The 72089-nt window shown below is 41.1% G+C and overlaps 1 protein-coding gene, 1 long non-coding RNA gene and 1 other non-coding gene across 3 annotated transcripts in view; 2 read left to right on the top strand and 1 right to left on the bottom strand.

Annotated features, from left to right (window-relative positions):
* Window positions 1–22, bottom strand: part of LOC133798839 (small nucleolar RNA R71) — a 107-nt gene extending 85 nt beyond the window's left edge. Inside the window, exon 1 of the small nucleolar RNA XR_009876056.1 lies at window positions 1–22. This exon is cut by the window's left edge and continues 85 nt beyond it. This is a non-coding gene — a small nucleolar RNA (small nucleolar RNA R71).
* A 35638-nt stretch (window positions 23–35660) lies between these two features.
* Window positions 35661–36238, top strand: LOC133798080 (ubiquitin-like protein 5). The gene has a single exon (XM_062236264.1). The coding sequence runs from the start codon at window positions 35779–35781 to the stop codon at window positions 35998–36000; it is 222 nt and encodes a 73-aa protein (XP_062092248.1). The 5' UTR covers window positions 35661–35778; the 3' UTR covers window positions 36001–36238.
* A 5535-nt stretch (window positions 36239–41773) lies between these two features.
* LOC133798079 (uncharacterized) lies at window positions 41774–48377 on the top strand. Its single transcript, XR_009875770.1, has 2 exons — window positions 41774–42485; window positions 48176–48377. It is a non-coding gene; the product is annotated as an uncharacterized LOC133798079 (long non-coding RNA).
* The last annotated feature ends 23712 nt before the right edge of the window (window positions 48378–72089 follow it).

The following is a 72089-nucleotide window of genomic DNA, read 5'->3' as shown; positions in this document are numbered from 1 at the left end:
TAAAATGTCCTCATCATGGTTTTGAAAAATGGAGACTTGTAAAATATTTTTATGATGGTTTGACTCCCTCTAATCGTCAAATGATTCAATCTATGCATACTGGAAAATTTTTAAAATTTCAAGGACAAGAGGCGTGGGACGCCCTTGAAGATTTATCTGTCAATTCACAACAATGGAATTATTTTGATCCTAGGTCTAGGTCAACTAATTCACCAAAAAGAGGAGGAAGGTATGAAGTAAAAGAAGAATTAGACTTAAGAACATCCTTAGATAAATTAGCGAGAAAAGTAGAAGCTTTAGCCATAAGCCAAACTATAAACTCTCCAATTCAACCTAGAAAAGATGTTTGTTCTATATGTTCTAGTCCTTGCCATAATGCCCAATCATGCCCTTCCTACCAAGAAGCCTTTTCTGAGGAGGCCAATGCACTTCATACTTATGGGAAACCAAATGATAGCCCATTTTCGTCCACCTACAATCCAAATTGGAGAAACCATCCGAACTTTTCATGGAGACAAAACCAACCCCAAATGAATCAAGGGCACCAATACAACACACAAAACCAAGCTCATGCCCCACAAAATCAACCATATCCGCAACAAAGAAAACCTTCCTTAGAAGACACTTTACAACAATTTATGCAATCCACCCAACAAATCCTACAAAATCAATCTCAATCTATTACCAAACTCGAGACACAAGTAGGACAACTCGCCACTGCTTTAGCTGATAGAGAAAAAGGAACATTCCCTAGTCAACCTATCCCTAATCCAAAAGGTCAATATGAGATAGGAAAGTCTAGTCATAATGGAGAAGTCAAATCAATTTCAACTCTTAGGTCTGGAAAGAAAATTGTCAAACCCGATTACATACCCGAGGTTGAAAATGAAAAAGAAAAAGAAAAGAGTCAGCCTCCTAGTTCTAATCTCAATGACTCATCAAACAAAGAAACTCCAATCCATCCTTTCATTCCAAAAGCCCCATTCCCACAAAGATTACTTCCAATTAAAAAAGGCAGCCAATATAATGACATCTTAGAAGTTTTTAAACAAGTTAGTATCAATATCCCTTTCTTAGATGCCATTAAACAAATTCCTGCCTACTCTAAATTTTTAAAGGATCTTTGTACTGTTAAAAGAAACACTAATGTTCCTAAAAAGGCGTTTTTAACTGAACAAGCTAGTTCCATTATTCAATATAAGAGTCTTGTTAAATATAAAGATCCTGGGTGTCCCACAATTTCATGCATTATTGGTGATCATTTTATTAACAAAGCTTTACTTGATTTGGGTGCTAGTGTAAATTTATTGCCTTATTCTGTTTATAAGCAACTTGGTCTTGGTGAGCTAAAACCTACCTCTATAACTCTTCAATTAGCCGATCGTTCTGTAAAAATTCCTAGAGGCATTATAGAGGATGTTTTGATAAAAGTTGATAAATTTTATTTTCCTGTTGACTTCATTGTTCTTGATACTCAACCTGTGGAAAATATGCATGCTCAAATTCCTATCATTTTAGGTAGACCATTCTTAGCTACATCTAATGCAATCATAAATTGTCGTAATGGTGTTTTGAAATTATCTTTTGGAAATATGACTGTTGAATTGAATGTTTTTAATGTGGTTAAATCTGTTGAGTGTGAAGAAGTGCATGAAGTTAAAATGATAGATAGTATTTGTGAAAATGATGGAAATGACTTATTTGATTTTTGTGAAAAATACTTTGGTATGAACTTGCATGTTGATGACTCTAATGATGATGTGAATTCTTTGGTAGAGCCTATACCCTTAAATGAAACCAAAGTTGAACCTTTTTCACCCTTAGGTCATGTTCAATCAATTTCTGAGTCTCCAAAGTTAGACCTTAAACCTTTGCCAGAAAATTTAAAATATGCTTTTCTAGGAGAGTCTGAAACCTTACCTGTTATCATAGCATCCGCTTTAGATAAAGAACAAGAAGGTAAATTGTTAGATGTCCTTAGAAAACATAAAGAAGCCATAGGTTGGACCATTGGAGACATTAAAGGAATTAGCCCATCCATATGTATGCATAGAATCCATCTAGAAGAGAATGCTAAAACCTCTCGGGAATGTCAAAGAAGATTAAATCCAAATATGAAAGAAGTAGTTAGAGAAGAGGTCATAAAATTGTTAGACGTAGGTATCATTTACCCTATTTCTGATAGTCAATGGGTTAGTCCAGTTCAAGTTGTGCCTAAGAAGTCTGGGATCACAGTTGTTGAAAATGAGAAAAATGAATTAATCCCTACTAAAGTACAAACAGGGTGGAGAGTGTGCATAGATTATAGAAAGTTGAATAATGTTACTAGAAAAGACCATTTTCCATTGCCTTTTATTGATCAAATGCTTGAACGATTAGCTGGCCATGCATATTATTGTTTTCTTGATGGGTATTCGGGGTATAACCAAATCCCCATCGCCCCAGAAGATCAAGAAAAGACTACTTTTACATGCCCTTTTGGAACTTTTGCATATCGTCGCATGCCCTTTGGATTATGTAATGCACCTGCGACTTTTCAAAGATGTATGATTTCGATTTTTTCTGACATGGTTGAAAGATTTCTTGAAGTATTTATGGATGATTTTTCTATGTTTGGTTCCTCTTTTGATGAATGTTTGCACCATCTTTCACTTGTTTTAATTCGTTGCAAAGAGAAAAACCTTGTGCTTAACTGGGAAAAATGTCATTTTATGGTTAAAAAAGGAATTGTTTTAGGTCATGTAATCTCATCTGATGGAATAGAAGTTGATAAAGCTAAAGTTGACCTTATTTCAAAACTTCCCCCACCTAAAACTGTGAAAGAAATTAGATCATTCTTAGGCCATGCCGGTTTTTATAGAAGATTTATAAAAGACTTTAGCAAAATTTCTCGGCCTTTATGCCATTTACTTGGAAAAGAAAATGCTTTTGTCTTTGATAGTAATTGCCATGTTGCCTTTGAAAAATTAAAAAATTTGTTGACTACTGCACCCATTATTCGACCTCCTGATTGGAAAATACCTTTTGAAATAATGTGTGATGCTTCTGATTATGCTATAGGTGCTGTCTTAGGACAAAGACTTGAAAAAATACCTCATGTAATTTACTATGCTAGCAAAACTTTAAATGATGCTCAATTAAATTACTCCACAACCGAAAAAGAATTGTTTGCTGTTGTTTTTGCATTGGAGAAATTTAGATCTTATTTGTTAGGATCTAAAATTATTGTCTATTCTGATCATGCTGCATTAAAATATCTCTTATCGAAAAAAGATGCTAAGTCTCGTTTGATCCGTTGGATCCTGCTTTTACAAGAATTCGACTTAGAAATACGTGATAAAAAAGGATCTGAAAATGTTGTTGCTGATCATTTATCTAGACTAGTTGTTGAAACTATACATGATTCCACTCCTATCACTGAAACTTTTCCTGATGAACAATTAATGCATATTTCTTCATTACCTTGGTATGCTGATATTGTTAATTATTTGGTCACTAAAGAAATACCATCTCATTGGTCTAAGCATGATAAATCTAAATTTTATTCTGAGGTGAAAAACTTTATTTGGGATGATCCTTACTTGTTTAAATACTGCCCTGATCAAATAATTAGAAGATGCATTCCAAACTGTGATCAGTCTAAAATCATATCTTTTTGTCATGATCATGCATGTGGAGGACATTTTAGTGGTAAGAAAACAGCTGCTAAAGTTTTACAATGTGGTTTTTATTGGCCTACTATCTTTCATGATACATATGTTTATTGTAAAGCTTGTGAACGTTGCCAAAAGTTAGGAAGTTTAACTAAAAGAAACATGATGCCTTTAAATCCTATTCTTATTATTGACATATTTGATGTTTGGGGCATTGATTTTATGGGACCATTTCCTAACTCTTTTGGTAATCTTTATATTCTTGTTGGAGTCGATTATGTATCTAAATGGGTTGAAGCTATTGCATGCCACACTAATGACCACAAAGTTGTGCTTCGTTTTTTGAAAGAAAATATATTTTCCCGTTTTGGTTCACCACGTGCTATAATTAGTGATAACGGTACTCACTTTTGTAATAAGCCATTTGAACATTTGATGAAACAATATGGCATTACACATAAAGTCTCAACACCATATCACCCACAAACTAGTGGTCAAGTTGAAGTGTCTAATAGGGAAGTTAAGCACATTTTAGAAAAAACTGTGAATCCAACTAGGAAAGATTGGTCCTTAAGACTCATTGATGCATTATGGGCGTATCGTACCGCGTACAAAACGCCCATTGGCATGTCACCCTACAGACTTGTGTATGGGAAGGCGTGCCATTTACCTGTTGAGTTAGAACATAGAGCCTTCTGGGCAATTAAGCAATTAAATTTTTCTTTAGACAAAGCAGGTGAGAAACGAAAGCTTCAACTCAATGAACTAGACGAAATTAGGAATGATGCATATGACTATTCAAAAAAGTATAAGGATCGCATGAAATTTTACCATGATAAAAATATTTTGAGAAAAGATTTTTATCCAGGTCAGAAAGTCCTTTTATACAACTCTCGTTTGCATTTATTCCCGGGAAAGTTACGCTCTAGGTGGTCTGGTCCTTACATTGTTCGTATTGTTTTTTCACATGGAGCTATTGAAATTGAAAATCCTAAAAATGGTGATATATTTAAAGTTAATGGACAAAAATTAAAACCATTTTTGGAATTAAAAACTGATGAAGTGGATGAGATACTCCTTGAGGACCCTGTTTACCATGCTCTTTGATTCCTGTGTGATCTTGATAACTTGTGTTTTATTTGTATTGTTGTTTTATGTGCGATTTAATTTTTGTTAGTTGTATCCTGTTCTATCTTGTTCTATCTTCGCAATGCACAATATCGAGGTACGACCATTCTAAACTTTACACTCTTGTCAATTTTAATTTATATTTATATTTTGACACATTGAGGACAATGCTTAAATTAAGTTTGGGGGTATCGAGTTTTATTGTGTTTGTTTTGTGTTTTATTTTATGTATGCTTGTTTGAAAAGAAAAAAAAAATGTTTGTTTGAATTTTTTTTTTATTTATTTATATGTTGTGGTTTTGTTATTTTTTTTTTTATTTGTTCATTTTCATAAAAATTCAAAAAAAAAAAAATTAAAAAAATTTTTACAAAAAAAAAAAAATTTGGTGATATTTTTCATTTTCAATGATAAAAATTCTGATTGAGTTTGAAATTAATTCTCTTAAAAATATGAATAATTTTTAAGCTTTGTTTTTAATTATAGGGTCAATTTTACTTGTAACAAAAATTACATTTTTCATAAAAACTCTTATTTCCTATAAGTTTAAGTGAAAAATAATTTTAATAAAAACATATTTTCTAAAAGCAAAATTGAAAATTTAATTAATTATATAAGCTTAACTTTTATTCATAATAATTTCTGAGAGTTATTTTCATTGTGCAATTTTTGAGAAAATCATTTTTATATCACCAATAAAAAAAAATATATATGTGTATTTTAATTTTTCTTTTGCTTGAGGACTAGCAAAACTTTAAGTTTGGGGGTGTGATAACTCTACAAAATAGAGTTATTTTACCATGTTTTACATGCTAATTGTTGCTTAGTTCATGAGTTTTTAATTAACTTATTAAGTTTTTATGTAATTTTTAATTTATTAGTCTTATTGTAGTTTTCTAGATTTTTATATGTTTTTATAGATATGTTATTATAATATGTTGTAGTTTAATTATTTAAAATTAATATTGTTAGTTTGAATGCTAAAAATATGATTTTATTGAAATTAAATGTTATGTAAATTAAATTTTAATTAATGTTTTCATGGGAGTTATATGATATATTTTATTAATGAAAATATTTAATTTTAATTTAGTTTATAATTTATTGTGTAGGAAAATTATTGCCCTTGAAAAGCAAGAAAATCAAAGGAAAGATGGTAATTTTGAAAGAAAGTAACAAGAAAAATGGTGTTTCTCCAAAAGCCCAACCACGTGAGGCCCACTCTAGGCCCAACCCGTGGCCCCCCCTCCAACACCCAACCACCACATTGCTGCCATTTCCCTTATTGAGCCCAACAAAAATGCATTTTGTCCCTTTGTCCCCTATGACAAAAATGCCAACTTTTTACCCTTTTTCCTACACATTTTCACCACAACATCATCATTACACCCTATAATTTACCTCTACATACCATATTTATTTTATTTAATTAATCTAATCAATTTAATTAATTTAAATTGATTATTTTAATAAACTCACTTTGGCTATAAATATGGACTTTCAAGACCATTTTTGGTGTGCTTAATTTTTTGGTTACCATCTTTTTCTCTCATTTTCTCTCTACCATTCTCTCTTCCATTTGGGTTTTTCAAGAGCATTTTGCAAGTATGTATGTCATTTATTTTGTAATTTCTATTCTAGTTATGTGCTTCTAATCTTTTTCATAAGATTATTAAGATCATGATGAAGCAACTTGTAACTAGGTAATATTTATGTTGTATGTTGATTTCCCTTGTAATGCAACAAAGTCTATGGATTTTTCTTCTTCATATATTTCTTTCATCTTAAATATCTTGTATTTTAGATTGTTAGAACATTTTTACACTTTGTTCTTCATTAGTGCATAAACATAATATTCTTTGTGTAAGATGTGTCATTAAATTGTACACATCCATGCTTAGAACAAAAATATTATGTTTTGCCTTATAAATAATGTTCATTGATTTATTTGTTATTTCATTAGATTGATTTACACTAAATGCTTTGAAATTATAATTTTGAAAAGTGAAGAAAAATCCTATCTTTTTATAAGAAAATTGTGCTTAAAATTATAAATATTTTTGGAAAATGATAGTTTAAATTATTTTAACTATCACTAAAACTTGGGAATCAATATACTAATAAATATTATTAAACTTACATTTTGTGGATTCTAGTATCTTAATAATCTTTTCTTTTAATACTTATTTTCAACTCATTATTGGTTTATTTTCATTATCTTAAAAAGCTTTATTTTTCAATATTTCATTTTATGTTCATACTATTAAAACTTATCAATCTTTGGAACTAGGTTAGAATTTATTACTTTTGATTTAAAATAGTTTCATTTTCGATTTTAGACAACTCCTTTGGGTTCGACATCCTTGCTTACGATCACTATTCTATATGGACGATTCGTGCGCTTGCGATATATAAATTTTTAAACATACCCGTTTAGGGTCCATCAATGGACCTGCAGAGGAATGGTGGAAGAGGCTCAAGCCAGGATCCATCCAGTCCTAGTCCGGACTGCAATCGGCATTCCGCAAACAATTTGTGGCCGCCATGAGGATGGATATGCAAATCAGTGCCCTCGCTCTTCCCACAGAGACTCTGAGAGCCTATATCCAGCGTTTCACAAAGGAAGCCTCAAAAACCAAGGTGGACAATGGGCAGTTCCTGGTGGCTCTGTAATCCGAGATCCTGGCCAGGTCTCCCCCTTGGGATGACATGCAGCGTAGTAAGGTAGCCACCCTCGAAGAATTCATAAGGAGGGCAGAAAGGCTTTATCAACTGGGAGGAGGCCTAAATCCAGGCATTCAGATGGCAGCCGACTCCATAGCCAAGTGCCCAAACATTTCTGGGGTACGGGATGCAATATTCGGCCTCGCAGTATTTAACGCCCCCAATAGCGCCAGGATCGGTGGGTACGCCTGGAATGACTTTTGCCGCACCTACGGTCTACGGTCCTACATCTTCTGGATACACCCCGGCCCAATCTTCCCCCTTGCCCGGGTACGGGGTGGTGCCAATTGGATACAGTGCTGCTCTCGGCGGGGTCCAGTCGTCCCAGATGGGGGGGGATTGAGGCAAGTGTGAACCCCTCCCGAGGAAAGAGGTCCGAGAAAGGACAAAACCAGTCCGAGCCCTCTAAGAAGGGAAAGAGGAGCTACGAGCCCCAATATTCGGAATACACCAATTTAGTGGATACCAGGTAAAATATATACCTGACCATAGAGAGGACGGTTCATTACCGAAAACCCGTCCCCATGTTCAAAAGGAGAAAGAATCCCAAGGATACCAGAAAAAGGTGCGCGTACCATAAGGAGGTGGGCCACATGACCAAAGAATGTCGGCAGCTGAAGAACGAAATCGAGAATTTGATCAAGCTGGGACATCTCCACCAATGGGTCAAGATGCTCGCAGGTGTTCTGAGACTGCCAGCAGCTCCTCCACGATCCTAGGTGCACCTTGAGCGTATCCGCCTCCCCAGGGAGGATACGCGACAGGCCTGGGAGCACAGGTCCCTCAAGGGGCCCCAACTTTACAAGCACCCAGACCTGGAATGCCCTACCCTTCCGGAACCGCGCCCCCGCGAGTAGATGGTCACGTAGGCACCATCTCAAGCGGGCCACATCTGGGAGGACCGTCTCAGAATGATTAAAAGCGCTACCTCAACGAGCTTGACCATGACCAAGAGGTATGTTCCTTGGTCCAAGCACTGGCTCAACGCCCGAAGTTGATGAACCTCCCCATCACCTTCACAGAAGACGACGCCCGCAACATCCATTTCCTGCATCATGATCCTCTGGTCATTGATGCCCAAATAGCTAACAAGATGGTGTACACTGGGGAATGAGATCCAAGGCTCATTCAAATTTTGTACATTCGTAGTGGTGGACTGCACCACCACGTACAACATCATCTTCGATTGGCCTGCACTGGTCGATTTTGGGGCTATCACTTCCATCCGCCACCTCTACATGAAGTTCCCCTGCGACAACGAAGGAGTAGGAACAGTCCGAGGAGACCAGAAGAGTGCCCTGAAGAGTTACCACATATCTTCCTGACCCATTTATATGGTCCGCGAAGAACCTCTTGAGGAGGAAAACATTGATCCAGTCCTGCTTCCTCCCCCGACGAGATGGATGGTCCAGGAAGAAGACGAGTTGGACCCGCGGATAGGGGAGGACTGCGCACTAGAGCCCATGGAAAAAATTGAAGAGGTGTGCATCATCAACACCTACCCGACCAAGGTAATACAATTCGGGAAGAACCTGAATGCAGAGGTCTGGGCCGCCATCGTCGCCCAGGTGAAGGAGAACCAGGATGTCCTAGCCTGGTCTCATTCGGATATGATCGGGATCGACCGCAATATCATCTGCCACACCTTGAATATCGACAAGGATGCGACCCCGGTCCGGCAGAAACGGAGACCCCTGGGGGCAGAAAGGGCAGAAGCTCTCAAACTAGAAGTTGAAAAGTTATACTCTATCAACTTCATCCGAGAAGCTTTATATCCCGTGTCGCTAGCCAATCCGGTGCTGGTACCTAAGCCGAATGGGACTTGGAGAACGTGCATCGACTTCATGGATCTTAATAAAGCTTGCCCAAAAGATTGTTTCCCGCTACCCCGAATCGACCAGATGGTGGACGCAACATCCGGCTACGAAATCTTGAGCTTCATGGATGCCTACTCAGGCTACAACCAGATCTCTATGCATGTAGCTGACCAGGAACAACCCAGCTTCCAAACCAACAAGGGGGTGTACTGCTACATCATCATGCCTTCCGGACTTAAAAACGTCAGAGCCATGTATCAGCGGCTCATCAACAGAGTGTTCCAAGCCCAACTAGTAAGGAACATGGAGGTCTACATCGATGACATGTTGGTCAATTCCAAGACCTACGGAGGACACGCTGATGACCTAGGTGAAGCCTTCATGATCATTCGAAGGTATGGGATGAAGTTTAATCCCAGAAATGCACCTTTTGCGTGGCGTCTGGGAAGTTCCTGGGGTTACTAGTAAGCTACCAAGGAATAGAGGCCAACCCAAACAAAATCAAAGCATTGATTGACATGCCCTCGCCACAGAAGCACAAAGATGTTCAGAGCCTGACAGGGCGGATAGCCACCTTGAGCTGTTTTGTCTCAAAGGCCATGGACAAGTGCATCCCGTTCTATAACGTCCTTCAAGGAAGCTAGAGGTTCGAATGATCGGCTGAATTTGAAGAGGCTTTCCAAAGAATAAAAGAACATCTGGCCCGATCGCAAATATTAGCAAAACCGGTGGAGGGAGAACCGTTGTACCTCTATTTGGCCATGACCGAACACGCCATCAGTGTCGCGCTAGTACGGGAAGAAGGGAAGGCCCAACTCTCTGTCTATTACGTAAGCAAAAGGTTATTAGATGCAGAATCACAGTACCCATTAATCGAAAAGTTGACATTTTGCCTACTAATCGCGTTCCGGAAGCTTAGGCCTTATTTTCAGACTCATGCCAAAAGAGTATTGACCAACCACCCCTTACGGCAAGTGTTACAAAAACCCGAATCATCGAGAAGGCTCTTGAAGTGGGCCATGGAACTGAATCAGTTCGACATTGCGTATGTCCCTAGAATATCAATCAAGGGGTAGGCCCTCGCCGACTTCATCGTGGAATGCTCCGGAATCACTGAAGAGGTCGATCCCGCCGATCCCACGGTACCCTTGTGGAAGGTTTTCATAGATGGACCTTTGAATGAGAATGGAGCAGGAGCCGGAATCATCCTAGTGTCACCACAAGGACACCAGTTACAAAATGCCCTGCGATTCCAGTTCAAGGCTTCGAACAACGAGGTCGAGCATGAGGCCATGTTGGCTGGATTATGCCTAGCCTGAGAAGTAGGGGCCACAAGCCTGGAGATCTATAGCGACTCCCAATTGGTTGTCAGACAAATCTCAGAAGAATACCAAACAGAAGGGGAAAATATGGCAACTCATGTGACACGGACGCGAGAGATACTTCAATCTTTTAAGAAGCACTCCATCCGCTAGATCCCCAGGGAACAAAACGTTTTGGCAGACACGCTGGCAAAACTGGCCATGGATGCAGAGATGGAACTCTTCAAGCTGGTCCCAATCAACCATCTCCCCACATCGAGTATTCAAACACCCCTAATCAACACTATAGATCACTCTACGTTGTGGTTGGGACCCATCATCAAATACCTAACAACTGGGGAGCTGCCCACGTATAGGGCAACAACCAGGAAGTTTCTATACCAGGGCCCTGGGTACGTCATGATGGAAGAAAAACTCTACCGGAGAGGGCTGTCCACGCCATACCTCCGATGCGTATCCGGGACCGAAATGAGTGCAATCATGCACGAGGTACACGAAGGTTTCTGCGGAGATCATACACCCGGACTCAGCTTGTCCAATAAAATCTTGGGACAAGGATATTTCTAGCCAACCATGAAGAAAGACTGTGTTGATTACGTCCGCAAGTACGAACAATGCCAAAGGTACGCGAAGATCCCGCAAGCCCCTCCAACGGAAATAACTTTAATGATGAGTCCCTGGCCCTTCGCGGTATGGGGCATCGACCTAGTAGGATCGCTCCCGACCGGAAAAGGTGGTGTGAAGTATGCTATTGTGGCCGTCGACTACTACACCAAGTGGGTCGAAGCGGAACCCATGAACACCATCACCTCAAAAAGGGCCCTGGACTTCATCATCACCAACATCGTGTGCTGGTATGGGCTCCCCTACAAGATCGTGTCCGACAACGGGAAGCAATTTGACAGCATCCACTTCACTAACTTCTGTGAAAGGCATGGCATCATCAAAAGCTTCTCCGCAGTCGCTAGACCTCAAGCAAACGAGCAAACAGAGGCCATCAACAAGATCTTGAAGGGAACGCTAAAGAAAAAGCTTCAAGCCTGCAAAAGCAAGTGGCCATAGGAGTTGCCCTGCGTACTATGGGCGTACCAAACCACCGAACGAACGTCTACCAGACACACTCCTTACTCCATGGTGTACGGATACGAAGTCGTCATCCCGGTGGAAACAGCTGTCCCATCCCATAGGAGGGGCACGTATGATCTCGCTCAGAACCATGCCTTGCTCCAGGAATCTTTAGACCTTATTGAAGAGATCCGAGAAGAATCCCAAGTTCAGTTGAAGATGTATCAAGGCAAGATCGCTCGACATTTCAACTCAAAAGTTAAGAGCCAAAGGTTTGAAACCGGTGATCTAGTCGTAAGGAGAGTATTCCCTGCAACCCAAGATTCGAGAGTAGGGGTTTTGGGCCCAAACTGGGAAGGACCATATGAAATCCAGCATGAAGTATGTCCGGGAATGTACCGCTTAAGGCGACTCGACGGAACAGAAGTCCCAAGGGCCTGGAACGCGGAACATCTCCGTAAGTACTATCAGTAGTCAGGAGAGCATGTTTTGGCTTTTAATTTTCCATGTAAACAATGTACGCCCTAGGGCGGTCTCTTGAATAATAAAAATGATGTGTACAAAACATCATAAAAAAATATTGTGAAACAATGAAAGTTCTCGTCCGTCTTCATAAACAAGTGACCCAAGACTAGTCTTCGCTCACTTGGGGGGGGGGGGGGGAATATCCATTCATACGAACAAGTCTGGGAACAAAAACTGTAATGCCCTAAACTCCAGGGATCGTTACAGTGTGCCTTGTAAACTTTGCTAAACTCGTTAATCGAGTCATTTGGCCAAAATCGTGTAACTAAGTATGATTAGCGGTTAAGAGATTAAAAATTTTGGTTAAGATATAACGTTTCATTAGAACGTTTATTATATACATTGGGATCCCAAAAATATAATTTAAAGGTCTATTATAAGAAAATATTTACAATTAGTCGTTCTAAGCGGCAAAACAGGGTTTAACCCTAATTCTTCTTTCAACCCTTGGCCGTGGTGGTTGAGCAGCCACATATGTACACATTGTCACCTAAGCTCTCCAACTCAAGGATGGTCAAGCTTTCTTTTGCCTTTACCTGCACCACATAGCACCCGTGAGCCGAAGCCCAGCAAGAAAACTCAATATGCTCATAAACAGTAATAACATGTCATCAAATCATAAGGCACATGCCTAGCAAATACAACGCTATTCAAGCAAGCAAATAAGTTCAAACAATGAATGAGTGACTGATCAATAAGTCACTAACAGGGGGTCTGTACCTTTTAACAAGTGACTAATTACCAAGTCACTAACAGGGGGTCTGTACTTTTTAAACGAGTGACTAATCATCAAGTCACTAACAGGGGGTCAATACCTTTAAACGAGTGACTAATTATCAAGTCACTAGCAAGGGGTCAATATCTTTAAACGAGTGACTAATTATCAAGTCACTAACAGGGGGTCAATACCTTTAAATGAGTGACTAATTACCAAGTCACTAACATGGGATTCCGCTCCCTCAGCCATGTGACAAAACAGTCACCTAGACCTTTGGCCCTGGCTCTGAGTAACTAGTCTTAGACTAGACAAGCGCTTATAATTTTCATCGACCTTCGAGTCGGTTTAGCATTAATACCCCATATGAATCATTCAATGCTGATATCGATTAGATCTAATCTTTTATCGGCTCTGCGTCCTCGACGCTTATGCCGTTTCTGACTCTCAAGCCAGTAATACGTGACCAGTGTCGATCCTGAACACTTGGTGCCACACACAAGCAAGCAATGCTACCAAATATATATCAAATGTCAAATATCCGAATATAGGGCATTTTGCATGCTTACTTAACAAGTGCCAGCATAATTAGGACCATGCATAAACATAGAGGACCAAGCTCTGAACAATCTCATATTCAATATTCATAACATGCCCTAACCACATGTTTCTCGTGCAACACATGCATCACATTTAATCACTTGACATGCCTCAACAATAACCATGCATGTCACATTTAAGCATCTAACATGCATCAAGAATAACCATGCATGTCACATATACACAGGGTGCAGTTTTCTTACCTGTGATTCGAGCAAGAATGAATAAAAGAACAACCCTTGAGAACGGTCAACCTTTAAGTTCCTTAACGGTCACCTAGTCATAACCAAAAACGGGACACTATCAATAAATTGAATAACAAAGGTTCCCGAACCAAGATCTAGCCTCCGGGACATCAATCCCCACTAATTCGGGTAGTAGGAACAATCATGAGGCCTAAAACCAAGTTCTCGAGGTCAAAACACCCAAACGGCCTCAAAGCCCTGCTTGAGCCGCGGCCCCCAGCCACACCAGGAGAGAGGGTCATGGCGCCCACTACCTAGGGCCGCGGTGCCCAACATGCCCAATTGCCTCCAGCTGTTTCTTCGAGCTTGGGCCGTGGCGCCCAAGAACGGGGCCGCGGCCCCCCACCCAGAACCAGCCATGAACCCTATTTTCTTCATCCCAAACCTTCCAAAAACATACCTAAACACTTCCAAATCCAAAAATCAAAGTCCCCAAACTTCCCAATAATCCAAAATCATCAAATCCCGAGGCTCAAACGAACCAAAAACTCAACGATTCACAAAACCCAATTCTAAGCTTAGAAACTCCAAAAACTTAAAACTTAAAACTTAGATTACCTTTGATTTGGTTGTTTCTCATTAAATCCTTTGGTCAAGAAGCTTCTAATCTTTCCTAGGATTGCTATGCCTCGATCCTCGCTTGACTCCGACTCCAAGAACTCGAGATTCCTTCGAAATTGCCTCGGACGGTAAAAGGAACTGACGGGAAGAGAGAAAGTATTTTCTAACTTACAGTTCTATCTGACAAGCTACTTCAAGGTTAAGTAACCTTAAATAAAACCTAGTGCTCGGGGTCCCAAAAACACCCCCGGGAACATTACAGTCAAAACTTCCAGAATTTCCTCCTAATCTCAATAACTTCCAATTTATCATCAAATAAACATTCCCATTACTCAATATCCCAATACATGACCCCATTATGACAAAACCGCTAATTCACACTATAAGACCGTCTTATGCCGAATAGCTCGAATATATCTCCATAATAATGGGATCTCATCCATAACTCAAAATATGAACCAAAATACACAAATATGCCCTAAACAGGCCAAATTACCCAAACACCCTAATAATCAAATAAGGACCCACATGCATGCATTTAACATCATATTATAATATAATTCACAAAACACATGCATATAATCATTTAATGGCATAATTAAACAGTTATGGCCCTCCCGGCCTACTAATCCATCCATTAAACCGCATCAGGGATTTCGGGGCATTACAAAAACAAAATAGGAGTCTAAATGCTCTAAGTTCGGACCGTACAAACGGATGGAAATGGAAACCCAACTCTTAATGAAAGGACGCAAGGCTAATGCCTAGTCCCAACCCGAACTGACAAGGTCTAGGGGAAACAAACCCGAAAGGACACAAGGCTAACACCTAGTCCTAACCCAGACCAACAGGGTCCAGGAAATACAAACACAACTCCTAAGGAAAGGACGCAAAGCTAACGCCTAGTCCCAACCCGGAGCGACAAGGTTTGGGGGTTACAAACCCGAAAGGATGCAAGGCCAACGCCTAGTCCCAACCCGAATAGACGCAGCCCCGGGGGTACGAACTGGATGCGACGCAAGGCACAAAAACCAGTCCCATCATGGACACAAAATGGTCTGGAAGGTTCATACCCAAATGGGATGCAAGGCACAAAGCCAAGCCCCATCCCGGACTTGAATGGCCAACTAGTCCCTGATGGCCCAGGCCGTTGGAACCTGAACACCAAAATCAGGACAAACAAACTTGGTAGCAATTGCTAACACCCTAGAGACCCAGGGCATTGGAGCCTGAGCAGCATGATTAAAGCAAGTTAAAAGAAAGAAATCTAGTCCTACAATGGTCTTGGCCGTTGGAACCAGAACCGGATACTCGACTCTTTCATACAACGGGAAAGATTCTACCAAAAATTAGATATATATATATAAATTGTCTTGGATACTCGACTTTTTCATACCCGGGCTTAGGCCTCCCCACGTCCTGATGCCTCTGGGTTGGCCCTGCCTGCCTCTTCCTCCTCCAAGGGTTATGCATTAGCTTTCTCCTTGGCCTCAAACTTGGCTCTTTTCACGGTGAGGTCGAGGTAAAGGAGAAGGTTCATGTTCTTGTCCTAGAGCCAGGCCATCTAGATGGCTTCATCGAAGGTAGCCTCCAGCAAGGCATCCACATGCTCTTTCCCTTGACAAGTCTCCCGATGAATCTTCAACTCCAGTTGAAGTAGATCATCTAATGTTTGGAGCTGAGTCTCAAGGGCGGTGATCTTCTCCTAGTCTTGGCAATACTGGGCTTCGGCTGCTTCTAGAAGAGCCTTAGATGAGGTCTCCGAGTCCCGAACACGAAGAAGCTCCACCTCTAGACTAGCCACTAGTTTTTTATACTCGGCTTCTTTCCGAGATGAAGTCTCTTCAATCTAGAACCAGGCCCAAGCAGTCTTTTCGCGGTCCACTGTGGCCTGAGCCACCTCCTTGGCTAGGGCTTCTTTAGCAGCTTCCCGTTGGTTCACAGACGCCTCTAGCTTCAGCTGGCCCGTCTCCAATTTCATTGCCATCTCGGCCACCAAGTCGGCATTTCGATGGGCCAGTAAAGCGTCCTGGAATAAATTGAAGTTAAAAAGAATCTATAGAACTAAAAATACAAAAAGCAAAAGGAGATGTAAACGGATAACTTACAGCAGTGTCCTGGTGACGAATAGCTTGGGAGATGAATAGAGCGTCCTGATTGGCCATGGTGGCGTATCGTTTCAGCTAGAGGGTGTACATAGTAGCCCCAACCTGCTCAAACAAGTCTGCGGCGAATGGAGCTATGTCTTACCCCAATTTGGGATGAAACCAGTCTCAGCAGCAAGCCGATCCACGATCGGCTGGGAAACACTAAAGGCAGCCGGACGCTCTGAGAACTCGACCTTGCGATGAATCGTCAAGGTCCAGTAAACTTCCTCCCTCTTTCCCCGAACGTTTTCCCATGTCCGGGACACCATCTTGGACCACTTCTCCCGCAAGATCATCTCTCCCTCTTTAGGTAGGCCCGGATTGATTGGAAGCACAGGTGCTTCCAGAAGTTCCCGGGTGGCAAATTGACTTTCCCCGAAAGAATCCTCAGCCAAGGGAGAGTCTTTGGTCTTCGCCCCCTTCGTGGACTCATCTGCAGCCGAGTCCGCGACTCTCTTCTCGAATCCCTTACTCGCCAGAGGTTCCTGCTCCAGATCGATTATCGAAGGATGGACGGGGAGAGGTGGGACAGTTTCGGCATGAACTATAATAGAGGGGAAAGCTATCGGGGCCTCCCCGACCGGGTTTGGCTCCAGCACCAAACCCCCGAGAATCGCGTCCAACACCTTCTGCTTGGGCACGCCTTTGGCAGCTTTTTTAGCCGATGCCCTGGCCTTGGCAGCCCGGGCCTCAAGGGCTTGCTTCATCTTTTCCACCGGGTTAGACATATTAGATTCTTTTGAAATGGATAAACAGAAAGAAAGTTAGCAAAGTATGTGATTCAGGATAAACGAAAGTAAAAACTAAGCTAAAAGTCCTCCGGGATGAACCCTTATCTAGAACTCGGACTCGATTCAATTCTCCTAGAGTGAAGGAATGAATTCGGTCTCCCATGTCATCCTGGTCCAAGAAGATTCCATATTGAAGGAACCTGGACGAGTACATGAGAGTCTCCGGGTCTACAGTGATGGGGGATGAAGGTCTCATTTCTCCATCGGCCCCGAACAGGGGGCCTCGATAAACTAGTCTATCCCTAACTAAGTCCCCAAAACGGAGAGCATAAGTCAAAAGCAAAGGTGAATTACCACACCCTGATACACTAGCCCCGGGAACCCTCGTGTTCGGTTGAGCCTCGTCAAAAAGGGCTTCCAGCTCCTCGGAGGCGGCCCTCTCTTTTTGTTGAGCCTGTTCCCTCTTCATTTTTGCCGCGTCTGCCATGGCCGCATCTTCCACGACCTTGATATGTTCGAGGGCCAGTTCCTCCCTCAAGGCTGGATCTTTCTCGCAATGTATCCCCCAGAGGCTAGGGGCCATGATCGTCTGGTTGGCTGCAAGTATCCCGACCACTCAAAGGTTGTCGGTGTTAACGTAGCCCCCTACGTCCAGGTCCTCCATGCTTAGCGTGGAGTAGAACATCCTCTAGTCAAGGATCGACTGGGTGAGGGGAGTTTGGGCATAGGGTCCTGTCATCCAGGGTGGTAAGTTGAAAATGGGTAATAAAAAAACGAAAAACAAAGTTAAACTACGAAACGGGAAGTTACTTACCCACTCGCTGGAAGTCCAACGTCAGCGTGGGATTCTTATCCAAGAGAAACCCGAATGTCATGAACTAATAGTGTTTGACATCCGGGGGGTGCTTCCATGAACTGGTGGGGGCAGCGTAATTTCCATGAGGCTTCAATCTATAGAAGTCATCCAGGGTCTTGTCCTTGACATTAAGCTGCAACTCCAGTTTATAGAAGTACAACACCTCAGCGAGGGTCGGCTCTGGGATTTCCTTCGCCACGCAGAAAATGCGCCATCCCACAAGCAGTCAGTAAGCTTGAGGTAAGAGCTGGAACGATGCAATCCTCATAAACTTGAGGAATTGCACAAAGTAGTCGTGAATCGAGAGAGTGGCTCCCGCGTTGATGTGGCCCATGCTCCAAGCCCCAAATTCACCCATGGCGGTGTGGGCTTTTTCTTCTTTTCTGGCTAGGCAGTTATAGAATAGTCCGGGAGTCGATTCCACGCCCAAATGTTTCTCCAGGGCGTACATCATCCGATAGTTCCGGAATAGGTTCTTCACCCCGTCCATCTCCCATCTGTTACCACTGGGAGCCTTATGTCCTAACAGAGTGATAGGGGCTGCTTGAACATGTTCCTCTGGATGGACGGTGACACCGTAATTCATAGCTGATGATCTGAGAGTAAAAGCAAACAACCAAGCAGTAAGCACCAAAATCTAAAAAGTTGGTTAAGGTACATGGGCTCTCCTACGAACTGCTTGGAAGAGTCCCATCTGGATCAGATCCGGGATCACCAAGGATCTGCAAAACCCTGATCAGGAACAAACAGGAAGGGTTCTTGCTATAAAGTTTTCCTAAACTGGCCTATTACCGCTTGTCCAGGAACAGCCCGAACCTGAGGAGATCCGAGACAGCCCAGACAACTTTTTTCTCTCTCCTACTCTAATGCACCCAGAGCCGCCCTAAACGGAGGCACAGGCTCTAGCAACCTTATAGTTATAAAAGCAACATAACGTATGATAAACACTAGGAAACAAAAGCAAAAAGTTAGGAAAGCTTACTGGAAAGGGCTGGTTGTGAAGAATGGCGTATTTCCAGCGATAGTGACGGCAAAATCACAGTCTTGAACAAGTGAAGGCGACACAAAAGTTCCTCTAGTGGGCAAGCCGAGGTTGTCCTTTCAGAAAAGGGTGCAGAGATCAGACACGTTGGGAATAAACGACGGCGAAGGCGAAGTAGCTGACGGTGAATGTCGTCGGCGAGCTCGGACATAAAAGGTCCCCTGTGCAAGTTCATTCTGAGAGTGTAAAGCTTTTAAATGAAAATCTAAGGGTATTTATAAAAACTGAAAGGTTGCTTTTGATCTAACGGTTCGACGTGATCCCACCCATCGGACGGTCCTGGATCGTGCAGGGTCATTAATTAGCCTACTCGAGTACAGGTTCATGGTTACCCAAAGGTGCGATCCGCACCGCCCTGATCCAACAGCCCACGGGAAGAGCATCTCAAGGGTCACCCCATCCAACGATCCTCTTTAACGCAGAGATATTAAAAAGTCTGTTTGTGCGGATGAGACGCTTTGGAATTCGTGCTGACGTATGACTGCTAACACGCTAACCAATAGAATGTTTTCTGACCCGTCAAATTTGAGTGCCATCGATGCGCCAATTACAAGAGAACACGTATGTACACCATGATGAAGTTGAAAGAACAGGAGGCATCTAAACGGCCCTGAAGTGAATGAACCAGGGCTTTGGTAAACAAACCCGGATCCTAATAAACGGACCAGGCTTCTAGGATTCGATCAGGGACGCTAATACAGGCGCTCACTACACAAGATTTTGGCAAGCAATTCCCCATGGCAGCAGACCCGTTGCCTTGGAAATGAACCAGGATGTATAGAACTGATTCAGGAAGGCAATAAACCTCCACCACGCAAGCACAGATGAAGGCTTGGTGGGTAATTGTTACCCCGTTTCTCCCCAAGTGTATGGATCCACATTTTGAGTCTGTGGACAGCATTACAGGGACTTAAAGCCCAGATCAGGCCCAGTAGATGAAGACGGAATGAACTCTGGCAGCCCAAGTCTCGGTAAAGCCCAAAGGGCTTCCTGGAATAGAAGCCAGGACCACTACGTTGGCGTGTTGCATACTCCCGGACCGCGTCCTCCGATGCCTCCCGAGATACAATGAAGAGGTCGTGGTTCCCAAGTCCGAGAGTAGACCGAGACGACTGTGGATGAACCCGGGTCCTGCTAAATGAACTCGGACCCTGGTAAATGAAGAGGGATGTTGGTAAATGGACCTGGACCCGGTGGCCAAGTTGGGCGTGATAAAGTGTCCCCGATATCGACATCACCCCAAGAAGTGTGGAGCTATGCCCCATAGTTAAACTGCAGAATAGGTTACATTGGGAATGTACGCCATCAGTTCAGAACTGTACTGCCACAACTTTGACAGATCCTGTCCCCCGAATCTCCCTCGAAGCCCACGACACCCAGACTGAAGCAGCATTATGTCGTTAGTCTTATAGTGTGGTTGCGCTTGGGCTGGCCCAATGGGCCTTAGTTAGTGCATTTTATATATGACAATCCTTTGTATTAAGCCTCCATCAGAGAGCAAATAATATTTATACCCCTATTGGGCTCGAATTAGTCTGGCCCAAGCCTAGTGCACTCACTTGCCTATAAATATGAACAGTGGTGCACTAGGGAAAATGATCGAATTCTTCTTTGAGAAGCATACACTCTGCTCAAATTCAGAGAGTTCATTACTTAATCTCCTAAAAATCTATAATATAATTGACTTGTGGACTAAGGCTCTTTAACGCCCCAACCACGTAAAACTCCTTGTGCGATAATCTTTATTTATTACTTTCTAAGCTCTCTTATTTTGATAATTCTAGTTTCCGAAAAAATTGGTAAACAGAGAGGTTTTCAAGAACTTTTGAGGAGTCAAAGGATGGGCATGAGATCCAAATGGGGAATGAGTAAAGGTCCAGTGTGTTGGGAAAGGGGAATGTTTATCTTTATTTCACATTCGGAAATAAGGTTCTTTTGATCAATGTGTTGTATGTTCCGGATATGAGTAGGAATCTTGTGAGTGGGTATTTGTTGAGCAAACTGGGCATCAAAGCAGTGTTTGAATCTGGTAAGCTAATTTTATCTAAGGGAAACTATTTTGTGGGAAAGGGTTATGTTTGTGATGGGATGATTAAATTGTGTACCAAGAACAATAGTTTTGATAATAACGCATGGTCATCTTCCTCTTATGTGTTTGGTTTTGATTCTATTGCTCTGTGGCATAATAGACTTGCTAATATAGGATTTAGTACAATTAAAAGAGTTATTAAATGTGGTTTAATTGTATGCAATGATGTTGAGCATGACAAATGTTAATTATGTGTTAAATCTAAGATGGTAAAGAACCTAGTGTTGAAAGGAAAACTATTTTTTTAGATTTGATACATAGTGATTTGTGTGAATTGAATGGAATAATTACTAGAGGAGGACGTATGTATTTCATTACCTTTATTGATGATTGTTCTAGATTCACATATGTATACTAGCTTAAGAATAAGGATGAGGCCTTAAGCATGTTTAAAATCTATAAAGTCGGAGTTGAAAATCAACTGGAAAGGAAAATTAAAGTGATTAGAAGTGATAGGGGTGGCGAATACTTTTCCAATGAGTTTAATGTGTTTTTTGAGAAGCATGGTATAATACATGAATGTAAAACCCCTTATAATCCCCAACAAAATGATATAGCTGAAAGAAAGAATATAACCTATATTGAAATGATTAATGCTATACTATTACATGTGAATTTTAGTTTTGCTTTATGGGGAGAAGCCTTGCTTACTGCTTGTCATATTCTAAACTGGATTCCTCTAAAGAAGAACCACATATCACCTTATGAGATATGGAAAGGAAAGAGGCCCAACCTAGGATATCTCAAAGTGTGGGGGTGCCTTGCTTATTGCAAGAGCACGAAGCCTAAAAGGACCAAGTTAGGTCCAAGGGCCATCAAATGTGTGTTTGTAGGCTATGCCTCAAATAGCAAGGCCTATAGGCTATTAGACTTGGAGTCTAATGTGATAATTGAATCAAGAGAAGTGGAGTTCTTCGAGAGCTTGTTGTATAGCGACAATAAGTCTCAAGAACCAATCTCATTAGAAGGAACTCAAGAGGAGTTACCTTCAAAGGTTCTAGAGCAACTGACATTGCCTAGAAGGAGCCAAAGGCTAAAAAAGAATGGATCACAAAATCAAATCTCTTAAGTGGAGACTCTTTACCTAGTAGAGGGTAACCATAAGGGAGTTACTTGGAAGTATCCTATGATACTTCAAGTTGAGGATGATCCTAAGACTTTCCAAGAGGCTATGTCCTCAAGAGACTCTAACTTTTGGAAAAAGGCAATAAATGATAAGATAGATTCAATAATATCAAACCACACTTGGGAGATTGTTGATCTACCACAAAGATCAAACCCAATAGGGTGTAAGTGTGTATTTCAAAAGAAGTACAATACTAATGAGACCATTCAAGCCTATAAGAAAAGATTGGTGGCCAAAGGGTTTAGACAAAATGAATGCATAAATTACTTTGATACCTATGCACGAGTAGCAAGGACAAAATCTATAAGATTTTTGTTTGCCTTATCATCAATACACAACCTATATGTTCATCAAATGGATGTCAAGACGACATTCCTAAATGGTAACCTCGATGAGGAGGTGTACATGGAACAACCGGAAGGGTTTTTTTCTGAAGGGGAGTGAACATAAGGTGTGTAGGCTTGTCAAATCATTATATGGTTCGAAGCAAGAACCTAAACAAGGGCATGAGAAGTTTGATGAGGCCATTGTTTTTTATGGGTTTAGACACAATAATGCGGACAAGTGCTTATATTCTAAGACTTGTGATGACTATGTCATCATAGTGTGTTATACGTTGATGATATGTTGATATTGAGTAATGACATGAAATGCATAATAGAAACAAAGAGGTTTTTATCTTCTAACTTCAAGATGAAGGACCTTGGAGAGGTTGATACCATTTTAGGTATTAAAGTTAGAAGGAGTGTTGATTGATATGCCTTATGTCAAGTTCATTATATTGAGAAAATGCTTGACAAGTTTGATCATCTCAATATCAAAGAGGCAAACACACACTTCGATTCAAGTCTAAATCATGAAAAGAATTAAGGGAGAGTGGTGGCTCATGTGATTAGTATTATAAGTACGGTTACTCAATGATGTTATATGATTAACATGCATGCGTACTCTTTTTGTTGGGATATGCCTATTCATATCTATTTTTGTATTGAAGTTTGAATACCTGGATCAGGGCTTGACTTATTAGTCAAGGACTGCAAAAGCGCGCTGCACACTGGTCGAATGGCTTAGACCTAAATCAGCAATGTACTATTATGTTGGTCGACCCTATGGTCATTGGAAAATCAAAGGTGTTGGGCTAGCTTTATGGCTAGTTACTCAGAGCTAAGGGCGAGATCCCTATGTGAATCTATAGTCACATAGCTAGGGCATAGGCCCCAGGGTTGGCTCTATGGTCAACTGTTCAGGGTAGCAGCCCCAAATTGGTCAAATGACCATATGTTTGTAATTGAATGAATGTATGTGTAGGTTATTATTGATGGACATGCTAGATAAGTATCTGGAAATTTGTATTTTTTGTTTATGCACATGTAGAGTTTTCTTGCTAAGCCTTGGCTCACAGATGCTTTGTGGTGCAGGTAAGGGGAAGAGAAATCTTGACCAGCCATGAGTTGGAGAGCTTCGGTGGTGACATGTACATATGCGGCTGCTCAACCACCACGGTCGAGGATACCTCAGAGGAATTAGGGTTGTAGCCCTGTTTTTGCCGCTTAGGTCTCCCAATCCGAATTTTCTATCTCGAACCATCTTATTGAAGTATCTGGTAGCTCATTGCTGGTATGCAGCATTTTTCAATTGGGCTTCATCTCACCTTTCTTCAATGAGGTCTAAAATTTCTTCAAGCTGGGATTGGTTCGAGGCCTGATTGTATGCATGGCTCCAGATTGTAGAGATTTCGACCTCAATAGGCAACATGGCCTCGCTTCCATAAGCTAGGGAGAAAGGAGTATGCCTCGTTGAAGTCTGAGTTGTGGTTCGATAAGCCCACAAAACTTGAGGTAATTCCTCGGCCCACCTCCCCTTTGCCTCTTCTAACCTTTTCTTTATGGAGCTCTTTAGAGTCTTGTTGACTGCTTCGACCTAGCCATTTGATTGGGGATGAGCGACGGAGGAGAAGCTTTTTATTATCCCTTTTATTTTTGGCAAAAATATGTAAACAGATCACTGTCAAACTGGGTCCCATTGTCCGACACTATCTATTTGGGCATTTCATATTGGCAGATGATATATTTTACAACAAATTCTAAGACTTTTTCGAGGTGATAGTGGCCAAGGGTTCAGCTTCAGTCCACTTCGTGAAATAATCGACTGCGAGCACAGCGTACCTTGCTCCACCTTTGCCAATTGGCAATGAAGCTATGAGGTTGATCCCCCATACTACAAATGGCCATGGGGAGCTCAACATGGTGAGCTCAGTAGGTGGAGCTCGTAGAATTGAGGCAAATCGTTGGCATTTATCACATCGTTTGACATATTCAAACGCGCCTGCCTTGACTGTGGGCCAGTAATACCCCTGTTTTATCACTTTTTTAGATAGACTATGCCCCTAGTGTGGTCTCCACAAAATCCTTCATGAATTTCTTGCAAAAAAAATTTCTCCTTGGGTGGAGTTACACATCGGAGTAATGGCATAGAATACCCTCTTCAATACAACCTTCATTCCATAATAGTGTATCTTGGGATCTGATACATTAACTTTCGAGCCTCATTTCGGTCTATTGGGAGACTCCCAGTTTCGAGGTAGTTAATTATTGGAGTCATCCAAGTTGGTTGTGAGCTGATCATGCATATGTCCTCCTCCTCAGGCTCGCTGATTCTCGGGGTCGATAAAAACTCTACCGGGACCACGTTCAGTGTATCTGCCTCGCTGGTTGTAGCGAGTCTGGCCAACGCGTTTTCATTTGAATTTTGTTCTTGGGGGACTTGCTCTATAGCATAGAATTCGAACTGTCCGAGCGCAACTATTGCCTTATCAAGGTACGTGGCCATTTTTATGCCACGAGCCTGATATTCCCTTAAAACTTGGTTGACCACTAGCTGTAAGTCGCTATAGCAATGTATAGCCTTTGCTTTGAGCTTTCTGGCTATTCATAGTCCTGCTAGTAACACTTCGTATTCAACCTCGTTATTTGACGCTACGAAGTTGAACCTTAAAGTTGAGTGGAATCGATTTACTGCTGGGGTAATTAGTATAATGCCTGCCCCTGATCCATTCTTGTTAGAGGATCCATCGACATAAAGTTTCCACAACTCGCGGGCTGGGGTTACAACTTCGTCATTTGAGATCCCAGTACATTCAACAATGAAATCTGTCAAGGCTTGTCCCTTGATGGTCGTTCTTGGGTGGTATGTGATCTCGAATTGCCAGAGTTTGACAGCCCATTTTAATAATCTTTCGGAAGCCTCTGGTTTGGACAAAACTTGTCGTAGCAGCTGGTCAGTTAGCACATGAATGGGATGTGCTTAGAAGTAGGGTCGGAGCTTTCGAGATGAATGTATCAAACTCAGAGCCAGTTTTTCCATTAACAGGTATCTCAATTATGCCCCCAATAACCTTTTGTTGACATAGTATGCAGGCTTTTGTACCTTCTTCTCCTCACGTACTAGCACCACACTAATGGCATGCTCGGTTGTAGCGAGGTATAGATACAAAACCTCTCTCGTGATAGGTTTTGACAAGATTGGTGGTTCAGTGATGTGCTTCTTAAGATTTTGGAGTGCAAGCTCGCACTCTTCTGTCCACTCAAATTTTTTGCCCCCTCTCAAAAGGTTGAAAAATGGAAGACATCGGTCTGTAGATTTTGAGATAAACCTACTTAATGTAGCCATCCGTCCAGTTAAGCTCTAGACATCCTTATGCTTCCAAGGTGAGGGCATATCTATCAATGCCTTAATCTTGTCAGGATTAACTTCAATCCCTTGTGCATTTTCTATAAATCTAAGGAACTTTCCCGAAGACACTTTGAACGAGCACTTTTGTGGGTTAAGTTTCATATTGTATTTTCAAAGTACAGTAAAGCACTCTGCGAGATCATCCTCATGGTTATCGTTATGTTTCAATTTGACTAACATATTGTCAACATAAACTTCCATGTTATTTCTTATATGCTCTACAAACATCCTGTTCACCAGCCTTTGGTATGTGGCTCCAAGGTTTTTGAGCCTGAAAGGCATGACATTGTAGCAGTATAACCCTTTGTCGGTCACGAAGCTCGTGTGTTCCTGATCTGGTGCATGCATGGCGATCTGGTTATATCCAGAATAAGCATCCATTAATGACATTATGCCATGACCTGCAGTGGCATCTACGAGTTGATCTATTCGAGGTAAGGGGAAATAGTCTTTAGGGCATGCCTTGTTAAGATTTGAGTAGTCAATACAGGTTCACCATTTTTCGTTGGGCTTTGGGACCAACATCGGATTGGCGATCCAATTAAGATAAAAGGCATCTCGCATGAATCAATTTGCCTTTAACCTATCAACCTCTTCCTTGAGGGCCTTCTTTCTATCATCGTTCAGGAGTCTTTGTTTTTGCTACTTCGGGGGGAAGCTCTTGTCAATATTGAGTACATGGCTCATGACATTAGGACTGATTCCTACCATGTGAACACATCCTGGTTTTCTTTCAAAAAGAAAATTAATTGTTATCTTGCCTTTTCAAAAAGATTCTTACCCACCTTCACCACCTTCATGACATCTGCTGCATCGAGCTCAACTTCCTCGAGCTATCAAGAGGTTCGAGATTGGCCCTTAAATCTAGTCTGGGATTGATCTCCTCATCAATCTCGAAGACGGGTCCATTTATCTCTTGAATAACCACCAGTGCTTGCGTACTTGTTTGACTTTTTCCTCTTATGGAAATATTGTAGCACTGCCTTCCTGCGAGCTGATCTCCCTTCAGCATCCCAATGCCACTAGAATTCGGGAACTTGATGGCCAAGTGCCTAACAGATGACACTGCCCCCAACCCAATCAGGGCGGGTCTCCCGAGCAGTACGTTGTAGGCTGACGGGAGGTCCACCACTACAAACTCCATCATCTTGGTTACTGAGATCGGATAATCTCCCAAGGTTACGGGGAGTTCAATGGATCCCATATAGGAAATCCCTTCTCCTGAAAAATCGTACAACATTGTTGCACATGCTTTCAAAGCGCGAAGCGTGAGTCCCATCTTTTTTAGAGTGGCTTTGTAAAGGATATTCGCAGAGCTCCCATTATCAATCAGGACTTGACGTACCCTTTTGTTCGCGAGCTGGAGAGTAATGACCAGGGGGTCGTTATGAGGAAATTGGAGGTGTGACGCATCCTCTTTGGTAAATGTTATGGGTTGAGTCTCAACCCTTTGTTGTTTTGGAGCTCGTGGTTCGGGTTCGTAGGGAGAATCGTCTCTAGTTTTGAGCTCATTTACGTATCTTTTTTGGGCATTGCTGCCCGAGCTTGAAATATGAGGTCCCCCCGATATGGTTACTACATCCCCTCCATCAATCGGAGGGGGTCTCTCGTCCTCCTAAGCTCGGGAGTTGTTGTGTTGGGCAGGTTGTGTAGCTGCTGCCCTCTGACTTGTTGAGGCTTGATTGGAATTTTGGTTCCTGACGTACTGTTCAAAATATCCTCTTGAGATCAAACCTTCGATCTCTTCCTTCAATTGTTGACATTCATCGGTCGTATGTCCGATGTCTCTGTGGAATCTACAGTATTTGTTTGAGTCCCTTTTCGCCTTCTGATTCCGCATGGGGTCAAGTTGTCTAAACAAAACCTGGTTTTCATTGGCCAGGTAAATATTCTCCCGAGTCTCGTTGAGCTCGGTATACACTTTGTATACGGAGAAATATTTATCCCCTTTCTTCTTTTTCCATCCATCAACCTCGGGGTTATTCCCTTCATTCTTCTTCCTTTTAGGAGGGTTTTGAAGTTGATGGGGCCACCGAGGTCGAAGCAGAGTTCATATTTTTTGTTGTAGTTATGGGCTGTGAGGTCAAGTTTAATGCTAACCTCACCTCTTCTAAATTGACAAACCTTTGGGCCCTCCGATTGAACTCGGTTAGTGACCTAATAGGTTTCCTTTGTAAATCTTCCCAAAGAGGGATTCCTGGAAAAATACCATCTCTAACGGCCATCAGGTGGCCACTATCATCGAAATTTTGGGCTCAGGCCACTTCTAGGTTAAACCTCGTAAGGTAATTCTTTAGTGACGCGTGTTGCTGTTGTTGGACATTGGTTAAGGTTGAGGCCTCAGACTTGATGCCAACCATAGCCTTAAATTGTTTCTTAAATTCTCTAGCTAATTCATCCCAAGACGAGATCGAATGTCTTCGAAACTTCTCAAACCAGCTTTTTGCTGGTCTTGTAAGAGTGGCTGGAAACAGCATACATCTAAGCTCGTAGCCAACATTGCTGGCTCGCATGATGGTGTTAAAAGTACTCAGATGACTATACGGATCTGAGTTTCCATCAAATGGTGCTACATAGGGTATTCTGAATCCTTGGGGAAACAGAGGGTTAGTAATATGTGGGGCAAAAGGCTCGAGCTCCTCGTCGGACTCCCCAGCCTTATCCCTATTCCGCTCGTCTTGCATGAGCCTGAATGCTCTTTCTAACTAATCAATCCTTTCCTGGACCAGATCCACTGGGGGTCGAGCCTGGACTTGAGGGAGCTGGTTATCATTAATAACAACTCCAGCTCCATGTCTTAGTACATGATTATATGTTGGCTGCTTATGATCATTCAGATGATCTCGCAAATCAGGGTTCGGGGGATTATCTCGCCCTCGGTTATGGTTTAGATGATCCCACAGATCAGGGTGATTCCCTTGATTCCCAGTACGCCTTGGCTCAGTATTATAAATGCTTATGAACCAAGTGTAGTCCGAGCTTCTGCTTACATAACTTGTAGCCCTCTCTGGATGTGTGGTTCAATGATTACGAGGTGGGTCCCCTGCTTGCCTCCTTGTTCCAATAGTTTGTGATCTTGACATTTGGCTTCCCAAAGGTTGAGGAGCTCTGTGATCTCGAGTAGTGTAATGCCCCAAAATCCCTAATAAGGTTTAGGACCTTGATTAGGAGGTCGGGAGGGTCATAATTGATTTATTATGTTATTAAATGATTATATGCATGTTTATGTGAATTATATTATAATATGATGATAAATGCATGCATATGGATTCATTTTTAATTATAAGGGCATTTTGGTAATTTGGCCCGTTGAGGGCGTAATTGTGTATTTTCGTGCATGTGGGTGAGTTATGAATGGTACCACATTATATGTGGATTTGTTCGAGCCTTTCGGCATGAGACGATCATGAAATGCAAGTGTTCGGTCTGGTCATAACGAGTTTCAATTCGGGGCTCGGGGTGAGTCTCGGGGTGATTTTAATGGTTAGAACATTACCAGGAATTAAAGGGTAATGGGATATGAATTATTGGTATTTGAGAATATTGAGAATAACGGGAATTGGAGGGTGTTAATTATGATTAACAAAATAGGTGCGAAAGGACGATTTTGCCCTTGGTGGATGTTAAGGTTTTATTTTAGACTTGAGGGCATTTAGGTCTTTTCACCCTTAAGGATTTATATCAACCCTTTAAGTTTGGAAAGCTGTAGAAAAACAGAGTCTCACTTTCTCCTTCTCTCCCGATGGTTTTCTCTTCCATTTCTCTTTGAATTTTCAAGCTCTTTTGAGGAACCAAACTGTAATAAGCTAGGGTTATGCTCTACCATTGAAGAGGGTGTGTTGCTGAAATTGAGGTGAGTTTTTAGCCATTAGAACTCTTGTTATTGCTCTGTTTTCCTAGTTGAGTTTCAGCTGGTTATTTGAGTTGGAAAGTTGGGAATTAATTGGAGTTTTGGCTAGGGTTCTTGGGGTTGTGGTGCCTAGGACATGTGGGGATGGTTTTTGGGTTCATTTGGGACTTAATTTGATGTTTGGAAGCTTTTGGTTTGGGTTAGAAATGGTGGAATTGAAGGGAGAAGTTTATGGGAAACTTCAGGCTGAAGGTAGCACTACAGCGCCCATTAAGGGGCGCTACAGCGCTACCTGATGTGGCTCTAGGCAGTTTTGGTTCTGTGAAGAGCGCTGGGGCGCTAGGGGGGTAGCGCTACAGTGTACCCTGTTTCTTCAGAACCCCGTTTTGAGTGTTTTTAAGGGTTTTTGGCTCAGGGTTTCTTTCCTTAAGGCCCGGGATCGAATCTACTCACCATGTGGGTACATTTCGGGGTCCCGAGAGTGGGGTTTAGATCAAGACCCTATTATTGTTAATTTTCATTAATCGAAGATTGTATTTGGTTATGACTAGGTGATCGCTAAAGGACTAAAAGATCGATCATTCTCAAGGGTCGTTCAATTATTGTTCTTCGCTCGAACCAGAGGTAAGAAAACTGCATCCTGTGTATATGTGACATGCATGGTTAATCTTGATGCATGTTGGATGTTTAAATGTGATGCATGTGATGCACGAGAAACATGTGATTAGGACATGCTATGAATATTGAATATGAGATTGTTCAGAGCTTGAGCCTCTGTGTTAATGCATGATCCTAGTTTTGCTAGCAATTATTAAGTAAGCATGTTGAATGCCCTGTATTTGGATATTTGACATATGATATATGTTTGGTAGCATTGCTTACTTGTGTATGGCACTGACTAGTCAGGGTCGGCACTAGTCGCGTATTACTGACCTGAGAGTCAGAAACGGCATAACGTCATGAACGCAAGGCCGATAAAAGATTAGATCTAATCGATATCAGTGTTAATTGATTCTAGGAGCATTAATGCTGGACCGACCCTAAGGTCGATGAAAATGATAAGCGCTTAACTAGTCTAGGACTAGTTACTCAGAGCCAGGGCCAAAGGCCTAGGTGACAGTTTGTCACATGGCTAGGGAGCGGAATCCCATGGTTGTGACTCTATGGTCATGCGATAGGTTATATTGGTGAATAGTTCATCGAACACCTATCTTGTTCAAGTTAGTGAAATGTTCACTCATCTATAAAGCCCCGGTGACCCCATCGTCACATGGCTAATGGGAACGGAACCCACTTTAGTGACCATTACAACTGTCACTCTTCTATTTAGGGTTATAAACCTGGTATGCTTACTGGAATCACCAGTGTTAAATCACTTATCTAATTGAGATTGACTTGATAGTCATCCACTCAGAAGGGCAGGATTCCTTATCCTGGATACCCATCATTGTAGAGGTGATTTCCTACAATTGATTAGATGGGCACCAGCAACCTGTCAATAACAAAAAGAAGAGAGACGAGAGTTCAATTGGGAGCACCGGTGGGGTGTCAGCCAAAGGGACTCCGACGCTCAAGTCAGTCGGGTTGTAACGAGAGCTAATAGAAAGTAATAAAATTAAGATATAAATAGTCGAAATGATGATGGATGAAGGAGTCGTAAAATGGTCAGAGTGACGATGGCGATGACGGAGGAGTCAAGCGACTAGGTCAGGTCCAATCAGACTGACTAATTAGTCTTGCTTGACTGGATTGCTCAGAAATAGAGTAGCCTTCGTTTCAATTAGAGAGTAAAGAAAGTTCAGTGATTATTTGATGCCTTTTCTCAACCTCTGATGGTCTTATTTATTGTCCTCCTCCTCGTTCCGTCCTCCTCCGTCTTTCTCCTTCGCTTGACTCGCTCCAAGTGGTTTTATTCCGAGATTCTTGGCGAACGTGATGGGAGCCTTGACTGTTTCAAGGTCCCTGGCTGACTGAGTGTATCCGAATTCGGGTCCGGGTATGGTTTTGGGTAATTGGATGGTACTTTGTATATGCGAGCCTATTTTACATGGGCTTTGGGCCTTCTTGGCTAGTTAGATAGCTTATTGGGCTGACTGACTGCTTGTTGGACTATTATTTTTCAAGTATACGAATTTTGTCCACTACAATCATTTCGTGAATTTATTTGCCTGCTTGAATAGGGTTATATTTGCTAGGTGTGTGCCTTATGATTTGATGCATGTTATTATTGATCATGAGCATATTAAGTTTTCTTGCTGGGCTTCGGCTCACGGGTGCTACGTGGTGCAGGTAAAGGCAAATGAAAGCTAGACCATCCTTGAGCTAGAGAGCTTAGGTGACAATGTGTACATATGCGGCTGCTCGACCACCATGGCCGAGGGTTGAAAAAGGAACTAGGGTCAAACCCTGTTTTGCCGCTTAGATCGACTAGTTGTAAATATTTTCTTGTAATAGACCTTTAAATTATATTTTTGGGATCCCAATGTATACAGTAAACGTTCTAATGAAACGTTATATCTTAACCAAAATTTTTAATCCCTAAGCTGCTAATCATACTTAGTTACACGCTTTTGGCTAAATGACTCGATTAGCGAGTTTAGCACTGTTTATAAGGCACACCATAACGGTCCCTGGAGTTAGGGCGTTACAAGTAACCTCCCTTTCGTTCCCTTATCCAGGCCTAGCTTGTCGGTTTCCATCTCGACTGCCGCTGCGAGATGGCCTCCATGGTGCAGGTCGTGGGACCTCTCGAACTGGCGAGGGGTGCCTTATGGGTGATGGTGGCTGTCTCCCATTGTCGGGCCTGGATGGCCTAGAGTTTGCCTGGACAGGCTCTGGGTTGTTTCTGGCAACATCAGGATTCAGGTTCTGAGCTACTAGAGGGGCTCGGTTATTACCCATTTCTGTCGATAATTCTGCAGTTGGGTTGACGATGGCCTCAGTCCGGGTACTTCTCCGGGGCCTCAGTTGATTCGGCTGCGACGCTTGTTCCGCCCTCCTAGTAGCCGTGCTCCCACGTGGACGTCCTCTAGGTCTCCGGGGAGGTGCCTGGGCTTTAGCAGCCTGTTTGGCTAATTCTTCATTGCGTTTTGTTGCCTTTGCCAACTGATTGCATAGTTGGAAATTTTCAAGTTCCACAATAGGGACGTACCTCTCGGGATTGTAATACAGATCCTCATCTGCCCTGGGTGCAAGCGACCCTCGAGAATTAGACGAATCACTCATTTCTTTAGGGTCCAAGTCCACCATGGGCTGCTTTCCTGGTCGTCGAGGATAGTCCTCGATACGAGGAGTCTGCTCCTCAGGTATCTGGGGCAATGGTCGCCCACCAGTACTGGGGTTGTTTGCAACGCCCATTGATGATTCAAGAGGTTTTCTGATTAAACGGACTCACGTCTTGATTAATGACTCTCAATGAAAGGACCAAACTGTTGACGCCGTTTTTTGTCAACATAGAAATGAAGAGTAATTAAACAAAATACCAGAAGAAACAAACAATAAAAGACACGATTTTTTACGTGGTTCAGTAGTTAAAATCTGCCTAGTCCACGAGTCGATGTTATTGAACTATCGAATTCTCTCAAAGCTTTTTGGAAGCAATTTAACAGAGTATTCCCCAATACAAATTTCTCCCTCCTGTACAAATGAATAGCTCCAATCTATTTATAGATTGGTTTACTGAATATCTCCCTTCACATTTCGGGGAGTTATTATTCGAATCACAAATAATATATAATTATATAATATGCGTATAAATCCCATGATATTCGAGATTTAACAACAAATTACAACCAATTCCTTAAATATAGGGATTCTCAAACAGTAACTATGTTCACACCTGGCTATCGACCTCAAATAATCGAATGCCTCCGAGATCAACTAATCATCACGAGCTTGCTACCTCCATTTGCCTTGATCTTAACAAGTAACTTCATCGAGATCATCCATTCCGAGCTCATAATTCCCGAGCTCGAACCGTCTTGTCTGATGATAAAAGATGAACTAGGAGATTTATACAAGTGTTAAATCCTTGTTATTGTAGCTTCGAGCTCGACTTGTAACCTCAGAACACCTTCAAGACCACGTAGTTCCGAGCTCACCAATTCCGACGTCATTGTTTTAATATTCATCGAGATTGTTCTTGATTTTCTCATTAATGCTAATTATATGACGAGTTTGCTTATTTCGAGCTTACACCTTACGAGCTTGACTTTCGATATCGAAAATAAATTTGGGTGTAACAAATAATATATCTATATCTTTTAATATTTGTAATATTTATCTATATATATAATGTTTTATAATTATATTCTATTTAAACTAATATAAATTAATTCAAAGAATAAAAAATAAAAGATTTATATTTTCTTTTTTCTATTTTGAAATTCTTTAGCTTTTGCTCTTCAAAACATTCCAAATAATAATAATAAAAATTATCTAAAAAAGAAAAAACCAAATCCAATGCGCAGTATCTTAGCTACAAAATTTGGTGAAAAGGGTTCATTCTAACTAGGGCTAGAATTTCGTATCATAGTATCGTATTTCGGATCAATAAAATTATTACATGATACGATTAAGCTTAACACGAACACGTCACGATTAAATAACGTCTCATAAAATGAAACATGAATACAACACATTTATATATAGGTAAACTCGTGACATGACATATTTAACATGATATTTATACATGGTATATTCAAGTCGTGTTAACCGTACCAAACACGTTTATAATTTTGACCTATTTGACCCACATAAATAAACAAGTTCAAACATGTCATTTAAACTTATATAACACATTTATATGTTACAAATGTTCATTTTAACTTATGCAATAAATTTAAAATTAAAGCATAAATCTCATATTCAAAATTTAAGTAATCATATACTAAAATAATACATTATAGTCATCAAATCTCCAAAATAAAGTATTATTGTATTCTTTTAACTTTTAATTTTATATTACAAATGAATGTAGTAAACACATTTTAAATATATTAATAAATGAGTTAATTTATGGTTATCCTATATATGACTTATTTATTAATTTATAATTAATCGAGTTAAACATGTCAATTTTAAATTTAGTGGGTCAATCTGATTTATACATGAAATTTAATCGTGTCTAATCGGATTTAACCTATTTTAACTCATATTTGTTTATACTAAGCTCAAACTTACTAATTTTATGTCGTGTTATCTTATCATAACCTATAATGTTGTCCCTAATTCTAATTTGTTCAATGTCTATTAATTATCATGTGAAAATCGACTAAAATGAGGTCTTGAAATTCTTGATTAAAAATTAATTTTTGTTCAGTGTTTTTTAAATTTATCTGGAGGAATAGAAACATGTAACTTTATTTGGATTTCCCACTAAAATAAAATGAATGGTGGAGTTGCTCCTTCCAAGAACTTTCTTCTAGTGTTATTATTTAACTAATAAATTGAATAAGAGGAATAATAAAAATTTATAAAATAGGATTTGATGGGGAATAGTATCCTCCAAATGTGCAGTGGAAGAATTTTGAGATATATTTTTAACCTATGCATGAGAGTAATTTTTTAATTTGACTAAGGATATAAATGTATTTTCATAACCTAAGGCGGTGGGTGAAGCCTTTTATATTATCCAATCAAATAATTTCTTTATCATTATTATATTTTAAAATTTGTTGTGGTCTTTCAATAAAGACGACTTGGTCTACACGCATCTCCCCTCCTGCTTCATTTATATAATCTTATTTGCGCACCACCGCCTTTCACTAAGCTTATTTTCTCAAGCTCTTTCTCCATTAAAACTCCAAACTTTGGGAATTTAGGGTTTCAGAAATTGCTATTGAAGAACGAAGATGATCGAGGTGGTATTGAATGATCGCTTAGGAAAGAAGGTGAAGGTTAAGTGTAACGAGGATGACACCATCGGCGACCTGAAGAAGCTTGTGGCGGCCCAGACCGGAACCAGAGCCGATAAGATTCGAATTCAGAAGTGGTACAACATCTACAAGGACCATATCACCCTCAAGGACTACGAGATCCATGACGGCATGGGTCTCGAGCTCTACTACAACTGATTTCATCCTTCTTCTTCAGTACGTTTTTTTTTTCGCTTTCGCTTCTGTTTTGTGTTTGGGCTGCTATTCGATCAACGTTTCTTGTTAAAAATTACAAGAACTGTGCTTCTGTCTATGTTTTACTGTTTCTTATGAGAAATTGGTACTATAATAGTATGATGTAATTATTTGGCCCCAATAGAGATTAGGGCTTTTAAGCGTATGATGTTATGGAATGAATGATCTATTTTTTTTTTTTCATTTTGAAAAAAAACACTTAACTAGTGCAACTCTTTTAAGTAGAAACAAAATGATCAAGTTGGAGAGAATGATTAGGATGGAGCCGATTGGGTCATTTTTCTTGTGTGTTTTGGCTATGGAATTAGAGTAACATATTGAAAGATTAATCCAATCACTAATTGATGATTAGCTCACTCATTCTTATTAGTTGATAATATAATATATCGCTCATATAACGAGATCAATATGTATTGTTTGTGTAATAATTTAATATAACTAGTTTTTTTTAGCAAATATAATATGACTAGTTAATATAATAAAGATAGGAAATTTCTTGTGCCACCAAATTTAGGAGATAAAAGCAAAACTTTGTGGCTCACAATTGACTTTTAGCACCCACATTCATACTGTAGAGGAGTATTTCTGTAGAGTGCTATGCTATCTCCTCTTTCAATCTTCCTAAAATGTTTTTTTTTTCAATTTTTTTTGGTGGTCGTGTTATAGTTATAATATCTTTTTGTAATTTTTTTTCGAAAACACATAGTTAGGAATTATATTTTTTAACACTGGTAAACTAAAAATTTTCAAAAATTTACTGGAAATATGCCATAATTATAATAAACAGTTATAAAAAAAATTAGAAGGAAATACTCTGTATTTTTAAGGAAAAAAGATACTCCACTACTTTCTAGGCACATACAAACACTCATCAGTTTCCTACTAACCAAACAATCAACAAATGAAAAACAAATTCTTGTCATTCATAATGAGATTTCTTATTATTCATATTGAGATTTGTAGTCATCTTCTAGTAATAAGACATAAATGTACAAATATAGATCATTACATAATGAAAATAAAATCATGAAAACAAATAAAGAACACATTAAGTTTTAAGGCACATCAAATAATTATGATGTTTGCATTTGATGTATGAATAATTTTTTTTTTAAAAAAAGTTTCATTTATAGGAGGAGCCTTTAGTATATGAGTTTTTTTTATTATTTTTTGATTTAAAATGAGAATTTAAAACTAGTTTCCTGCTTACAAACGAAAAAGAAAAGATTTGTGTTGATTGGAGTTTCCCTCAATAATGAATAAAATGTAAAGCTTAAAGAAAAAAATAGAATAATACAGCTGGTTCAGGCTATTAATTAGTTCTAGTAGTTAATTGCATTTAAGATGAAGAACTTGCAAAGTGCAAGTCTTCTTAGAGTTCAAGCAGCACCTTTGCATGCAATAAAAAATACCAGAAACATCTATTGAGTGAGAGAAAGGGATAAAACTCTAATTATATATTCTTCATTTTTATACTAGTAGGGATTCTCATTCATTTCTAGATGTTTGATTATTTTACAAGTGATGTCTTAGCTTTATTTATAGGCGGTTGATGGGGCCTGATTATAATAAAAATGTAAGAACAAGTTTGTGGGCCTCATTAGATATTTAGCCGACCTAATACGAGGATCTCAAGTCCATAGTTTTTTTAGGGAAATGTGCTTTTTGGTACATATGAGAGTAGTAGCTGTACGTTTTCCCAAGTCAAGTAACATCGTGGTATATTTTTTTTGCCGCTTGTAAGAAACTGGCAACACAATCTCTACATCCATTAGATGTCATACAGGTGTATGCAGTTCTGAATGTCTTTCTGGTTGACACATGGAAAGTGTTTTAAGGGTTCTTGGGATTTTGATAAGTCGTTCATGGCTCGAGGAGCCTTGGAAGGCCGCTTCCTGACAAAGTTCTTAGGAGGTGGCTCTCATTGATAACTAATTGGATATGTTCTCCGAGAATGATAAAAACGACACACAAATTAGGTTCCACGTTTCAAGGATGGTTAGTAATTCATGAAAGAATGATTCGAGGAAAAACCTATGAATATACCAGCTACAAGAAAAGACCTCATGATAGTAAATATGGCCCCCAACACCCATCAATGCACGACGTTCTTCGACTCATCGTTACTCTCGACGGTGAAGATGTTATTGACGACACGATTCATTTAGGTCACATTGTCGTGTGTAGAAAGTAGTTTCCACAAAATTATTTGAAATTAATTTCTACTCCACCAATATGTAAATTTTATGGTTCAAGAGAAATTTAATGAAAATTAATAGAAATAAAGTAATAGGATAGAGTATCTTAGGGAAAACCAGTAAAAGGAGAACACTTTTATATATCAAGTATTTATTTATTAGGGAAAGTACTAATTTGGATTTGGCAGATCTTATATTTTGTTAAATGACTATGTGTTTTGTTTTGTTATTAGGGAAAGTACTATTTGAATTTTGTATTTTGCATAATAGATTATAATAATATTTTCTACTCAATTTTGGTTAAAATATATTTTAATGACTAAAATATACTCATGTTTTTAAATTTGTGGTATAAATATTTATTGTTTTTTATTTTATACACTTATATACATTTATTTGCGGCAAAAATATCGAATGAAACTATTTTGTTGCATTCATCACTATCAGGGTCGTTAGGTGTCACTTGTGATGATTAGGATAATATGTGTCACATTTTTATTGGTCCAAAATTATATTTTATTAAAAAAAAAAGCTTAAGTGATTTAAAAATAATAAAAAAAACTAATTGCTTTTTATTTTAAATAATAAAAATATAAACAAATTAATTTATTTTACTCTGATTTCTTCTTTTCTTTTATTCCCAATGTCATGTTTGGCTAAAATTTCCCTTTTGCTTATAACTAAAAGTTTATATAAGAAAGTTGTAGGTTAATTTTTCAGTTTGGATAATTATTATATTAATAAAAAAATAAGTAAAAGAATAAGATATTTTTTTAATGAAAAATTATTTTTAAAGTATTTAGATATTAATAAAAAAATAATCTTTTATGAGTAAATTAAAAATTATAAAAATTATTTTAATTTAGAAAATAATTTCTTAAAGAGAGAAACTATGTCTACTAGCTTCTCCCAAAATGATTTCTAAAAAAATATTTACTTTTTATATTTTACTAAAACACCTCCAACAAGACTTTTTTTAATCAGAGAAGCTAAAAAAAAAGCTTATAGAAGCTTAGCCGAATGGGTCCAAATTTCTTCTTTGATTGGGAGGTAGAACTTGAATGCATATCATCAATGGCAGCAGCAAATCTAGGAAACGCAGATCTTGGTTCGCTAGGCTCGCAGATAAATGGCAGCGGCTGATCTAGGAAATAGAAATACGACATGCCGAAGGCATGGATATGAGATTGGAGGGCAGAAGAGACTTTGATCTAACGAGATGGACGACAACGAAAGTTGGATCTGACGAGGTGGACAGTGAAAGCTTGGATCTGACGAGGCCGACAGAGAAGTTTAATCTCATGGGTTTGCTTTTGACTTTTTCAGAATTGATTATCATGGGTTTGGAAATTTTTGCTGGTTATGAATTGTCGAATTTTTCATGATTTGGGAGTATAAATTTTGGAATTGTTCACGATGATTATTTGCTTGACAAATTGAACTTGTTGGATTATTGCTTGAAAATCAGTGTACTTGAAAAAGGTTCAAGTTATGATGATGAGATTTGGATCTCTGGGTTTGCAGATTTTGTGTTGTTTTTACATGGGTTTAATCCATATCTATATATTTCCAAATTTGATCGTGGTTTAGTGTTGGTTGTATTATTCTTTATGCTATTTTCTTCTCTTTGGTTTAAATTTTTTTCGAAGTATAAGGCAAGGCAAGGAAGAAGAATTGAAGAACACAGCAAAAAAGAAGATGATAGAAAAAAAAATTGTTTTTAATTTTATTAAAATAAATTTCATTAGTTTTTTTTTAATTTTGAAATTATTTAAAGATTTTTTTAAAATTATGGCTTGGACCAAATATAGATTGACACGTGTCATCCTAATTATCACAAATGACATGTAATATCATTTGTAGTGACAGATGCATCAAGATGATAACAATCAGTATTTTTATCGAAAGAAAATATTTGGTATATAAGTAAATAAAATTAAAAATAATGAGTGTTGATGCTGCAAATAGTTTAAATTATATAAAATAAATTATTATTAAATTGAAAATAATATAAAATTTTAAAAATAATAGAAGTGTTAAAATTAAAACTAAAACTAAATCCTAAACGAAAAATCCGAAAATTAAGCCTATCATAACAAAAATTCAAATAAAAATTACAACAAATTATATCTATACTAACAAAATTTAAAAAGAAAATTAAACTAATTCTTCTTCTTATTCTTGCTAAAAAAAATAATTTAAACAAGAGTTTCTTTTAGATGCAGTTCTTATTTTTTACATTTTGTAATACTTAAGTCCCAAAAGTTAATTTTGTATTAGTTAGGTCCTCAACATTTTTTAAATCGTATCATTTAAGTCCCTAAATGTTATTTTTATTTCTTTTGTTTTTCAAAATCTCTTCTATATAATAAGTGTATAGATAACGGAAATTTTTTGCTTCAACGGTTTTTTATTTTTTTTAAATGTTAACTCTAACGAAATATTTTTATATTTAACAGTTTGTAAACCCTTAAACTTAAATAAAATAAAATAAATAATTACAAAAATTAAAATATGATATTTTTTAGATATTTTACAATGATAATTATAATCAAACCAATTAAAATATGATATTTTTGAGATATTTTACAATGATAATTATTTAAAAATAATAAAATTATATGTTTTATAATTTAAATAAAATTTAATTAAACTTAAACTCACTTATTAAAATAATATCATATTAAGCATATAATATAATCTACTGTCAATTAGCAACAAATTATTTTTAAAAAAAAATTAGCAAGAAACTTAAATTTAAAATTCACGTATAATATTTAAAATTACATTAAACATATAATATATAATCTCTTGTTGTCATTCTCAAATTCAAAAATTAGAACAAACCTAAACTTAAACAAAAATAAATAAAATATTTATTTGAAATTTATATGACATTAATATAAATTTAATAAAAATAATTAACAAATTCTATAAATAAAACTAACCAAATATCCATATTGCACGTTGTTTGTATCTAATACATAAAAAAATGTGAATCAATCTTAAAAATTTTGGACCTCTTAATTTATGACAATATCAAACATGACATTGAATAAAATATTTTTCATGACATTTTTTAAAATATTTAATAGTTTTATAAATTAAATTAATTTTTCATTAAAAAAATTTGCCTACATTTTTTTAATATTAATAACTGAATTATTCGAAATTATCGATATTTATCATGTACACATTTATTTTTATTTTGTAAATTTTTTATAATGTAACTTATAACTAAACATATATATGCACACAAATGACTTTATATACACTATTCACTTATAAGTTGCATTATTTAAAAAAATGTATAAAATAAGCAAGCATAGACATAATAAAAATTAATATTATCGAGATAATCGAGAAAATATAGTTATTAGTATTAATTAAAAAACAAAATTGTAGATAAGAATATTTTTTTAATGAAATATCAATTTAATTTATAAAATATTAAATATTTTAAAAAATTCCATAAAAATATATTTTTTTCAATGACATGTATGTTATTGTCATAAATTATGTGTCCAAATTTTTTTAAGATTAATTCACCATTTTTTTTGTAATTTTTCTATGTATTTTCAAAGAAAAAAGAACTAAAAATAACATTTAAAGACCTAAATGATATGATTTGAAAAAATTGGGAACCTAGTTGATACAAAATCAACTTTTGAGACTTAAATATTACAAAGTGTAAAGAATGATAATTGCAGCTGAAAAAAAAAACCCTTTAAACAAAATTTAAAGTATTTCCTCTTCCTCTTATGTTCATCTTCTCCTCCTCTTTGTCCAATCCGACGCTGCCAGATCCAAGCCCTAAAGTTCGCCCGATGCAGATCTGACCCTCTTCCAGCTTGCCCAAGTCCGCCCAATGCTAGATGTGCTCGCTTCACCCATCCATTTCTGAAGTCTAAGTCGTCTTCTTCTTCTTGTCTCCTCCATGTTTATTTTTTGCAAGTACCTTGCCAAGACGGAGGCATGGCTATCATAAGAGGTCAGAAAAGAAGATATGAGGTCACCATCTGTGGTCGGAGACGATGATATGAGACAACCATGAGTGGTCTGAGACGGAGATCTGAAGTCGTGACATGGATGAAATGGTTGATGGGGTTTGATTCGCCGAAAAGGCCTATTGTAAGGGGGTTGTGTCGATTGAGGACAACTGGAGTTCTTGGTTCCAATTGTGACAAGGAGGAAGGCCTTTGACAATAGTTGTGAGATTCTCATCTTGAGGTATTTTGAGATTTATTGTTATTTTCAAATTTGAGTATTGAGAGACTTTTTAGATTTTGTATGAATTTTTGTTGTGAGATTAGGATCTAGAATTATTTTTTTAGGGTTTGTTTATTAAATTTGTCATAGTAGATCTTAATTTTTACTTTTTTTAGGATTTAATTTATTTTGATAAAAAATGTTGTATTGATGATTGAATCTAAGTTTCAGGATGAGCTCAAAACATATTTTGATTTGAATACTGATTTTAAATCTTGGTTTCAGTTATGAATTTATGCTTTGATTTTTTTTATTTGATTCTAGATTTTGAATATGAATTTGATGGGATAGGTAATTAATTTATTTTTATTTTTTAAATTTTATGTCAAATTTTATCAATTTTTAAATTTATTAAACAGGCTAATTTATAAAATTTAAGGGTAATTTGATCACAAAAGATATTATAAAACAAAGATTTGTTAGTCACTCCTTATTTTTATATAATTAATCCAATAATAAGGGATATTTAAATTTAAATCTTCAAAATAATTTGACAATATTTGCTTTTTAAAAATAAATATTTAAGATTGAATATGTAAAAACAGTGTATTGAATATAAATTGTCAGCTCAGTTTTTATGAGCCAGAGTAATTCTATTTATATATGAATGTTTTGTACAATAGCGTGAATTTGAAAAAGGCTCTATACAGCTGTTACAAATCAGAATATTCTAGAGAATGATTACAACAGAAAGATATTTTTGGGACCACATAATCATTGGGTGAGCACACCCACATTCTCCGTACAAGGCCGTTAGCAATCCTGGAATATTCTAGCTGCTATATTCCTCTGTGTGTAGCCTCATGAATCCTCTGCTGCGCTATGTTTCTCAACATCCCCTCTCAAACGAAAGGGTGATGTTCTCACACCTAGTTTGTTGACGAGAAAATGGAATCGCTCATAAGTGAGCCCTTTGGTAAGGCGATTTGATCGTGTGACGGAATGTACCTGACTTCAAGCTTTCGTTGCAGTACTTTGTCTCTCACATAATGCACGTCTATTTCTATGTGCTTGGTTCTAGTATGAAACACAGGATTGGATGCTAAGGCACTAGCACCAATATTGTCACACCATGCGACTGAGGGTGTGATTATAGGAGCACCAATTTCATTCAGCAATGATTCAATCCATGAGATTTCCGCAGCCACATGAGCTAAAGCTCGATACTCAGATTCTGTGCTAGACCTGGAGACTACTGTCTGCTTTTTCGAGACCATGACACAAGCGAATCACCAAGGTAAACACAGTAGCCTGCTACTGATCTCCTATCATCGGGGCAGCATGCCCAATCGGCATCTGAGAATCCTGTGATGTTCAATTTGTTATTGCAGCTGATGTGTAGGCCGAGTTTAGTTGCTCCTTTCAAATATCGTAGGACCCTTTTTGCTCCACTCCAATGCACAGATGTAGGTAATTGCAGAAATTGACTTAGTTTATTTACTGCATAAGCTATATCTGGACGTGTGTGACACAAGTATTGAAGGGCACCGATTATACTTCTATAGACAGTCGAATTGTGCATAAGTTCACCATCATTAATAGACATAGGTCTCCCAACAGTCATAGGAGTAGGACATGGCTTCAAATTTACCATGTTCATTCTTCGCAGTAGGTCTTCTATGTACTTCGTCTATGTTAGATATAGGCTCGATTCATCTCGGCTCACCTCTATACCGAGAAAGTAATGCAAGGGCCCCAAATCTTTGAGTGTAAACCGCTTGTTTAGCTCAGCAATAAAGTCCCTGATTTTGTTGTTATCATTCCCAGTAACAATGATATCATCTACATAGATTAGTACCATGATGATTGTTTTTCCTGACTTGTAGAAAAATAATGATGTATCAGCCTTGGAGTTCTTGAAATTCCACTGTATGAAGGTGTTCTTGAGTCTTTCAAACCAAGCCCTTGGTGCTTGCTTCAATCCATAGAGAGACTTGTTTAATTTGCACACAAAGTTCTCCTTGGATTTTTCTTCAAAACCTTGCGGTTGTGCCATATAAACATCCTCTTCCAAAACTCCATTTATGAACGCATTATTAATGTCCAGCTGCCTTATATCCCATCCTTTTGATACAACTATGGTAAGAATTATCCTCACTGTTGAAGCCTTAACAACCGGGCTGAAAGTTTCTCCGAAATCAATGTCGGGCCTTTGATGGAAGCCCTTGGGAACAAGCCTAGCTTTAAGTCTTTCAACACTGCCATCTGCTTTCCTTTTTATCCTAAAGACCCATTTATTTCCAACTAAGTTGTAGCTGCTTGAGGGAGGTACAAGAGTCCAGGTGTTGTTAGCTTGTAAGGCATCCAACTCAGCCTTCATTGCGGCTTTCCAGCCATCATGTTGCAAGGCATCTTCAACCGTGTGTGGTTCTTCACTCATTGGACACCATTTGGAAGTGCCCATGTATACTTTTGGCTTGAATATTCCAGCCTTTGCACGTGTCACCATAGGATGTGTAGGGACTGGAGCTTTAGATTGTGCAACTGGAATGGAGTGAGTAGGTGTGGTTGAGCCTGAAACAACAACCTGCTGCATATTGTCCCCCTCACAACCTGACTGTGTACGAGCTAAAACATCAGAACTCACAAAATCGGTAGCAACAAACTCATTGGAATTCACCTAGTGTGTGGCAGAGGAGGTTGAACACACTAGGGAAGGTAATTCAGCAGCAGATACTAAAGAGGGTCGAGTAGAGCCATCAGGTTGAGAGGAGACTGAAGTTGATGGTGAGAAAGGAAAAAGAGGTAGCATGGTCGAAGAGGAACTATGAATAATGACTGGTTTTTCAGATTGATAATTGTTGAGGAAACCAAGTTTGAAGAGAAACTCAAGTTCGTTAAACACTACATTTCTAGAGATATATATTCTGCCGGTGGGACTGAGACATTTATAGCCTTTGTGTGACTCACTAAAACCCAAGTTAACACACTTGATTGAGTGAAACTGAAATTTATGAGATTGGTAAGCACGAAGACACGGAAAGCATGCCGAGCCAAAGGTTTTGATTGAAGTGTAATCAGGTTTTTGAAGATACAAAACCTCAAATGGTGACTGGTTTATCAAGTGTAGGTGTGGGAAGCCTATTTATTAAATGGACAGCCATTTGAAAATCATCACACCAATACTTGAGAGGCATGCTAGCTTGAGCTAAGAGTGTGAGGCCCATTTATGTCGATGTTTACGTTCAGCTCTACCATTTTGAGCGGAGGTATGAGGGCAAGAGTGTTGAAACTCAATCCCATGAACTTTGACAAGATCAGAAAAACTTTGATATTCCCCTCCCCAATCAGTTCTAAGACATATTATTTTCCTGTCAAATTTGTTTTCTACAAAGGCTTTGAAATGAATGCATCTGATTTGTTTTTGAGAGGATAGACCCAAGTGAATCTACTAAAGTCGTCAATGAAATGTATGTAGTACCTATGGTTTATGTTAGAGGCAATTGGGGCAGGCCCCCACAAGTCGGTATGAACTAAATCAAGCACAAACTGAGCACGATTTGATGATAGTTTATATGGTAGAGCATGAGATTTTCCATATTGGCAAGCATCACAAAAACTTTTGATTTCATTTTTGGAAAGTTTTACATTATTGGACTCTAGGACTTGACTTAAGACTCTTGAAGATGGGTGACCTAGTCTCCTATGCCACACATCTATTTTGGAAAGGAAAGACTCGTCAGCCATAGGCTGATTTACATTGACTCTAGACACTTTGGTTAAACCAGAAAAAGGAAAAGAAACAGCAGTGCTGAACTGAGATGTGGAAGGCAGACTTGGCTTGGGATTTGATGTCTCTAATTGATACAATCCTTCTTTAAGTATCCCCTGAAGAAGTACCTTCCATGTTGCTTTGTCCTTCACCAAACAACAATTAGAGTGAAATTCAATGAGTATATTATTATCTGATGTAAGTTTAGAAATGCTAAGTAGATTTTTAGCTATATTAGGCACATGCAGTATTTCTTTTACCAATAAAGTGTGGCCAGATTTAGTGAGTAAACAACCATTTCCAAAGTGTGCTATAGAAAGCTTACTTCCATTTCCTACTGTAACAGTTTCCTTACCCCCATATTCTCGTTTCTGGTTCATTGTGGACACATCTGAGGTGATGTGATTACTGGCCCCACTGTCTGCAAACCAGGCGTCGCTGTCCAAGATCTCCGGAGTGGCAACAAGGGCATTGTGATTGGAAGGTGTCTTGTTCTGAGATGAGGTGGTATTAGGGTCAGATCCCATATAGTTGTCATCATACCAGTTGTAACAAACAGCTGCATAATGGCCATACTTGCCACAAACTTGACATGTTGGTTTGGAGAAAGTGGACCTGCCTCTACCACGAGAGCGCCCCCCTGAACCACGACCAGTAGGGCCACGACCACCCCCACCATTTGAGTAAGAGCCACGGCCACGGCGACTGGAGGGAGGAGGCTTAGCAACCAAGTTGGCTTGAGGACTAGTAAGGGAGCCAAGGAGTTTGCTAGTAGAGGAAATGGTGTGGAGATGCTCAATCTTGCTGTCAAAACTGAGTAACAAGTCTTGAAGTTCCTGCCAGGAGGTGCTAGACCGAGCTTCAATCTGCACAATGTTGGAGAGATACTCTGAATCAAGGCCGGAAAGCACATTTGCAACTAAATGAGCTTCAGGATATGGATCCCCAGCAAGAGCAAGGATGTCTGCCCATTGCTTCTTTTGACGAAGGTACTCACTCATGGTGGTGGTTCCCTTTCGAGTGGTCTGTATAAGAGTGCGAGTCTCATCCATTTTGGATTTGGAGTAGGCACCATATAAAGCGTCAAGGGCGCGCCATAAACCAGCTGCAGTAGAGGAGCCCATGACCTCGGTTGCAATAGCCTCAGACATGGAGCTATATAGCCAGCCCATGAGCAACTGGTCGTTGACGACCCAATGCTCATATTCGGGGTTCACTTGCCGCTCAAACCCAGAACCTGTATTGCCAGAAGAGTCACCTGCATCAAGAAACTCATTAGGACACGGTTTAGTACCAGTAAGAAAGCCATCTAAACGATGACCCCTAACTATAGTGGAGACCATAATCTTTTAGAGGGAGAAATTGGTGCGGTCAAGTTTTAGGGAAAATGGCTGGTTGAGGGTACTGAAATGTTGGGGAAAGGGATTTGGGAGCTGAGATGAGGAGGAGGGAGCAGAGTGTGAGGCACCATTAGGTGCTACACTGGCAACGGTTGACCCAGTGAGAGGAGAGGTGCCAGTTGGCGTGGCAACCGGGGGAGGAGTTTAGTCGTTTCCAGTCGACATGGCTAGGGCCGAGTAGAAGGCTCTTGATACCAAGATTGAATATGTAAAACAGTGTATTGAATATAAATTATCAGCTCAGTTTTTATGAGCCAGAGTAATTCTATTTATATATGAATGTTTTGTACAATAGTGTGAATTTGAAAAAGACTCTATGCAGCTGTTACAAATCAGAATATTCTAGAAAATGATTACAACATAAAGATATTTTTGGGACCACATGATCATTGGGTGAGCACACCTGCATACTCCGTACAAGGCCGTTAGCAATCTGCTATATTCCTCTGTGTGTAGCCTCATGAATCCTCTGCTGCACTATGTTTCTCAACAATTTATGTGAGATTTCGTAGGTTGACTTCCTTCTTCTTCTTTTCTAGGTTGTCCGATTGCCTGATCAAGAGATGAAAGTGATCGAAATCGAAATGGTGCATACACGAAAACTCCCCGACTCAAACGTCATCGTCAAATATTATAGTAATCATTTTATTTTACTTTATTGGTTTTTTTTTCGTGATATATTTAGTATATTTATATATGCATGTAAAATAATGAGTGGAGATATAAATAACAGTTGCTGTATCTAAGATTTAAATATTATTTTGTTATTTATAAATTTAAATTTAAATGATAAATTATAGAAAGTAATATTATCATTCTTATTTTGAAGATATAATTTAAATATCATTTAAAAAAAATATTAAATTAAACTATTGTCACATTATAAATTTAATTTAAATATGCCTAATATTGGGTATTAAAAATTAAAGAGTAATTTTGACGAATAACATCAGTTAAAATATTTTAAAAATCATATTTAAAATTAAATGTAAATATGCCTATATCACTTTTAAATATTTTTAGAAAAGATGTGTATATCATGGTAAATTGTTTTTGAATTGAAAATATTATATATTTTGGAGTAATTACGTTGAGAAAATTGATTATATATTATAATTTTTTATGATATTTAATCAATTTCTCTTTGAAAACTTATCAGATATTTATTTTTATCTTGATATTATTATTTAAAAAAAATTATTTTCATAAGCAAAATAGCTCTATACAAATGCACTAATTAAGAATCACACAATAATTCTTCATCCAATGCTCTTTGAGAGGGGAACAAATAATTGATTAATTGAGAGCAAATTATTGAATAGAGTTTATTAAGATGAAGAGTGTTTTCATTTTTGTGTCATCTCTTATGTTGGTATTGAGCTTTTGTGAAGCACAACACTGCGAAGAGTTGCCACAATTGGAACCATGCATTGCTAATATATTTAGCTTTCTTCGTCAAAATCAACCTATCAACTCTTTGTGTTACGATACTGTTCTCGATATTGCCAATGAGTGCCCTCGTAATCAAATACCTATTTGGTTCCACAAAAGCGAAAGATATTGCAACCGAAGAAAAATTCGCCAATCGTTGAATTTAGCATCTACTTCTTTCGTTAAAGGTAGTTTTAATCAAAATTGTTTATATGAATTACGTCGCTTAACACCTTACATTAATAATATAAAGGCTCACAAAAAGAAAAATCATTCGATTAACTCAACGTGTTGCACTACAATTCTCAACGTGGGCAAGGAGTGCAATTGGACTCGGTGGCCATTATGGTTTGCTAGAAGCTGAGATTATTGCAAAAACCACTAGTAATGTTCATCTTCAAAAACTAGAGCTAGTCTTAGTTTTTATTTATTTATTTATTTATTCTACTTAGTTTATTTTTAATTAGTGAATGTATTTTTCAATTATATAGTACATGTGTTTTACTAATCCAATAGTTTTTAGGGCAGTGCAGAAATTTTTACAACCCGCCCAACCCGAATAATCCGCTCAAACCAACCCGAAAAAATCGCCAAAAAACGCAACCCGAATAAACCGACCAAAATTTAAACCGCTCAATTGTTACATTGGGCGGGTTGAAAATAATTATCAATCCGCCCAATATAACCCAACTCGCCCAATTAAAAATTTATTATTTTTAATATATTCAAATAAATATATAAATTAATTAAGTTTTGTTTTAATATTTTTACTATAAATTTAAAATATTGTTTTAAGCTTAAAAAAATAAACTTCACATTATTAGTACTAGTATTTAAAAGAAAAAAATTACAAAAATGTAAAAAAAAAAAAAAAAAACACTTTTGTTTGGGCGGGTTGACCCGACCAACCCACCAAAAAAAAAATACAATTTTGGTTTGGGCGGGTTAACCCGACCAACCCGCCCAAATTATTGGACAGGTTGAAATTTTTTTTTTCTTCTTAATTGGGCAAGTTACGGGTCACTTTTGCTAATTCGATTATGACATTGGACGGGTAAAAATGCCTTGTAACCCGCCCAATGATCAGCCCTAATTTTTAATAAGTAAAAACATGTTTCCAAAAGTATAAAATAAAGGTGGTGGTTCTATTGTTAAAAATTTATCTTTACAATAATATCTCAACATTTTTTGTTTCATCGGTCAAAAAAAGGATTAAAATATGGAGGAGCAAAGATTTCTTAAGAAATCAAAATCATACATATTTTAAAAATTCCACTAGAGCAAGCTGCAAAGAAGAGTGTGTATTTAGGGGAATAGTCGTTATTGCCTTTTCCAATTTCGACGCAAAAGATGCACAGATCCAAATAATTCAAATCAAAACAATTGGTTGGATGTATATGACACTTTGCCTTTCTCATACATTCGACGAGTTGTGCTATATCGATTGCTACGATCGACTCCTCGTCCATTCAATTTAAGAAGACTTGTGAAAAAGGCCAACAGTGTGCTTCTACAAAGAAAGTTCAGAATAAAAAAAATAATTAAAAATTTAAAGTTTTACTTTAGAATAAATTAAAATATCTGTGGGCCTATGTAATATTTCTACCGTGAAGAATATTTTTTTATATATATTTCTTTTCTATATAATAAATATGTAAACGATGCTAATTCTTGTTTTTGAAGGGTTTGTTACGTTAATTTTAATGAAATATTCTAAATATTTAATAGAATATAACTTTAAAATTAAATAGATATTTATCAATTATATTAATATAAATTTAAATATTATAAAATATTATTATTATAATAATATTTAATAATTATATTAATATAAATTTCAATGTATAAAATATTATTACGATAATAATATACCATGCTATTTTTTAACTAATTATATTAATATGAATTCAAGGATTATAAAATATTATCATTATAGTATTTAATACAAGATTAGATATTTAATACTTGTATAAATATAAATTTAAGTATTATAAAATATTATTATAGTAATAATATATAATACATCTTAATTTTTATTAAAATAATTATTGTTTAAAAAGATTATACTATATATATTTAAAAAAATGGTAAACATTGTTTTGTTTTAATTTTTCATTTAATATATTTATGCTATTTTTTTTATATATAATATTATTTATTTATTTGAAATATTTATATGACAATGATACAAATTTAATAAATATAATTAATAAATTATATATGTTGACGCCGTTTTTCGTCAAACAGTGAAAGAAGAGCACATAAACAATAGTTAATAATGGCCAATTGAAATAAAACAATGTAAACACACGATTTTTACGTGGTTCAGCAGTTAAATCTGCCTAGTCCACGAGTCTCTGTTATTAATACTCAAGATTATCTCTAGGAATTCTTCAAGAATGAACTCTCCAGAGTTTTCTCTCAAGGATCAGAATTTCGGTCCATTACAATGGTGCATGGCCTCTCTATTTATAGAGAAGGCTGCAGAATACTATCCCACATATTTTGGGTAGTTACTCTTTTTGTATAAATAAAATAAATGGCTTTAAATGCCTATAATCAGATATAAAAGGAAACGTCCCCTGAAGACCAGGAGACGTATAACTGATCAAATAATATCCCACGATTCTAGGGGATTTACAATAATAAATGAGGATTGCATCTCATATTTATAACACTTGTAGATATTCAAGGTGGTTATCGCGTATCTCTAAGGCTTTAGCTTCCCAGGTTTCCCGTCATCTATCGAGCTAGAAACATCTCCCGAGGCCACATGGCTTTCGAGATCGTACGTGCGTCGAGCTCGGGACCCCTGATCTGAAGTCGTCCCTGAAGATGAGTGTGTTCTCGGAGCTATCTTTCGAGATCATGAATACTTCGAGGTCGTCTATATCCTGCAAGCTCGACATACGATCCTGGAGCATGTTTCCAACCTTATGAGTCCACTTATTTGCGAATCCAACTTTCGAGGTCATAATTAACATAGCTCGAAATCTGGGTATAACAATATAAATAAAACTTAGCAAATGTACAACGCACATTGCTTGTATCTAGTATATATCTATTCTATATATAAAAAATGTGTAGATAACAAATTTTTTTTGTTTTAACGATTTTTTATATTTTTCTGTTAACTTTAACAGAATATATTTAACATAATATTTTTATATTTAAAAGTAGATTGTAAACATGACTTAAACTTAAATAAATTGTTGTACCCAGTTTTCGAGTCATGTTAAATGTGACCTCGAAAGTTGGATTCACAAACAAGTGGACTCGTAAGGTTTAGGGTATGCTCCAGGACTAAATATCGAGCCTGCAAGACATAGACGACCTCGAATATGGTGACCTCGAAGTGTTCATGATCTCGAAAGGTAGCTCCGGAGACGCATCCATCTTCGGGGATGACCTCGGATTAGGGGTCCCGAGCTCGACGCACAGACGATCTCGAAAGCCATGTGACCTCGGGAGATGTCTCTAGCTCGAAAGCTGATGAGAAACCTGGAAAGCTAAAGCCTTGGAGATATATGATAAAGACCTTGAATATCTATAAGTGTTGTCCCTACGAGATGTAATCCCCATTTATTGCTGTAAATCCCCTAGAATCGTGGGATATTATTTGGTCAGTTATACGACCCCTGGTCTTCAGGGGACGTTTCCTTTTATATCTGATTATAGGCATTTAAAGCCATTTATTTCATTTACACAAAAAGAGTAACTACCCAAAGTATGTGGGATAGTACTCCGCAGCCTTCTCTATAAATAGAGAGGTCATGCGCCATTGTCATGGACCGAAATTCTGGACCTTGAGAGAAAATTCTGAAGAATTCATTCTTGAAGAATTTTCAGAGATAATCTTAAGTTTAATAACAGAGACTCGTGGACTAGGCAGATTTAACTGCTGAACCACGTAAAAATCGTGTGTTTGTTTTGTGATATTTTAATTGGCCATTATCAGTTATTGTTTACGTGCTCTCCTTTCACTGATTGACGAAAAACGGCGTCAACAGTTTGGTGCTTTCATTGAGAGCCTTAAGCATTCATCCCTGAAAAAATCATGGCCGCTAACAATCAGAACACACCTGAAGAAAACTACCCAAGGCGTCCTAGAAAACAACCAATGGAGAACCCGGATGCTGAGGAGAAAAGTGGGTCCTCTGATTCCCGGGGACCACCTCCTCCACCAAGAGATGAGGATATGTACTACAATCCGGAGCGGTACGTTCCTATTGTGGAACTTGAAAACCGGCAATTGAAGCAGCTGTTGGCAGAGGCCAACAAACGGAATGAGGAGTTAACAAGGATAGCCGCAGAGGCGCAGGTGGCTCAGCCCCCACCTCCGCGCGAAAACCAAGTCCCTCCTCCAAAGGACGTGCATGTTCCTCCCCGTGGGCGTCCACGAAAAGATGCTGCCACAAGGAGGCCGACTCAACCTCCGGCACCAGCAGAGCCATCCGCTCCACCTAGGCCCCAGAGGAGTACACGGGCTCGGGCCCCGGCTAACCCGCCTGTGGAAGTGCCTGCAGGAACTGAGAATAACCGAACCCCTGTAGAGGCTCGAACTCAGGTACCTAGGAGCGCACCAAATGGGACCGACCCATCTCGGGCGAATTTTGGACCCTCTAGGCCACGATAAGGGTGGCAGCCACCGTCACCTATACGGTTTCCTCCGTCACCCATAAGATATCCTTCGCCCCCCCGCAGGAACGCTCAACCCGTTCGAGATCAGAATGAAGGGCGTGCGGGGGAAAGACAAGGAAACAGGGAGACTTTCCAGGAGCGGAGAGGCGCCCAATCTGAGAAAAGTCAGACGTCTCGGTCTCGTACTGCGGAGACAAGGCGACGTGGGAAGAATCCATCACGAAATAACCAAGCAACGAGTTTTACCAATGAAGATTCCGGAGATACCAGGTCGGTCAGTAAGCATGACCGAGGTCGTAAGAATACTGGAAGCTGCAAGAATCGTCCCGACCTACGAAATCACCTGAATCAGAGTCGGGGTAATGGAGATCAAACAAATCCGGACCTGAGGGATTGCTTGAATAGGCTTAGAGATCCCCTGCGGAGACGCGAGCCTGGAATCACGATCAATGACAGCCAATTCCAGACAGTACCTCCTACTGACCCAGTCCAAGAAAGAATCGATCAGCTCGAAAGAGCCTTTAGGCTTTTAAAGAATGAACGAGGAAACGGTCGATATGAGGATTCTGACGAGGAGCTCGAGCCGTTTGCTCCCCATATTTCCAACACTCAATTTCCTCAAGGATTTCGGATTCCTCACGTCCCAACGTTTGAAGGAAAGACCGACCCGTGTAGTCACCTGAGCACATTCAACACTATCATGAGAGCCAGCAACGTGGGTTACGAGCTCAGGTGCATGTTGTTTCCAACATCATTGGCAGGACCCGCTAAAAGTTGGTTCGAGAAATATAAGAGACACTCAATAACTTCTTGGGAGCAGTTGTCCAAAGACTTTAAGAAGCAGTTCAGAGCAATGATGGGGGTCATACCAGAGGCATCCACCTTAATTAACGTTCGACAACAGCCGGGCGAAACACTAAAAAGTTACCTAACAAGATTTAATCTGGAAGTCGCCCGAGCTCGGGACGTGGATGACAGTGGGCACCTAATGGCTATCCGAGCTGGTGTATTACCGGGAAGTGCCCTTTGGGACGACATGCAAAGGAAACCGGTAAGGTCAATAACCGAGTTTAACAGACGAGTGCAGAGGTTTGTCAATGTAGAGGAAGCGAGGTCGACGCTCAAAGCGACTTCCCAGTCTGAAACTACAATGATAAACATTAACTCTGCCTCAACCTCGGCGGACCCAGCAGCTCTAAAGCCTGCCACGGAGAATCCCTCCAAGAGGAAAAAGAACGAAGGAAGTAACCCCGAAGCCGAGGGAGGAAAGAAGAAGAAAAGGGAAAGGTATTTCTCCGTGTATAGAGTATACACCGAGCTCAATGAGTCTCGGGAGAGCATATACCTGGCTAATGAAAACGAGGTCCCCTTTAGGCGTCCGGACCCGATGAGAAATCAAAAATCCAAGAGGGATTCCAGGAAATATTGTCGGTTCCACAGAGACACCGGGCATACAACAGATGAATGTTGACAATTGAAGGACGAAATCGAAGGGTTGATCTCGAGAGGTTACTTCCGGCAATATGTCAAAAACCAGAGTACTGGTCAGACGGCCGTGAGCCAGAGAGTAGCCGTGCCACCGACGACACAAAACAATAACTCCCGAGCTCGGGAAGAGGACAGGCCCCCACCGATTGATGGAGAGGATGTAATAACCATCTCGGGAGGGCCTCACCTCGCAGGAGGGGGCAGGAATGCCCAAAAGAGATATGTTAACGAGTTAAAGACAGGGGACGAATCTCCTTATGAACTCGAGCCTAGGGCACCAAAAAGTCAGAGGGTTGAAACACAACCAATAACCTTCACCTAGGAAGACGCCTCCCATGTTCAGTTCCCTCATCATGATCCGCTGGTCATTACTCTTCAGTTGGCCAATAAAAGGGTCCACCGAGTTCTCATAGATAATGGGAGCTCAGTCAACATCCTTTATAAAGCAACCCTCGAGAAGATGGGACTCTCCCTTCGCGACCTGAAAGCATGTGCAACTACTTTGTACGGCTTTTCAGGAGAAGGAACTGCCTGTATGGGATCCATTGAGCTCCCCGTGACCTTGTGAGACTATCCAGTCTTGGTGACCAAGATAATGGAGTTCGTGGTAGTAGACTTACCATCTGCCTACAATGTGCTGCTCGGGAGACCCGCCCTGGTCGGGCTGGGGGCAGTTTCATCAGTAAGGCATCTGGCTCTTAAGTTCCCGACCCCTAGCAGAGTCGGGACATTAAAAGGAGACCAATTGGCAGGGAGGGAATGCTATAGCATCTCCTTGAGGAGAAAGAAACAAACGAACGCTCAAGCACTCGTTATCATACAAAACAAAGACGGGACAGTTTTAGAAATTGACGAGGAGAATGATCCGAGGATTGAGGAAAAAGCTGACCTCGAACCTTTAGAGGAGCTCGAAGAAATTCAGCTCGAAGAAACTGATCCCTCGAAGAAAGTGAAGGTCGGAAAACACCTCCAAGATGAGGCCAAATAGCAATTAATTTGCTTTCTGAAGAAAAACCAGGATGTCTTCGCGTGGTCACACTCAGACATGGTAAGGATAAGCACGAATGTAGCAAGCCACGCTCTAAACATAGACAAAAGCTTTCTCCCAAAGCAACAAAAGCAAAGACAGCTGGACGAAAATAGAAAGAAAGCACTGAAGGAGGAGGTTGACAGGTTAAAGGCAAACCATTTCATTAGGGACGCCTTTTACCCTGACTGGGTAGCCAATCCGGTTTTGGTCCCGAAGCCCAATGGGACGTGGCGAACCTGTATTGACTACTCAGACCTCAACAAAGCTTGCCCAAAAGACTGTTTTCCGTTACCAAGGATTGACCAGCTCGTAGATGCCACGGCGGGGCATGGCCTGATGTCGTTCATGGATGCTTATTCTGGATATAACCAGATTCCCATGCATGCCCCTGACCAAGAACATACGAGCTTCATCACGGATAAAGGGCTATACTGCTATAATGTCATGCCATTCGGGCTCAAGAATGTTGGAGCCACATTCCAGCGGCTCGTAAACATGATGTTTTCCGAACAAATAGGGAACAACATGGAGGTTTATGTTGATGACATGCTTGTCAAGTCTTGACTTAACAAGAACCATGTTGATGACCTCGAAGAGTGCTTCGGTGTGCTCAGGAAGTATAACATGAAACTAAATCCTCAGAAGTGCACTTTCGGGGTATCTTCAGGAAAATTTCTGGGTTTTATTATGAACTCACGTGGAATCGAGGCTAACCCCGACAAGATCAAGGCCCTGATTGACATGCCCTCGCCTCGAAGGCACAAAGATGTCCAAAGTCTGACTGGCAGAATGACAGTCCTAAGCAGATTCATCTCAAAATCTACAGATCGTGGTCTTCCATTTTTCAACTTACTGAGAGGAGGTAAGAAGTTTGAATGGACGGAGGAATGCGAGCTGGCCTTTCAGGAGCTCAAAAAGCACCTTGCGAAACCACCCATCCTATCAAAACCTGAAACGGGAGAAATACTGTACCTATACCTTTCGACTACCGAACACGCGATAAGTACAGTGCTCGTCCGAGAAGAAGAGAGGGTGCAAAGACCCGTTTACTACATCAGTAAAAGATTACTGGGGGCAGAGTCAAGATATCCACTGATGGAGAAACTCGCGCTCAGCCTGATTCATTCATCCCATAAGCTCCGACCCTACTTTCAGGCACATCCCATCCATGTGCTGACTGATCAACCACTTAGGCAAGTCCTATCTAAACCAGAAGCTTCAGGTCGACTTCTTAAATGGGCTGTTGAGCTCGGTCAGTTCGAGATCACCTACCACCCGAGAACGACCATTAAGGCACAGGCATTGGCAGACTTTATAGTGGAATGTACTGGTATAGCCGACGACGAGGTAATAACCACGGCCCACGAGCTGTGGAAACTTTACGTCGACGGCTCGTCAAATGAAAATGGAGCGGGGGCAGGGGTCATTTTAGTTACCCATGCAGGAAGCAGATTTCATTCTGCCCTAAGATTTGGCTTCAAAGCGTCGAATAATGAGGCCGAATACGAGGCTCTACTCGCGGGACTTCGTATAGCTAAGGAGCTCAAAGCTAAAGCTATACATTGCTACAGTGACTCCCAGCTCGTGGTTAATCAAGTTCTAGGAGAATACCAGGCTCGTGGCACTAGAATGGCAGCTTATCTGGAGAAGGAAAAATCCGCATTGGATTATTTCGAATTTTATGCAATCAAACAGGTTCCCCGAGAACGGAACTCAAATGCAGATGCCTTAGCTCGACTCGCCACATCCGCCGAAAATGAAGAGCTGAATGTTGTACCCATAGAACACCTATCAGCACCTAGCATTAACGAGCCAGAAGAGGAAGATGTGTGTATGATCGAAACAGAGCCGACCTGGATGACCCCGATAGTTGATTATCTCGAAAATGGAACTCTTCCAAGAGATCGGAACCAGGCTCGAAAGTTGATGTATCAAATTCCCCGTTACACCATTTTGGACAGAAAACTATACCGAAGGGGATATTCCATGCCATTACTTAGGTGCATAACCCCTCCCGAAGCTAAGAAAATCATTGAAGAAATTCATGAAGGGTTCTACGGAGATCACACCGGGGGGCATAGCCTGTCCAAAAAGATCATACGCCAGGGATATTTCTGGCCAACCATTAGAACGGATTCTTTCGAGTTTGTGAAGAAATGCGACAAATGCCAGAGATTCGCCACGATACCCCGAGCCCCACCATCCGAGCTGACCATGTTGACATCCCCATGGCCTTTCGCGGTATGGGGCATCGACCTCATAGGCTCTCTCCCAACTGGCAAAGGCGGAGTGAAATATGTTGTAGTCGCCGTGGATTACTTCACAAAATGGACAGAGGCTGAACCATTGGCAACTATAACCTCAAAGAAGATCCTTGATTTCGTTGTAAAGAGCATCGTGTGCCGATACGGAGTGCCGAGGAAGATCGTATCCGACAACGAAACACAGTTCGATTGCGACTTGTTCACCAACTTTTGTGAAAAGAACGGCATAATAAAGAGTTTCTCATCAGTGGCTCACCCTCAAGCGAATGGCCAGGTCGAAGCTGTGAAAAAAACTCTCAAAAGTTCTTTAAAGAAAAGTTGGAGGAAGCAAAGGGACGGTGGCTCAAAGAATTGCCCCAAGTCCTTTGGGGATACAGGACCACAGCTCGAACCTCCACAGGGCATACCCCGTTCTCTCTACATACGGCTGCGAGGCAATGTTGCCCATTGAGGTTGAAATCCCAACAATCCGAACTCAGATTTACGATCAAAGTTCAAACCACACTCAGCTCGAAGAAACCCTTGACTTGATTGAAGAAAAAAGAGAAGAGGCTCAGCTGAGAAATGTTGCCTACCAGCAACGAACTACCAGATATTTCAACAAAAGGGTTCGAGATCGAAAGTTCAGAATGGGAGACCTGGTGTTGAGACGCGTATTCTTGGCAACTCGAGATCCAGCAGCAGGAGTGCTCGGGCCGAACTGGGAAGGACCATACCAAATAGAGTCAATCATCCGTCCTGGTGTGTACAAACTTGCGAGATTGGATGGGAGCCTGGTATCGCGAGCATGGAATGGCGAACACCTTAGACCTTACTATCAGTAGTGTAGGAAAAGTGTTGCCTGTAACCATGATTTTCTATCTGTATTAGTTTGTTTGCATTTGAATTCCATCAAATAAAAGACCTATTTCGTTCAATATGTTATCTCTTTTTATTTTTGGCAATCTCTCTTAATTTAATAACCTATGGTCACACTCATAGGATATTAAGGGGGCATCATTGGTATATATACCATCAGCTTAAAAAATAAAAAATATATAAAGTATTTGGATATAACCAGATACGCGAGCTTAGATAGCTCGGACATAACCGAGTTATCAAAAATATATAAAGTATTTGGATATAACCAGATACGCGAGCTTAGATAGCTCGGACATAACCGAGTTATAAAAAATATATAAAGTATTTGGATATAACCAGATACGCGAGCTTAGATAGCTTGGACATAACCGAGTTATCAAAAATATATAAAGTATTTGAATATAACCAGATACGCGAGCTTAGATAGCTCAGACATAACCGAGTTATCAAAAATATATAAAGTATTTGGATATAACCAGATACGCGAGCTTAGATGGTTCGGACATAACCGAACTATCAAAAACAGAAAACGTTTGGAGTTAACCAGATGTGCAAACTTAACAGGTTTGGAACAAACCAGCCAAAAAACTAATCGACGATAAGTAGGAACCTAAACCTACTCTGGGATAAGTCGAGATCGAGGCTGGAATATCTTAAAGAAAAATAGTTTCGAACTCTTAACCTTGGAATAAAAACCGAGGACGAGGAAAAGTAACTAAGCAAAAAAGATATAACCAAACCATTCACGTTACATGCCATATAAGTACTTTCGAGTTCATGGTTAAAGTAACATCCGACTTTGAAAAATAACGAGGTCGGAAGCGGATAATTTGAACAAACTGTGCATGAATGCATTGAGCTTCGAACCTAAATCCACAATATGTTTGTATGAATAAATAAACATAAATGATTCATCCATAAAAAAAAAATGTGCAAAATATTTCGAGCCAAGAAATGTAAAGCATATATAGATAATATTTAAATAAATTGTATCAGCCCCGTGGGCATAAATTAAAATAATTACAAAAAATAAGGGGACGCAGCCCCAATAGATGATTTCCCCGAGATCAGATTTAAGGAAGAGGAGTCTCCTTGACCTTCTCAGCATCAGCAGCGCCGGATCCCTCAGGACGAATAGCATGGCTGTCCTCTTGAGCTCCCTCCGAAACGGCTTCCCGAGCAGCCTTTTCCTTCTCGAGCTGAGCAACCTCCTCCTTCTCGAGCCGAGCATTCCACCTGTCAAGAAGTGTCACCTCATGAGGACCTAAGAAGCTGGTGTCCAGGTCTTCATTGTAGGCCCACATTCGATACATGGCCGAGTCAATCGCTTGATCCTTCTTCTCTTTGTACTCAGCAAGGAGACGAGCTTTTTCATCCTCCATGATGTCAAAGGTGGCAGCCTTTTCCTCTTCAAGCTTCTTGTTGGTCTCCTGGAGCTGGGTGATCTCCTTCTTATGCTCCTCGAGCTCAGCCTTCAGCTTCCCGAGCTCGGTGGCCATGCCCTCACGTTCCTTGGCTCCTGCCTCAAGCTTCGCATTCGCTGCCTTCAGATCATCGCTCGCTTTGAGGTGGAGATCCTTTGCCTCTTGAGCATGAGACTTGCTCGAATGAATCTCGTTGTTCAACTTATAATTGAGCTGGGCGGTAAAGGCAAGAGACTGAAAAAGAAAAAGTCATCATTAACACCAAGTCTATGTGATTATAACCAAGAAGAAGGACTATAGAAGGATACTTACCGCGGCAGCGAGCTCGATACTCTTCTCATAGAGGACAGTGCAGTCTTGGGTATCGTTCAAACATTGCCATTGGGGAGCTTCGAGACTGCCAAAGCTCTGGCTGATCTGGGACATAACATTCGAGACCAGCGTAGATCCATGGGACCCAGCGGCATTGTCGACCACATATGTATCCATGTGGGTGGAAACTAATAGCTTCTGAGCTCAAGAAACAGAAGGCCTTCTAGAAGGTGGACCTGAGGATGACTGAACCATCGCAGGAGGTTGGGACTCAACCATAACGGAGGGACCGACCAGCGAATTCGGCGCCATTGCAGAGGCGACGACCTGCGAGGACGGCGCAGTTGTGGAAGCGCCGGCTTAGGAAGTCGCCGCAGCGATGGAGCTCGAAACCGACGGAGCAGGAGGAGGGGTTTTCTTGGACCTCTTGGGGCCCTTGCCCAGCCGGTCGGTCTTCAGCGACCCCGCTCTGGGACGCTTGCTCCTCTTGGCACCAGCACCGTCAATGATGTTGTCGAGGTCGGAGTCCATCTTGCCTGCACAAGTCACAACACAGAGTGAGTTAATAAAAGAGAAGCATACAAGTTGTTTCAGTATCACAGACTTATAAAGTGATGATAGAAGAAACCTAACTGGAACTCTCCCCCGAGCTCGAGCTTGGGGACCATGAAATTCCCCCGTCTTCAGAGGAGGCGGGGGTAGTGCCTTCCCTATATGTGGGTGATAACCTCGAAAGGTCCCTATAGTCGTTGGTCCCGTACTGAACAGCTATCCCGTTCCACACCTCGTCCGTGGTATACATGGTGTCGTATTTCCCGAGCCCACTATCAAACCTATGGACACAGTCATCTACCCAGCTCCATATGTAGAAGTGGTATCTATCCTGTGGGCATGAGACTAACCTATTGGGCTTATGTTTTAGTAAGGTGGGGGACCACATTCTCGAGGTAGGAAGGACTTTACCTTCATCCGAATCTGAGCTCGAGGCTTCATCATTAGCCTCATTCCCCAACAACGGACTCCTCAGGCGAACTAGAGGTGGTGGCCTCGTTTCTCTCCTCGGAGGAAGGGCGCCTGTGGGCAGGGGCACCTGCTCCCAGTGTTCATATTTTTTATTGGACCAGTCAAAGGTGGACTGGCCCTCCCCCAAAAGTCCGCACTTTCGGAGCCTATCCTCATGTAAAAGGTATAAGAGAGACCTCTTGCCATGTGGGAGTTGGAGCAGGGTCTCTCTATGCTCCTTCATTGTTTCGTTAGGAGTGGGACGCTGAAAATTGGCTGAAAGACAAGACATATTTCTACTAAGTACGGATCTAAGAGCTAAAATCTCGAGCACAGAAATAAAGATAACGAGAATACTTACGAATCCGCCTGAACGAGTAGTGTTGAGATAGGGACAGACCGTCTGTCCAGAAGAAGGCCCTTTTGAAATCAGGGGGATGATTGGGAAGGTCCTCAAAGACCTTCTTCTCCTTGGGATAGCTCGAGAGAAAATAAAAGCCATCCCCTCCCCGAGCTCGGGAGGGGTTACTTTTCAGACAAAAGAGATACAAAATCTCTTGAGGCGAAGGTCCTTTCCACCCCATCTCGTGGTATAAGGACCTCAGGGCAAACAACACCCTGTAAGAATTGGTGTTGAGTTGGAACGGGGCCAACCCAACGAAATCCATGAAGTCCTTGAAAAAAGACTTCAAGGGCGACAGTGCTCCCGCCCTCATGTGTTCTTGGCTCCACGCCGCGTACTTCAACTTGGCGTCATGGCCCCCAGGGGCGAAACAGCTTCGTTCATGATCGGCCGGGGCTCGACACTTCAAGGAGCCTGACAGGCTGAGGCCGTGGAAAGCCAGGATTTCAGTTATCTGACTAGTTGTGGTAACCGAGCTTCAATAGTGCTCGGCCTCAAACATTTCTCTCCTCGGCTGCGAGGAAGAAGGTTCCCCATTAGTGAAAATTGGAGCTCTCCTGGATGGTATGCGACAATGACCTTTAGAGCAGGGTCGAGGGGAATCGGCCTAGGTCCTGAATTGGATTTTGGATAGAGGGCCTCCCGAAGAACTCTCCTCTTCCCCTCTATGACCTCGTCTATCTGGCGGCGGTAATGAGCTCGAATTTCCTCCTGCTCGCGCGCAAGTTCGTATTCCCTTATCCGACGTTGATTCCGGGTGAACAACGATTCTGGGCTCGGGGTTTTTGGCTCGTAAGGTGTTGACGCGATTCTTCGCCAACAGGTAATTAAGAGAAGAAGAGAAAGGGATTAGTGCTGAAAGTAGAACCGTCACAGATGAAATCTTAGAGAATGAACTAGGTGACTCAAGACACGTTTTTAAGTGGTTCAAAGGTTAAAATCCTTCTACTCCACTAGTCAATATTATTGATATATTCTGGGTTTGTGGTTACAAAGTGTATATCTCTTCTGAGATTATTTTTTCCAACCCTTATCAACTCCCAGGGTCTCCATATTTATAGGAGAAGGCATCTGGAAGTTGGTAAGGAGGTCATCCCGTGACCTTCTTATTTGTCATATCAACTCTGTGACATTCATGATTAATTCCTAAACCTGACACATGAGTATGGTCAAATCGATAGATAAGGAGATAATGGGCCGCACGGCCCAACCCAGCCGTGGGTGTCTGAATACGCACGTTCCTGCTGCGTGTCTGAGAAGTCAGGGAGATATCGGACACGTGATGTCAGATATAGGCACGTTTATCTTGCGTGTGTTGACTTTACAAAGGGTCAGAGATCTTAGGAGGAGGAGCTCGTGGCACGAGCTTCTTCCCTGACCCAATCTTCGGCCTCAAGGATTCCTTCTCCCAATCTTGGGCAGCCTTGGCGAGTTCTTGAGGATACCTCGAGCTAAGGGGGTTCGACCTGGAAAACAGGATCTCCGACCTGGGGGAGTTTACGGACTAACCTTGATTAGTCCGAGGCTCGACCTGCTAATCAGCCCGTGGGAAAACCAGGGCGTACATCTGCCCCTCCAAGCTCCTGCTCGTGGTATATGATGTCATATATAGAAAACCACAGTAGGGGCTTTTAGACTTCCCCACAATCCTTCGCATTCCACCTTTTGGGCAGGCGTCTAATACGTGGAACGCCATGGGTGGTGACGGTATGTTTTACGAGAATCGCATTTAATGGCCTAGTCTAAGCCCAGCCGTCGTTTCGTATTTCGAGTGGAAGGCCTCGGATCCCTCACTAGGGTCATCCAAGAGCCTTCTACACGTGATACTTCACGTATATATAAAAAGGGGGTGGCCACCCTACGCACGGGCCACCCCTTCATTCAAAATTTCCCAAATTTCTCTCCTTCTTCCCTCTCTAACTTTCAGAAAAACGAAACCCTCGCCTTCGCTGTTGCCATTCTCATTATTCAAGAAGCTTAGGCGCACGAGTTTCTCCGAAGCTTTGGAAGCTATCTCACCGACGAAGCTCCTATCAACGCAGCATTCTCTTCGACCTTCCAGCCATATACTGTAAGTTTCTTGACCCTGTTCATTTTGAAAACATGCTACTGTAGCTTAGGTAAAAAAAATTTACTGTAGCCGCATGCAAGGGTTTTTTAGTTTGCGTGAATAAGGAGGGTGACAACCCTCTTTAGGCTAGGACATATTGGTTGTAGGAAATCGCCTTAGAGTCTGGGTTTTAGGATGCTTTTTCTGGGACATTTTCTGGGTAGGAGTTTTGGGGAATTTTGGGTGCAAAACCGGGTAGCTTAGGGAACACGCCTCATGGGCGGTTTTGCAATTCCTGCTTACTGAACTTCCTCCCAAGGCAAATTTCACTCTGAACCTCCTGACACGCGAATTCCGAGTAATCTGGGATCTGTTGGGAGCATACGCGCGTGTTCACTGAACCGCGTGGTTCCACTTCCCACGAGCTGGGCTTTCCTCAGCTCGTGTAAATAATAATTATTCTTCCTCCCGCTTGGGTCGCCTTTTCTAAAATGTTTTCTTGTGTTCACTAAGCGACCAGATGGCTCCAAAAGAGAACCTCCCTCAGAAGAACGTTGGAAGCTCGACCTCCCAGCAAGAGAAGGGAAAGGCGGTGATGCCCAGCTCGCCGATCCCCCACTTTGGGCCGGCCGTGGAGAAACAAGTCGAGGTGGCCCCCGATGCATTCTTTGAGGCAGAGAGAATCGTCTCAAAGGTGACCGATCAGGTGAAGATCAACAAACTTTTCCTCACCCACAAGATCCCACTGGGGAAAGCCTCAGTCATAGCCTGACCTGCTGCGGAGGGCGAGCGGAGCTGCACGCCGCTAGACGAATCGTTTGCGGCCTGGAGTGGTGAACACTTCAAGGCAGGGGCCTTCCTCCCCCTGGATCAGTACTTCGCTGACTTTCTGAACTACGTGGGGTTGGCCCCTTTTCAGCTCCCCCCAACTCCTACCGTCTGCTGGCAGGGTTGAGGTACTTGTTCAAGAAGCAGGAGTAGGGACCTCCTACTCCTGTTGATATTTTATATTTCTTTTGCCTCAAAGCCAGCCCGGATCAATGGGGGCGAGGTGACGGGTTTTACTATTTAACCCGTTTTCCTAATACGGCGGCGGTCATCGAGCTGCCAAGCCATCCAAATGAACCTGAAGAGGCCACGGGGGCCGCCCTAGCTCGCGCAAACAGACCTATCACCGTGGAGGAGGTCGCGGAAGAGGAGGACGAAACAGCTGAAGTTCCGCTCGTGAGGAATAGGAAGAGGAACTTGGAGGTCGCCCAATGGATGGACGAAGAGAGGATGCAATCCGGAGCAGCCGCGGGTCCTTCCGGCCAAGGTAACCCTTTCTTGCTTAGGAATGTAGATAGGGCCACTGCGGACCCCCGGCTGATTAGGTTCAATCCTAGGCAGATCGTCCATCGCCACCAAAGGAATCCGGACCTGAACACACTCCTGCTCCATTGTGTTGACCGGCTCGTGCTGGATCACCAGGATAGTCGGCCTAGGGGTACCATAGTAGTAGATAACACCCTAGCTTTTAGGTCGATCATTTTTGAGGAGTATGGGACCAATTTACGTACATGGCCATCACTCCAGAGAGGCATCTATGCTCCGGGGCTTAGGCAGTATGTAGAAAAGTCTAGTCCCGAGTCAGAACCGGACCCCGAACTTGCGCCTATTCAGGAAATAATCGGCTTAGGTTCTTCCAGCTCGGGGGGTAGGGCTCCTCTAGTATTCGTATACTTTTTGCCTTTAACCTTTTGCTTTTATTTCTGCCTGATTACTAACTTGTAATAACTATGTTTTTTGTTTTCGCAGAAGAGATGTCTCAGCCCGAGGATAGTCTGCGGGACATAGACTTCGGGGGGAGTCCCCCGGCAGGGCCGGGCCACTTCTTCTTCTAGGGCTTCAGCTCGGGTTGTTCCTAAACGCCTTTGCTTTTGAGACTTGGCAGGAACGCTTTTATTCAGATGGAGCGTGTGCATGATGACACTCGGACTAATCCCCACCATGTCCTCGTGGGACCATGCGAATACGTCCAAGCTATTCTTCAGAAACGCAATCAGCTCCACATTTTTCTTGTCGCAGAGGTTCTTCCCAAGCTTAACCGTCCGTGACGGATTTTGTTCATCAATGTTCACCTCCTCGAGCTCCTCAATAGCCTGGAGCTCGAATCTGTCCTGGCCTACTCGGGAGTCAATGTCCTCTCTCAAGGCGATCTTTTCCTCTTCGGTATTCTGAGGTTTTTCAATCTCAGGGGCCGCCAAGGGTCCCTGAGATTCCTCCTCGCCCTGAATGGCCATTGCTAGCTGCCCGGGTTTAGACTTTCCCTTCATGGAAATGTTGTAGCATTCCCTGGCAGCGAGCTGATCGCCCTTGATGGTACAGATTCTTATTGAAGTAGGGAACTTCATGGCGAGGTGTCGAACGGAAGTGATGGCCTCGAAAGCTATGAGCGTCGGTCGGCCCAAAATGGCGTTGTAGGCAGCGGAGCAGTCAATGACCACGAACTCAAGTAGCTTGGAGACTGTCCAAGACTCTTCTCCTAGGGTGATCACCAGCTCGATCGTCCCTACCGCTGCCGATCCTTCTCCCGAAAAGCCATATAGCATCATGGAGGTCGCCTTTAGCTCTGCGACGGTTAGACCCATCTTTTCTAATGTGGATCGGAATAAAAGGTTCACCGAGCTTCCGTTGTCCACCAACACTCTCCTCACTTTCCGGTTGGCGAGCTGGACTGCTACGACCAAGGGATCATTATGGGGGAATTGGACGTGACCTGCGTCTTCCTCCGTAAAATTAATCGGTTGCTTCTCTAACCGCTGCTGTTTTGACTGACGCTGCTCCAAGACGAACTCCGCTCCGTTGTGGGCCTTTAACTCATTCACATACCTCTTCTGGGCGCCTCTGCTCGTGCCAGCCATGTGCGGTCCTCCAGAGATGGTTGATATCTCTCCCTCGATCACGGGAGGAGGGACGTCCTGATCTACCCGAGGCCTGGGCTGGCTGGCTAGGACTTCTGGAGTTGGTCGACCCGCTGGGACCCTGTTTCGCGAATATTGTGCCAAGGGGCCTGCTCGGATGAGAGTCTCGATTTCATCTTTTAGATGCCTGCAATCGTCGGTATTGTGGCCGACATCGTTATGGAAACGACAGAATTTTGAAGTATCTCTCTTTCCCTTGTGGTGTTTCAATGGCTCCGGCCTCTTCCAGGGGACCCGAGTAGAGTTGGCTAGGAAGATGCTTTCCTTGGACTGGGTGAGCTCGGTATATGCTGTGAACACGGGCTTGAATTTATCCACGGAATTATTCTTCTTTTGACCGTGCTGGCTGTTTTCACCATTTCCCTTTCTTTTGCCACCACCGGGCTGGTTGTTCTACGCGTCGCCGGGGATCGCCACCACGATCTCCGTCCCCGCTCCAGCGGGCTTCTCGGGAACCTGGCTGGTCCCCGCGGCTGAAGCTTCAACTTCTTCTAAGTTTATCCACTCTTGGGCTCTGTTAAGGAATTCGTTAACCGAGCTGACCCCCTTCCGCTGAATATCTTTCCACAGGTCTCCCCCGACCAGGATTTCGGTTCTCATGGCCATGAGCTTAGAGCTATCGTCAGCGTCTCGGGCTCGAGCAGCGAGATTCGCAAATCTGCTCAAGTAGGCTTTTAGCGTTTCACCGGGTTGCTGTCTCACGTTAGCTAGGGAATCGGCTTGGACTCGGGCAGCCTGGGAGGCGCGGAATGCCCTTTTGAAGTCAGCATAAAAAGTCTTCCAGGAGCTGATTGACTGTCTTTTACTTTGCTTGAACCACTGCCTGGGCAGGTCCGATCAGTGTGGAAGGGAAGATCAAGCAACGCAGCTCCGGGCTAATGTTATGATCCATCATTAGGGTGTTGAACATCCCCAAATGATCCGACGGGTCCCCGTCCCCGTTGAACTTTGACAAGTGGGGCATACGGAAACCAGATGGGTATGCCATCGCTGCTATATTGGGGGCGAAGAGTTCCATTTCGTCGCCCGAATCATACTCGTCTTTTTCTTTTTCTGTTAGGAGCTTCCTCATCAACTCCTCCATCTGAGTTAGACGCTCGAGGGTTTGGTCCTGAGATCCTGGGTTATTCCGAGGCTGTTCCACAGCTCCGGACCCATTGTACATATTAGGTGGGTTGTTGCCCCTCCTATCTTGAGATAGGTTATTTGGGACATTCCCTCCGTTACGTACTTCAGATCGGACTCCCGCCGAGCGGGCCTGACTACCATCCCTAGCCCTATCCTCTCTGTGAGAGTTGAGGCGATCTCGAAGGTCGCCTCCCTGGGTGGTCTGGTGGCTCTGTGCCGAACTCAGTCGCTGACGCAGGTCTCCTCCGGAGAGATCACTCTGGCGGCTGCCGGTTTAATGACTCCTGATGGATAGGCTTGGAATCCTCCTTTGGTGGTGAGGACCTGAGCTTTCTTCAGGCGCCCTGCTATGCCGGGAAGGTCCCGCTGATGGTGGGTCTCTCCTACTACTTTCGTAAGCCGGGATGTCTCGGAAAGGCCAAGGAGACGGATATCTGATTGGAGAAGGAGGATGCCTGACTGGGGAGGCGATCCTAGTTCCGTCCGGACGGATCAAATTTGGCGGGGGCCTTTCGGCCCTGCCAGCTTGCTGGTCCCGCCCTGGGCGAGCTGGACGAGGCGCAGGACGGTCTTCTGGGACGGGCTGGCGCTGCTGGCCCGCCCCGGATCTCCTTCGGGAGTTTCCTCGAGCTCTCCGGAGCGTTCCCGAGGAAGGTTGAGAACTAGGAGTTGACGTCCTGACCGAACGGCTGTATTGCTGTTGTCCGACCCCAGGCATTTCCTTGAAGTTTGCCTCTTGATGGTGTGACGAAGGGGTGGAGTTGGCTGCATGAGGCCTACCCGACCGGCTATGCCTGGGCCGATTACCCCGGTGAGACTTAGGAGCCTCACCTTGCCTCTCTCCAACGTTAACGTTGGTTGTGAGAGGGGGTAGTCGGGCCAGAATATCCTGGATTTGCCGACCGGCTGTTGCTAACTGGCTCCTCAGTTGAGCATTCTCCATCTCCACCGCAGTATAATAACACGGGTTCGGATTAGGTGGCCGGGGTGCTGAGCTACCAGTGTCGTCTTGGCCCGCCGGCTGCTTTCCTGGCCTCTGTTGGACTTCAGGAATTTGTTCATCAGGGATGGCAATATGGTGGGCCTCCTGCCCATCCTACTGCTCTATTTCGTTGACATGCCTGGATCGAGTGGTCACCATAGTTGAATGTTTGTGGCAGCACTAATTGAACTTGCTCTCAATGAAAGCACCAAACTGTTGACGCGGTTCTTCGCCAACAGGTAATTAAGAGAAGAAGAGAAAAGGATTAGTGCTGAAAGTAGAACCGTCACAGATGAAATCTTAGAGAATGAACTAGGTGACTCAAGACACGTTTTTAAGTGGTTCAAAGGTTAAAATCCTTCTACTCCACTAGTCAATATTATTGATATATTCTGGGTTTGTGGTTACAAAGTGTATATCTCTTCTGAGATTATTTTTTCCAACCCTTATCAACTCCCAGGGTCTCCATATTTATAGGAGAAGGCACCTGGAAGTTGGTAAGGAGGTCATCCCGTGACCTTCTTATTTGTCATATCAACTCTGTGACATTCATGATTAATTCCTAAACTTGACACATGAGTATGGTCAAATCGATAGATAAGGAGATAATGGGCCGCACGACCCAACCCAGCTGTGGGTGTCTGAATACGCACGTTCCTGCTGCGTGTCTTAGAAGTCAGGGAGATATCGGACACGTGATGTCAGATATAGGCACGTTTATCTTGCGTGTGTTGACTTTACAAAGGGTCAGAGATCTTAGGAGGAGAAGCTCGTGGCACGAGCTTCTTCCCTGACTCGACCTTCGGCCTCAAGGATTCCTTCTCCCAATCTTGGGCAGCCTTGGCGAGTTCTTGAGGATACCTCGAGCTAAGGGGGTTCGACCTGGAAAACAGGATCTTCGACCTGGAGGAGTTTACGGACTAACCTTGATTATTCCGAGGCTCGACCTGCTAATCAGCCCGTAGGAAAACCAGGGCGTACATAAGGGATTGCCAGCAACGACCCCCACCGTCTTTCCAGATTCTGTGACATCTAGCGAGAAAGAAAAAATGGTGAGGGCCATGCATGCAAGAGTTGTGAGCTCGAGGTTTAGGAACAAAACAAGCTATATATTAAGGTCCTTATTAAAAAGTCAGGACGTGCATTCCACGGGAAAGGAAGGAGAGTGGATAATTTTTTGAAAATCCTGAAAATCAAGGGAAAAAAGAGTGGCGGTTAACCAGGAAAGGCAGCCTTGGTTTTCGTGCATTTGTCAAGGCCAATGTTTTTTACCTGAAATCTTGGTGTACAAGAAACGTCTCTTAAAATTTTAAAACCCAGAAAACAGGAATCTTGTTCAAACATCAAAACTGGATATGAACCAGTGATGTAAATTCTATGTGGGGAGTCTAAAAAAAAAAAAAAAGCACAAGAGCCTATCGGATAGAAATCTCCTATCGTATTATGCTAAGAATCTAAACTAGTATATACACATACACAGCAAGAACAGCATGAACAAAAACTGACAAAGTGAAAAACGAAGATTGCATACTTACACAACAATGGCGATTGCAGAGAGATCGTTGACTGAAGCAGAGGTTGCAAATAAGAACTCACGGACTCGAAGAAACCAGGGTTTCTTTGTTTCTTTGGCCGAGAAAACATGCACGGGATAGAAGCTTTATAGGAAGGTCTCTGGTTTTGTTTTTTCTTCTTTTCTTGCTTCTGGTGAACGAAGATATAAAAAAGAAGATGAAGAGTGGGGTCTCGTATATATAGATGAAAAAAGGGGGATTCATCCGGGGCGTTGAACGAAATCCTTGCCTGATCCAACGGATGGGGATCTATGACAAGATGGTGCCAAAAAGGTGGCAGACGGATGATCGTGGGCATGTTTCCAAGGTACTCAAGTACCAAAAATGAGCAATACCTGGCTGACGCGTGTCCATTTTCAAAAAGCGTATGACGGTATGGTTCCCGAGGAAAGTAGTTCAAAAGTTTCCTTCTCTTAGGATTCGAACAAATACTTTTGAGGGGGCAAGATGTTGTACCCAGTTTTCGAGCCATGTTAAATGTGACCTCGAAAGTTGGATTCACAAACAAGTGGACTCGTAAGGTTTAGGGTATGCTCCAGGACTAAATATCGAGCCTGCAAGACATAGACGACCTCGAATATGGTGACCTTGAAGTGTTCATGATCTCGAAAGGTAGCTCCGGAGACGCATCCATCTTCGAGGATGACCTCGGATCAGGGGTCCCGAGCTCGACGCACAGACGATCTCGAAAGCCATGTGACCTCGGGAGATGTCTCTAGCTCGAAAGCTGATGAGAAACCTGGAAAGCTAAAGCCTTGGAGATATATGATAAAGACCTTGAATATCTATAAGTGTTGTCCCTACGAGATGTAATCCCCATTTATTGCTGTAAATCCCCTAGAATCGTGGGATATTATTTGGTCAGTTATACGTCCCCTGGTCTTCAGGGGACGTTTCCTT

This window comes from Humulus lupulus, chromosome 8 (assembly GCF_963169125.1).
Source record: "Humulus lupulus chromosome 8, drHumLupu1.1, whole genome shotgun sequence".
NCBI classification, from domain to species: Eukaryota; Viridiplantae; Streptophyta; class Magnoliopsida; order Rosales; family Cannabaceae; genus Humulus; species Humulus lupulus.
Note: the sequence above shows the minus strand (reverse complement) of the source record. Positions and strands in the feature narration are given on the sequence as shown.

What these genes read in the sequence shown, in the direction of transcription:
- LOC133798080 (XM_062236264.1), top strand. Translation starts at nt 35,779, where the DNA reads ATGATCGAGGTGGTATTGAATGATCGCTTAGGAAAGAAGGTGAAGGTT.